Source organism: Oncorhynchus nerka, linkage group LG17, assembly GCF_034236695.1.
Source record: "Oncorhynchus nerka isolate Pitt River linkage group LG17, Oner_Uvic_2.0, whole genome shotgun sequence".
Classification (NCBI taxonomy): domain Eukaryota; kingdom Metazoa; phylum Chordata; class Actinopteri; order Salmoniformes; family Salmonidae; genus Oncorhynchus; species Oncorhynchus nerka.
In genome coordinates this window covers 41,145,280-41,206,227 of record NC_088412.1, presented here as the reverse complement: position 1 = coordinate 41,206,227, position 60,948 = coordinate 41,145,280, and the positions used below count along the sequence as shown (strand labels likewise).

At 43.3% G+C, this 60,948-nt stretch overlaps 3 protein-coding genes and 1 non-coding gene across 5 annotated transcripts in view; 3 read left to right on the top strand and 1 right to left on the bottom strand.

The window, feature by feature from the left end:
* The first annotated feature begins 13,647 nt into the window (after positions 1-13,647).
* LOC115145247 (mitogen-activated protein kinase 1-like) lies at positions 13,648-30,022 on the top strand. Its single transcript, XM_029686672.2, has 9 exons — positions 13,648-14,041; positions 15,582-15,764; positions 17,158-17,347; positions 18,153-18,269; positions 18,391-18,505; positions 19,736-19,867; positions 21,309-21,418; positions 25,885-26,013; positions 26,164-30,022. The coding sequence occupies exons 1-8, from the start codon at positions 13,842-13,844 to the stop codon at positions 26,002-26,004; spliced, it is 1,167 nt and encodes a 388-aa protein (XP_029542532.1). The 5' UTR covers positions 13,648-13,841; the 3' UTR covers positions 26,005-26,013; positions 26,164-30,022.
* Positions 30,023-31,204: 1,182 nt separating this feature from the next.
* On the top strand, positions 31,205-53,127 carry LOC115145249 (lysophospholipase D GDPD3-like). The gene is given in 11 exon segments (XM_065003167.1): positions 31,205-31,959; positions 31,961-31,973; positions 32,283-32,325; positions 44,851-44,986; positions 45,224-45,269; positions 46,371-46,489; positions 47,729-47,818; positions 47,993-48,126; positions 48,381-48,440; positions 48,556-48,607; positions 52,409-53,127. Coding segments are annotated over 11 exon segments (948 nt in total). The 5' UTR covers positions 31,205-31,833; the 3' UTR covers positions 52,538-53,127.
* LOC115145540 (U7 small nuclear RNA) lies at positions 51,229-51,283 on the bottom strand. The gene has a single exon (XR_003865989.1). It is a non-coding gene; the product is annotated as a U7 small nuclear RNA (small nuclear RNA).
* Positions 53,128-56,624: 3,497 nt separating the features above from the next.
* The window catches only part of LOC115145246 (yippee-like 3), a 10,721-nt gene continuing 6,397 nt past the window's right edge, over positions 56,625-60,948 (top strand). The window contains exons 1-2 of one of the 2 annotated variants that reach the window (XM_029686671.2): positions 56,625-57,366; positions 58,646-58,764. In XM_029686671.2, coding sequence (XP_029542531.1) covers positions 58,648-58,764 — 117 coding nt within the window. In that variant the 5' untranslated portion in view covers positions 56,625-57,366; positions 58,646-58,647. The remainder of the gene's footprint in view (positions 57,367-58,645; positions 58,765-60,948) is intronic. The other variant, XM_029686670.2, reaches the window with a different exon arrangement.

Genomic DNA, 60,948 nt, shown 5'->3' with positions numbered 1-60,948 from the left:
TTCTTACTACTAGACTACCCTGCCGCCCTTACTTACCCAGCTAGCAATGAGGAAGCGGCCCTCTTCCAGGGAGCCGGAACTGATTGAGTCGGCCCGGAATCGGGTGTCGGACTCGGTCCAGAATCAAAATGAATGACTGCCCCGAATCGTTTCTGTCTACAGGAATTCAGCCGACTTTGCTGGCATCTTACCAGAATCCCCCCAGAAATGGCCCGATGCAAATTTAAATAAATGTATACAAAATTACCTGATTTAGTCATTTTAAATATTACTATTATACATTTTATACATACAAATTAGACCCATCCACACACAAAAAAAAGTGTCAGAGGAAACACCATACACCTGGTGACCGTGCATGTTCCTGGCCCATCACAGCTCGATGTGACAAGGGCATCCCGGCCGGCGAAACTCTCCCCTAACTTGGACGATGCTGGACCAATTGTGCATCACTTCATGTGTCTCCCGGTCGTGAGACAGATGGTTTTGGCATGTGTAGGGGAGATGGGAGGAAATCTTAGAACATAACAATGCCACTGAGGGAGAGAGGTTAATGTATAACGTTTACATTATGTCAGGATATGTTATTGTTAGCCCTCAGGGACCCTCTGGGAGGTGAAGAGACACTGTCTAGTATCAATAACCATGACAGCCTTGAGTTGGGGAGGAGTGAGTGCTTTGGGTAAAGGTCACGTTAGAACATACAGGATATCACAAAAACAGTATGAGGGAGTGTGAGAGCAATGACACCAAATTTAACACACCTGCTCCCCATTCACACCTGAGACCTTGTAACACTAACGAGTCACATGACACCGGGGAGGGAAAATGGCTAATTGGGCCCAATTTGGACATTTTCACTTAGGGGTGTACTCACTTTTGTTGCCAGCGGTTTAGACATTAATGGCTGTGTGTTGAGTTATTTTGAGGGGACAGCAAATGTACACTGTTATACAAGCTGTACACTCACTACTTTACATTGTAGCAAAGTGTCATTTCTTCAGTGTTGTCACATGAAAAGATATACTCAAATATTTACAAAAATGTGAGGGGTGTACTCACTTTTGTGATATACTGTATATAACTAAGGTTCTGTCTAGCAACAGAGATGCATTGGCTGTTCAGATGTGGAGGAGGAGACTCAACCTAGGAGAAAGCGTTAAATATCAGTGCTTCTGTGAAATGTTGTTTGTCTGAATGCAGGTGTATCGACCCTTTGGGAAGAATTAAAATTGGTGAAGCTTTCCTAGTGCCCGTGGATTCATTTACTCTTAAAATTAGAACCTAACAAGATTACATCAGCATCAACAGTATTAATACCTGCTAAGACTGATTATCTTGGGGATTTCCACAATTTGACCCAAAAATGGCATCCTTGGCATATTTGAATGCTGTTGATGTTGACCTGTGAAAGACCTGTGAAATAATACAACATTGTAATAATACTTAATAATCATTAATATCAACTAATCAGTTACAACCAAATGTCAGTAAAACAGATGACAAAATTAACTTGTAACCCTCTCTCTCTCTCTCACCCGATGTCCTGATCGGCCCATACAGGCTTAATGAGCACAGACGTGGCAGTGTAGCTCACTGGGCTGTACTGGGGCCAGTCAGTCTTCCAGTCCACTTTGTCATCAGGCACTGGGAACTGCTGTGTCTCTGAGCCGGGGTACTTTGGGCATCTGGCCTTGCTGTGAGGGGCTGAGGAGGGCATGGTGAAGACACTGGGCGGTAGCACAGAGACTACAGGCACTGGTACTGAGGCTTTTACTAACTCTGGCAGAAAACTGGTCAAGAGAGCTTTTTTTTAACCTTTATTTAACTAGGCAAGTCAGTTAAGAACAAATTCTTATTTTCAATGATGGCCTAGGAACAGTGGGTTAACTGCCTGTTCAGGGGGTGAGAGGCCTGGGGAGGGAGAGAGAGATTTAATATCTAAAAGTAAAATTTGAAGGAACCTCAGCAATGTATGACAATAGTAACATAAAACAGAGAGTAGCTACAATGCAGACAACAAGGCAATAGTAGTCTATAGAAGGTGAAAAGAACAGAAACTACCTAATAATATGAAAATAATGATCTTAGGTCTCCAAAATTACTTCAGAATGATTCCATACCTGATTCCTGAAATGCAGAGGCAATATGGAAATCCTAAAAGGGTAAGTGCTATTTGAATCGGCCCAACCCAGTTTCGTCCCACTCGTACCAGTCAGGCAACACAGTACAGTCCTGTATACACACTGATAATGATGCAGTAACCAGGCAATACAGTCAAAGCCTGCTGCTTTTAAAAAAGGAGCTCACCGAATTGTATAGGAATATTTCAGTGTTGTTGCGGACGGCTCATTCAGAAATAATTTTGAAGCTGCCTTTGCTCATATGATTCGATGTTTCATTCAGTTGCAACACACTTTACAAAAGACTTGTCTAACTAACCTCAGATAGACCACAGCCTGTCGTTTCTAATGGGAACAAATGAGTCATAGTGGTCAGAACAAGCAAGGAGGGGGGAAGAGCCAAGTAGGAGATAGGGAGATCCTATTGTTGTGTTCTAGCATGCATTTGCATATTTCTGTTAGGGAACATCTCCTCTGTGAAGTGCGCTTGTGCAATAACTCAATTCGCCCTTGCACTCCTAAACAACGTAATTTTAAAAATCTTTGGCAAAGGGTAAAATATACAAAACTTAGTCCACTCTGTTTGTAGCAGATTGTAGTTTTGGAAACAGAAAACTGTATTGAATTCAAATGTTTCAAATCCATCTCGTTCCATCTTCTCCCACTGCCGGCCACTGGGCTTCCTATCATCACCATATGTGGTAGTGAGTGGAAACGCTACCCGGATGCTTCACACCTGAGGTCATCTGCCTTTGGCCTAAAGAGCAGGAACCTGGACTTCAAAGAAATTGAAAATACAGACATTGTCATCATACAAGACTCATGATATAGAAGAGATGGACCCACTGGTTGCCCTCTAGGTTACAGAGAGCTGGTAGTCCCATCCACCAAACTACCAGGTGTGGAGCAGGGAAGGGACTCAGGGGGTATGCTAATCAGAGTAGGTATGTCATCAGGAGCAACATGCTCTCTGGATATTCAGGCGAGTGTCTGTTGACTATTGGGCGTTGCGCCATGATCCTTGTCTCCTTCTGGTTCCTCCAGGTTCCTAACCTGGTGTATCAGCATCCTCTCCTTTCGTTCCCTCCGGGCTCAATGGTCATTCAATCTCCCTTGGAGCTTTGGTGCAGTGGTTTAGAGGGTACCACGTGGTGCTTCCTTCCACCTGGACGGCTGTTTGTGTTGCTAGGACCACCTTGTAGGGACCCTCTTGCCATGGCTCGTTCCACTTCCTTCGGAACACACGGATGTAGACCCAATCTCCTGGTATCACTTGACAGGGAACCTCTGGTCCTGGTTCAGGTTCTCACCCTTTTTCCTGGAGATAGATAACTTTATGTATGGCAGTTAGTTGTCTCATATGCTTTTAACTCTATTTCTAATTGTTCTAATGGGGGTCCTTTTTATGGCCCCCTTAGAGCTGGCACTGGCATAGGTCGACCTGTAAGCATTTCATGCTGTGTTAGATGTGTAATTCTGTTAGTTTGCATGCGATACCTCATTAGAGCAAGCAGTAGTGCGTCCACCCAATTAAGCCTTGCACTAGCCCAAATCTTATTTATCTTAGCCTTAAGAGTACCATTTATTCTTTCAACCAATCTTTGTGACTGGGGATGATAAACGCATCCTAGTCTTTGTTTAAGCCTTCGCTGCTGTACTACCTGTTTTACTGTCTTTTGAATAAATGCTGATCCATTGTCTGAACTAATTTCTGTTAGACCTCCCGGTTGCGGCCGGTTACGACAGAGCCTGGGCGCAAACCCAGAGTCTCTGGTGGCACAGCTGGCGCTGCAGTACTGCGCCACCCGGGAGGCCCTACCCGCTACCTCTTATCGCCATGGCGATTGAGTCAATACATGGGGTGCACTTCTTCATGGAACTGGATCTCAGGAGTGCGTATAACCTGGTGCGTATCCGGGGGAGGGAGACGAGTGGAAGACAGCGTTTAGTACCACCTCAGGGCATTATGAGTACCTCGTCATGCCGTACGGGTCGATGAATGCTCCATCAGTTTTCCAATCCTTTGTAGACAAGATTTTCAGAGACCTGCACGGGCAGGGTGTAGTGGTGTATATCGATGACATTCTGATATACTCAGCTACACGCGCCGAGCATGTGTCCTTGGTGCGCAGGGTACTTGGACGACTGTTGGAGCATGACCTGTACATCAAGGCCAAGAAATGCCTGTTTTTTCAGCAGGCCATCTCCTTCCTAGGGTATCGCATTTCCACATCAGGGGTGGAGATGGAGAGTGACCACATTGCAGCCGTGCGTAATTGGTCGACTCCCACCACGGTAAAGGAGGTGCAGCGATTTTTAGGGTATGCCAATTACTACCGGAGATTTATCCAGGGTTTTGTTCAGGTGGCTGCTCCCATTACCTCACTGCTGAAGAGGGCCCTGTAAGGTTGCAGTGGGCGGCTGAGGCGGACAGGGCTTTTTGGCAGCTAAGAGCTCTGTTTACTTCGGCTCCCGTGCTGGTCCATCCGGACCCCTCTTTGGCGTTCATAGTGGAGGTGGACACGTCTAAGGCTGGGATAGGAGCCGTGCTCCGCACTTGTGCTTTCTTCTCGAAGAAGCTCAGCCCGGTGGAGCGTAACTATGATGTGGGGGACCCTGAGCTGTTGGCTGTGGTTAAAGTGTTGAAGGCGTGGAGACATTGGCTTGAGGGGCTAAACACCCTTTCCTCATCTGAACTGACCACCGCAACCTGGAGTACATCCGGGCAGCGAGGAGACTGAATCCTCGTCAGGCAAGGTGGGCCATGTTCTTTACCCGTTTTGTGTTTACCCTGTCCTACAGACCAGGTTCCCAGAATATGAAGGGAGACGCACTGTCCCGGCTGTATGACACAGAGGAGCGGCCCATGGATCAGACTCCCATACTCCCGGCCTCTTGCCTGGTAGCGCCGGTCATGTGGGAGCTGGACACGGACATTGAGCATGCGTTGCGTACAGAGTCCGCTCCCCTCCAGTGTCCCGTCGGGCGTATGTACCTTCCGTCTGCTGTCCGTGACCAGTTGATCTATTGGGCACACATCACCCTCCTCTGGTCATCTGGGGATCGGTCGGACGGTGCGCTGTCTGACTGGTAAGTACTGGTGGCCCACCTTGGCTAAGGATATGAGGGTTTATGTTTCCTCCTGCTCGGTGTGTGCCCAGTGTAAGGCTCTGAGACACCTGACCAGAGGTAAGCTACACCCCTTACCCGTTCCACAACGACCTTGGTCACACCTGTCGGTGGATTGTTTAACCGATCATCCTCTTTAATAGGGAAACACTACGATCCTGGTCGTGGTGGATAGTTTCTCTAAGTCCTGTCATCTCCTCCCACTGCCCGGTCTTTCTACGGCCCTACAGAGTGCGGAAGCCCTGTTTACTCACGTCTTCCAGCACTACGGGGTGCCTGAGGATATAGTGTCTGATCGGGGTTCCCAGTTCACGTCGAGAGTCTGGAAGGCGTTCATGGAGCGTCTGGGGGTCTCGATCAGCCTTACTCTCGGGGTTTCACCCGAGAGTCTCTCAGAGCAGTCACAGTCAGCCCACTGAGTCAACCAGGATGTGGGCAGGTTTCTGCGGACCTATTGCCAGGACCGGCCAGGGGAGTGGGCGGCGTTCGTGCCCTGGGCCGAGATGGCGCAGAACTCGCTTCGCCACTCCTCCACTAACCTCTACCCCTTTCAGTGCATATTGGGGTGCCAGTCGGTTCTGGCGCCGTGGCATCAGAGTCAGACCGAGGCTCCTGCAGTGGACGACTGGTTCAGGTGCACGGAGGAGACATGGCAGGCCGCCCATGTTCACCTCCAGCGAGCCGCGCGGACCGTCACCGCAGTGAGACCGGGTCTGGCTCTCGACCCGAAACCTGCCCCTCCGCCTGCCCTGTCGGAAGCTGGGTCCGCGGTTTGTGGGGCCTTTCAAAGTCCTGAGGAGGGTGAACGAGGTGTGTTACAGATTACAGCTTCCCTCTGATTACCGTATTAACCCCTCGTTCCATGTGTCTCTCCTCAGGCCGGTGGTGTCTGGTCCGCTCCAGGAATCTGAGGTGCGGGAGGTTTCTCCGCCCCCTCTGGACATCGAGGGGGCCCCGGCGTACTCCGTTCATTCCATCCTGGATTTGAGGCATCAGGCAGGGGGCCTTCAGTACCTCGTGGAGTGGGAGGGGTACGGTCCGGAGGAGAGGTGCTGTGTACCGGTTGCGGATGTTTTAGACCCCGAACTGCTGCGGGAGTTTCACCGTCGCCGGCCGGATCGCCCTGCACCTCGCCCTCCGGTTCGTCCCCGAGACCGTTCGGCGTCACCAGCTTTCTAGCCATCGCCGCTCCATTTTTCATATGTCCATTTGTTTTGTCTTGTTCCATACACACCTGGTTTTCATTTCCTAATCACACTGAATATATTTAGTCCTCTGTTCCCCTCCATGTCTTTGTGTGAAATTGTTTTATGTTATGTGGGTATTGTCACTTTTGTTCATGTTCCGTGTTTTGGGCATGTTTAAGTACTTATGTGCTTTCGTTTGGACCGGAATAAAAAGTGTGCCTGTTAAATACACTCTGCTCTCCTGCACCTGATTTCACCTCCAGTACACACCCGTAACAGTCAGACAGGTGCTAATGACCCAGAGTACATATATAGTGCACCAGTTTTGCTCTCTCCTTCTGAAATAATTGCCACATATGTACTGAAAAAGTCACAATAATATAGAGCAGACCTAACTCACAGGAACATTTTACATTTGGATAGAAATTCAAAAGGAAATTATCTTAACAGGGAAAAATGTCCTCCTGTGTGATACCTACATCCCCCCACTAGAATCCCCATACTTTAATGAAGACAGCTTCTCCATCCTGGAGGGGGAAATCATTCATTTCCAGGCCCAGGGACATGTACTAGTCTGTGGTGACCTAAATGCCAGAACCGGACAAGAACTTGACACCCTCAGCACACAGGGGGATAAACACCTGCCAGGTGGTGAAAGCATTCCCTCCCCCATATGCCCCCCTAGGCACAACTATGACAATAACCAACAAAAATGGGTCCCAACTCCTGCAGCTCTGTCATACACTGGGTATGTACAGTACATAGTCAATGGTAGGCATCGAGGGGACTCCTATGGTAGGTACACCTATAGCTCATCCCTTGGCAGTAGTACTGTAGACTACTTTATTATTGACCTCAACCCAGAGTCTCTCAGAGCAGTCACAGTCAGCCCACTGACCCCCTATCAGATCACAGCAAAATCACAGTCTACTTGAACAGAGCAATACTCAATCATGGGGCATCAAAGCCAAAGGAACTGAATAATATTAATAAATGTTATAGATGGAAGGAATGTAAGAGAGAATACAGTATATGGCATGTGTTCAAAAGTGATTGGTGATCTATTTTTAGTATCACGAGTTTATGCCCATTTATTGACATCCTGTCCGCATGTTCTCTCGCTATTGAGTGAGTGCTTATGTAACATGATAGTGCAGCTGTTTTGGTTAAAGCAAATGTTTGCAAAAAAAATGTCCTGGTGATTGATGTGTATGACCTTGTTGAACTGAAAGAAAATGTGAAACTGTTGGGAAATTTTGTAGAGAAGTTATGGATCTGCTGTGTATCTTGTAAACCCCTTGTATATGAAAAAGTAATTTCCGGGGTAGGTCTGCCAGAGTATAATTAAGACCTGTGAACACTACAAGCAACAAGAGAGATCAACTACAGTACATAAAACATGGCTCTGGACCAAATCTCTGTGTATTGTGTGTTTTTAAAAGCATGCACAGAGGGCAACTATTTTGTGCCTGTCTTTGGCCTCAGGTGGGGAGATTATTCCAACAAGCTTTCTCTACCCTTAACCGTGTTCTGAACACCTCCAAAGCAAAGGTCATGTGGTTCGGTAAGAAGAATGCCCCTCCTCCCACAGGTGAGCTTGAGGTAGTCACCTCATACAAGTACTTGGGAGTATGGCTAGACGGTGCACTGTCCTTCTCTCAGCACATATCAAAGCTGCAGGCTAAAGTTAAATCTAGATTTGGTTTCCTCTATTGTAATCGCTCCTCTTTCACCCCAGCTGTCAAACTAACCCTGATTCAGATGACCATCCTACCCATGCTAGATTACGGAGACACAATTTATAGATCGGCAGGCAAGAGTGCTCTCGAGCGGCTAGATGTTCTTTACCATTCGGCTATCAGATTTGCCACCAATGCTCCTTATATACACATCACTGCACTATATACTCCGGTAAACCGGTTATCTCTGAATACCCATGCAAGACAAACTGGTTGATGCTTATTTATAAAAACCTCTTATGCCTCACCCCCCTATCTGAGATATCTACTGCAGCCCTCATTCTCCACATACAACACCCGTTCTGCCAGTCACACCCGTTCTGCCAGTCACATTCTGCTCGCTATCATCCAGACGGCGAGCTCAGTACAGGTGCATCAAAGCGGGGACCGAGAGACTGAAAAACAGCTTCTATCTCAAGGCCATCAGACTGTTAAACAGCCATCACTAACATTGAGTGGCTGCTGCCAACATACTGACTCAACTCTAGCCACTTTAATAATGGAAAAATGTATGTAATAAATGTATCACTAGCCACTTTAAACAATGCCACTCTATATAATGTTTACATACCCTACATTACTCATCTCATATGTACATACTGTACTCTATACCATCTACTGCATCTTGCCTATGCCGTTCGGCCATCACTCATTCATATATTTTTATGTACATATTCTTATTAATTCCTTTACACTTGTGTGTATAGGGTAGTTGTTGTGAAATTGTTAGGTTAGATTACTTGTTAGGTATTACTGCATGGTCGGAACTAGAAGCACAAGCATTTCGCTACACTCGCATTAACATCTGCTAACCATGTGTATGTGATAAATAAAATTAGATTTGATTTGTATGCAGTTTATATTACAACTTCTTGTGTTTTGTCTTAATGATTGTTCTTTAGTAAATAAACACTCAACAGTGTGTTAGTCCGAGAAACATTAACTAGTTTTATGTTTGTGAAACTTGAAATGTGCACAATGAGAAGTGATTTTGTAACCATAGTTTTGAATGGGTAATTGTATCAAATATATATCATTGTATGTTTGAATTGGCGTTCAACATAAACTATTTTCCTCCCTGCCTTGTAAACCCATTATTGTAAGTTGGAGCTACTGTACAGGATTTTCTGTGGCTGCTGTACAGTTTTGAGCACTTGACAAGACGTTGACATTTCTGGGTATGTCTCACCTGTAACATAATAATAATAATGATTATGATAATAATAATATTTCTATATTTTTTTTTATAATAATACAAATCTGTCAATCAAATAAATGGATTTCTTAAAAGCCCTTTTTGCATCTGCAGTTGTCACAAAGTGTTTTACAGATACCCAGTCTAAAAACCTACGATCCATCAAATGCATATCCCGAAGCACAGCATCTAGGAAACACTCCCTAGAAGTCCTAAACCAAGGATTAAAACTAGAGAGGAACCATGCTCCAAGGGCTGTGCTGAGTGGACGTTTAAGAGTACATGTGCCCCTTATTGTTATTCAAGATGTTCCAACATCCGTAGATGACCATTAGGGTCAAATAATAAACAGGTGGCTATAGAGTGGGCAAAAGTTCAACACTCAGCAGTCAATGTCATGTCTTTTGTCTTTTTCATAGCCTGAGAGAGAGAGAGAGAGAGAGAGAGAGAGAGAGAGAGAGAGAGAGAGAGAGAGAGATCTATTACATAAAGTTATCACATATGTAATTATATTAATAATTTCCTCAAAATTGTCTTTCATAACTGTTGCAAAACATTGAAACAGTGTTAAATATTTTACTCTGGTATACATTGCGAGAGGTAGTAGAGAGAGAGAGTAATATTACCCGGTTAAAGAACATAAATGGTTAAAGAAAAGTGTGATAAATAAAAACATATACCAATTTCATTTAAGCACCAAAAAAACTGACAGCTGTGCCATATAAATTGCAAAATAGTTGGGAAGAGAATTTCGATGTACCCATTCCATGGCACATGGTTTATGAATTGATATGCAAAACAATGCCAGATTCAAAACTTCGAATTTTTACATTTAAATACTATAAAAAATTCTTGCAACCAATGGAATGTAATGGACATGGGGGATACAATCTTTCCAGCTCTGAAGAGTTTGCTATGAGGAGGCAGAGTAATTCGATCATTTATTTTGGCATTGTCCATATGTAACTCGTTTTTGCACACAGGTCCTTGAATGGATGAAGAATTGCAACATTTGCCTCGAACTAACACTGCAGAAAGCACTACTGGGTGATTCAATAATACAAAAATGAATTTATCAAAAATCTTTATTTTTAATTTACAATCTGTAGAAGCTATGAGAATAGAAAGGTTCAGCACTTTTGTGAAACATCACAGCACAGTTGAAAAATATACGCCAAATAGAAATCCAAATGGATGGTGTTAAGAGATAGATGGGAGGGGTTTAATGGAGCTGAAGGGTTGGACTAATAACAAGATAACCAATGTAAAACATACGGTGTTTATTAAATGTATGTAGGTTCAGAAATTTTGTGAAATAGCAGTTACAAATAGAAATCAAACTGGATGAACATCAGAAATAAAGGAAGGACTAAAAACAAACAAAATATAACTATTGTAAAATAGATTGTGTCTGTAAAATGGGTATAATATGTATAAACTGAAGGTAGAAGCCTAAGTGTTATTCTTTATTCGTTTACTCCAATTGGGGGAAGGGTGGTAGGGTTTGTGGAGAATAATAAAGGTATATTCTAAAAAAAGTGTGTATATCTATATAGGTATGTGTATGTATATGTGTAATCGGTGCTGTACTGCACCGCTGTAACTCTGCGTTGTGTGTGGCTGATTGAGACTATAGACGTGGACTTTGGAGATCAGGTTTGTTAATTAATCAGAATTCACTCTCTGCATCCTGCATCCAGATGAAAATAAAACATTTGTAGAGCACCTATGTTCTGCGCATCGTTGCCTCTTTCTCTCATAGTGCATCAAAATGATTTTAGAATACAAAAATGAGTACAGCCTCTCCTTACTATGTATCAACACATAACATATATTTACATAGATAAAACCACATATCTGCATCTAAAATCAAAATAAAACATTAGAGAATATATGTTCTGCGAACCGTCGCCTCTTTCTACAACATATGCACAGTACAAGGGACTGGGATCATTCGAGGTGCTAGCCATCGTTCACACATACAATAAATGGCCTGCTAATACCTTAGCTAGCTTTTAACCACATGTTGAATACAGAATGTTAATTTCATCCTAAAAAGTACAAGTACGGCCTCCCGGGTGGCGCAGTACTGCAGCGCCAGCTGTGCCACCAGAGACTCTGGATTCGTGCCCAGGCTCCTTCGTAACCGGCCGCGACCGGGAGGTCCGTGGGGCTACGCACAATTGGAGGGTTTGGTGAGTAGGGATATCCTTGTCTCATCGCGCACCAGCGACTCCTGTGGCGGGCCGGGTGCACGGTGTTTCCTCCGAGGTTGGACGCGTGCTGTGTTAAGAACCTGATGAAATTCACAAAGTACTTTAACAACTGTTAAATGTGCATATATGGATATATATTTACAACAAAAAAAGATATGGGGATTGGAAATGATGCAGACAATTACATTGATGGAAGCAACAATCTTTCAGCAATATTAAGCTGATCCACCCCTAAGAAAAAAAATAAAAGAAAAAGGCTATAGTAACACTTTCCTACTCATTTATTACTTCTGAAGTACTTGTAGCGCTGAGTGAAAATGGTTTTGAAATCTCACAGTATCAATTTTGCTGTAGCTTTCTTTTATGCCTTCTTCATTCCTGCAAACACCGTCATCTGAGCCAGCCGATTAGCCCGCGGAAACCGAATGTGCACTTGATTTGCTCTCTGGGCATACCGGGAATGCAGTTTGTTTCTCTAGTCTAGACACATGAAACGGTAAAAGTTGGCAAACCCGGCAGCTGAATTGAGTGTATCTACTGCCAACAGCCACCATTTTCTCCTTAATTTCGACGTTGTCTCGTCGCTGAAACTCCCCGAGCGGCGAAGGTGTCGTCATTATTGTTAAGTTTTCTACAGAAATGTTGCGCAGCAGTCTCGGGACTACTGCGCGCACGCAGAAGTTTAGAGGGAACATTGGTTGTTTATCCTATCCACTATATTCATATATTGCTTACACCTCCCCTATCTGTGTTCAAATTCGTTTATCAAAACCTTCATGTGATTGTTGTTCATGCTTCATACTTGAGTCATTTTCTATTAAGGTATCTTTACTTTTACTCAAGTATGAATGGAAACAATGAACTTACAATGACCGTGATATAGTGGTGTAAAGTACTTATTTTTTGACAACTTTTAGTTTTACTTCACTACATTCCTGAAGAAAATAATGTAGTTTTTACTCCAGACATTTAACCTGACACGCAAAAAAAGTACTCCTTACATTTTGAATGCTTAGCAGGACAAGAAAATGGTCCAATTCACGCGCATATCAAGACAACAACACATGGTCATCCCTTCAGCCTCTGATCTGGTGGACTCACTAAACACAAATGCATCTTTTGTAAATGATGTCTGAGTGTTGGAGTGTGCCCCTGGCTATCCATTCATTTTAAAAACAAGAAAAAGGTGCCATCTGCTTTGCTTAAAAGAAGGAATTTAAAAATATTTTAAAAACTTTTGATACTTAAGTATATTTTAAAAATGACATTTACTTTTGATACTAAAGTATGTTTAGAACCATATACTTTTAGACTTTTACTCAAGTAGTATTTTACTGGGTGACTTTTACTTAAGTACGTTTCTATTGAGGTATCTATACTTTTACTCAAGTATGACAATTGGGTACTTTTTCCACCACTGCTGTGATATGTGGTTGTCCCAACCAGCTATCTTAAGATTTTATTTTATTGAACTAGGCAAGTTAGTTAAGAACAAATTCTTATTTACAATGATGGCCTACCCCAGCCAAATCCAGACGACACTAGGCCAATTGTGTGCCGCCCTATGGGACTCCCGATCAAGGCCGGTTGTGATACAGCCGGGATCGAACCAGGGTCTGTAGTAACGTCTCTAGCACTGAGATGCAGTGCCTTAGACTGCTGCACCACTCAGGAGGCCCTAGGTGAATGCAATAAGTGTAAGTCGCTTTGGATAAGAACGTCTGCTAAATGACTAACATGTACATGTAAAATGGGTTGTAAAAATACATGAAACATGTCCTGGGTGTGGGGAAAATGGGGAAATAAAGGTTTTTATCACAATCAATTGGATCACTTTTAAATGCGGAAGACACATTTCAGTTGAATACATTCAGGTGGAACTGACTAGGTATCCCCCTTAACGGAAGACACATTTCAGTTGAATGCATTCAGTTGCACAACTGACTAGGTATCCCCCTTTCCCTTTTATTTGGGTTCGGTTTAAATTGTTCTATTCAGCCTGCCATCCAGATGGTGGCAGTAACGCATAGTTGGGATGTCAACCGCTGCTAAAATTCCAAAGCAAAGAAGAACTAGAAACGAATTCATTTACACACTCTGGAGGGGGGCATTGAACGACTCGTATTCATCCGTCAACGAAACGAACCAAGGAAATATATTTAACATTCCTATCAACCTGAAGTCATTTCTAGAGTTTACGCCAGGCCACCTCCCAAATATTGACTGAAAATAGTAGATTTCTAGACGGAATCATGGCGGATTCGAGCAACAGTGCTGCTTCGACTGGAGCTACAGGATCGAATACTGGTACCGCCGGGGCTGTTGAGCCGGGAGCTACTGGAGCTGCGGGGATCAAGCCCGTGTTGGAGGTGGTAAAGGGGCAGAACTTTGACGTTGGACCCCGCTATGTCAACCTCTCGTACATCGGGGAAGGGGCCTATGGAATGGTTTGGTAAGATAAAATAATGTTCGCCGTAAAAACGTTGCCTTCAGTATATATTAAACAAGCCAGCTAAGCTTCGCCTGAAGGCGTTGGCTAGTTCACTGCCTCCCCATATCGCCTAATAATTGACATATTGACAACTAACGTTATCTGGATGTAAACGCACAAGTCTGCACATACCCTTGTTGTGTATTCAATTGCACTTAACGTTACCACTGGTAGTGAAACTATTTATACGTAGTTAACTGGCTAGCTAGCAACAGCGTTTGGCTCACTTAGCTAGCTAACGTTACAGTAGTTAGGTTTGTAGGTAATTACTAGCTAGCTACGCTGTGTGGTTTTAGTATGTTTTGATGCCCACCTATTGTATCACAGTAACGTGCACAATTGCATAAAACGAACAAGCTAGTTTCTACAAGACACAGCATACGTCATTTGTAGTACATTGGGGCAAACAACGCTAGCAATTTAGCTAGTTTGCAAACTAACTAGCTATATTATAACCGCAACGCATGCTAACTTGCTAGCTAAAAACGTTATCTTACAATTAGCTACCTAACTAGCTAAGTCGCTAATAGGCGTGGTTATTATGAGGCTGCCAAAATCTTTTTCAATACAGGAAGTGGGATGAAGTGATTGCGCAGGTCTTTGTAATGTTGATACATTTAAACAGTCCATCGTTCACACCGCGTGAGTCGATTTTTGAGGGGTCAACTGTTACTAGCTAGTTATTTACCGGTAGCTAACTAAACAGTTCGTTGGTTAGTTAACCAACCTCACTGATCGTACCACTAGTTTTCTAATAGAAAATGTCTCGCGAGGCTTTCTGTGCAATGTTGCATAGTGCACAAGGTGGGCGAGATAATTGTTTAATTAAGCAAGATCAAAGATTGAGTTTAGCACGATTTCAGATGTTTTTATTGGTCCTTATATGGTAAAGGAAACCAGACTTTACAGCTATATGCAGTATCAACATTTTATCTACCTCTTGTAGGTGTATGGATGTCAAGTCAGCAAGGCAAGTTTTGACTTGCGAGTCAGGGCAAGCATTTCTGGCCTTATCCAAGTTATCTAAACAATGGGAAAGTGTTACACCATTATTTCATACTTGACATTTTTGACCAAATGCAGAACTTCCTAGGGCACGCCATAGCAAGCACACTCTGAATGTAATCAAAACCGTGTATAGACTGAATATTTATTTTTAATGGCTCAAGAACGTTTACATTTCCTTGACAGTTGTATTTACTAAGTTGTCAATTAGAGCCTAACCTTTAATAATTCAATATGAGCCCCTCTTCTGCAATGGTTCCTCTGGTTGTCTCATTGTGCTCATGCTCACGTGTCAGTCATCACTGTGTCACTATTATAAAGAACTGCCATGTCATATGCAATGTGCTGGGCTTATTGTGCAGGTTGTAACTGGAGCCCTCTCTTCCCCATCTCTCCCCCACATCTTTCTCTCTCCCTGTCTCTCTCTTACATCCCATCTCTCCTAACTCTCCCCCATATCTCTCCCTCTATCTTCTCTCTCCTCCACCCCACGCAGCTCGGCCAATGACGTCATGACAGATTCTCGCGTGGCCATTAAGAAGATCAGTCCATTTGAGCATCAGACGTACTGTCAGCGCACACTGAGGGAGATCAAGATCCTGCTGCGGTTCCGCCATGAAAACATAATCAGCATCAACGACATCCTGAGGGCCCGCCGCATCGAGTGCATGAGGGACGTGTATTCTTTTACCCAGAAAGGGGGATACCTAGTCAGTTGTACAACTGAATACATTCAAATGAAATGTCTTCCACATTTAACCCAACCCATCTGAATCAGAGACAAATGGGGAAACTGGCTAGCTCTGTCTGTCTGTCTGGTCTGGTCTGGTCTGTTTTATTTATTACTAGTGGTGGGTAGGCTAAATAAATACAACAGAATAGGCCTAATTAAAATAATAGTAATTAAGGAACCGAAATATGCAGGGAAGAGCATGCTCATGGCTGAACAGTCCCCGGATTGTAAATTGGACTGGGTTGAAGGCCAACGTTGTTATTAATAATTTTTATTATAAATATTATTATTATTTTTTTTTACATCTGCTCCACCCACCTGCAAAATCACACAAGCATGGCTCCTCGCTCCACTCAGCTCACATGCTCTGGTGTGGTATTAAAAAAATATTCAGCTTTTCTCCACTCATATAAAATGATGTAGAATTGCATGAAATGGGTTTATCAAAGGCTATTTTTTTTCTCAGACCAGCAAATACCTTGATAGATTTATGAAATTCATCCAGGCTGTATCACAATCGGCCGTGATTGGGAGTCCCAATTGTTCCTAACTGACTTGCCTAGTTAAATAAAGGTAAATACATTTAAAAAAAAAAATGCTTTTATTATAAAGTTTAAAAAACAGTTTCTGAAACTGCATAGCTAAGGCTCTGGTCTGTCCAAGGAGTGAGGGTAAATGGTATGCATTTTCTCTGCTATCTACCTTGTTTTAATTATTATTTTGGGTATAGGGGAGGGTCCAAAAAAAATTACATTTGTGGGAGGGTCTGGTACAAATATTTTACTGAAGGGAGGGCCATCCATTTTCATTTAAGAGTTGTCCAATTTTTCTCCAAGTATCCCTCATTATAAATAACGTGCAGTCCCTAAATGTTTTGCATGAATGCAGTATTTCCTTGTTCCTAGGTTGATGACTTAACCTTTGTTTTCAGTGTTATAATTCCATGCAGAAGCATTGTAAAATAAGCAAATTCATTGGACCTGCGCTGAAGCGAAAATTACTGGAAGTAAATGTTAGCAATACAGGGGGGACTACGCGATATTATGGGTGTGTAAAGGCCTTTATGTTTACTAAAACTCCACCAAAAATTCACACTTACAGGGAATTGTTTACGGTCAGGTTCAAATGGATATGTGGTTGTTGACCCGTAGTGCCTGTAACTGTCATATTCCTCTTCATCCTCTGTTGTCTCTTTAAATGGTGCCCCCTGCTGGTTCCCAGCTATATAGTGCTGAACCTCATGGAGACGGACCTTTTCAAGCCTAGATCTAACAGAATAACATGGATTATGGTTTGGTCCCCCTCTGTTCGTTAGGCTCCTTAACCCCTTGTTTCCCAGCTACATAGTGCAGGACCTGATGGAGACAGACCTGTACAAGCTCCTGAAGACCCAGATGTTGAGCAACGACCACACCTGCTACTTCTTGTACCAGATCCTGAGAGGCCTGAAGTACATCCACTCTGCCAACGTGCTGCACCGTGACCTCAAGCCCTCCAACCTGCTCATCAACACCACCTGCGACCTCAAGGTAATGATAACCAGAATACTACTACTAACCCTATATCTACAATACTACTACTGCTAACCCCAACACTATAACACTATAACTAACCCCAACTGTAACCTTAAGGCATGGTTAGCTACCCATTGGTCTAAGATCGGGGCTGATATTTATAAAACGTTTCAGAGTATAAGTGCTGTTCTATGGTCAGTATTGCCTTGCCAATTCTTTTTTATTTATCTAGCTAGGCAAGTCAATTAAGAACAAATTCTTATTTTACAATGACGCCCTAACCAGGCCAAACCCTCCCCAAATCAGGACAACGCTGGTCCAGTTGTGCGCCACCCTATGGGATTACAGATCACTGCCGGTTGTGATACAGCCCTGGATCAAACCAGGGTCTGTAGTAACGCCTCTAGCACTGAGATGCAGTGCCTTTGACCGCTGCGCCACTTGGGAGCCTTAACTATTGTCTACCACTGGGCGTGAACTTGTGATACTCAGTTCACTAATGGACAGGAGGCACCTGATCCTAGATCAGCACTTTTTCTCTGAGACACTTATGAATACGCCTATGTTTACCCTAGCTATCACCCAATCATAACCATTAGAGAGTGGGGAAATCTAACCTTGGACCAGTGGTTAGGGTCTAACCAAGGTGTGAAGAAAAGTATCTACACTCTAACCAGGAGAGGGCGTTGTGAGGATTTGCTGGCATGAACAGGCCCGTATTTATTCCGCCGATTCTGTTGCAAATTGTTTCTTAAGTTGAAGCTTTGCATATGTGTGTCTACATGCTTCTCTGCGTGTTTTAACGAGCCTCTTCCGTCAGATCTGTGACTTTGGGCTGGCACGGATAGCTGACCCAGAGCATGACCACACAGGCTTCCTGACAGAGTATGTGGCTACGCGCTGGTACAGGGCTCCTGAGATCATGCTCAACTCCAAGGTGTGTGTGTGGACTGTGCATTGATTCCATGTCTGTGGACCATGTTTTCTCTGTCAGGGCTACGCCTAGTCCTTTGTGTATGTGAATGAATGTGTTTGTACTAACTCCGTGTGTTGTTCAGGGCTACTCCAAGTCCATTGATATCTGGTCAGTGGGCTGCATCCTGGCTGAGATGCTGTCCAACAGGCCCATCTTCCCTGGGAAGCACTACCTGGACCAGCTCAACCACATACTGGGTGAGAGAGAGACAGGTTGCGATCCAAATGGCAGCCTAATCCCTATCTAGTGCACTTCTTTTGACCAGAGCCTTATGGGCCCTAGTCAAAAGTAGGACAATCTAAAGGGAATAGGGTGTGACACTCCCTCAAACCTTTGCATGACTTGCTGTGTGCTCTTTTCTGAAATACCCTTTGGAAATATCCTTGACTTTGGCTTCTGTCTGTGAGAAGGGTGAACATGCAAAACTTACCTGAACATGCCTTATACACTGAACAAAAATAGATCCTCAGTATCTTGTCACGGTATATCTATGCATTCAAATTGCCATTGGTAAAATGAAATTGTGTTCGTTGTCTGTAGCTTTTGCCTGCCCATACCATAACACCACCGCCACCATAGGGCACTCTGTTGACATCCACAAACCACTCGCCCACACAACGGCATAGACTCTGTCTGCCATCTGCCCGGTACAGTTGAAACCAGGATTCATTGGTGAAGAGCACACTTCTTCAGTGTGCCAGTGGCCATTGAAGGTGTGCATTTGCCCACTGAACTCTGTTCCGACGCAGAACTGCAGTCAGGTCAAGACCCTGGTGAAGATGACAAGGACGCAGATGAGCTTCCCTGCGAAGGTTTCTGAGAGTTTGTGCAGAAATTCTTTGGTTGGGCAAACCCACAGTTTCATCAGCTGTCCGGGTGGCTGGTTTCAGACAATTTGGAGGTCCTGTGCTGGCTTGCTTCCATGTGGTCTGCAGTTGTGAGACCGGTTGGACATGCTGTCAAATTTTCCAGAACGATGCGGTAGAGAAATTAACATTAAATTCTCTGGCAACAGCTCTGGTGGACATTCCTGCAGTCAACATGACAATTGCACGCTCCCTCAACTTGAGACATCTGTGGCATTGTGTTGTGTGACAAAACTGCACATTTTAGAGGGGCCTTTTATTGCCCCCAGTGCAAGGTGCACCTGTGTAATGATCATTCTGTTTAATCAGCTTTTTGATATTCCACACCTATCAGATGGATGGATTATCTGGGCAGAGGAGAAATGCTCACTTAACAGGGATGTAAACAAATTTGTGCACAAATGGATCTCCTGAAACATGGGACTAACACTTCACATGTTGTGCTTATAATTTTCGTTCAGTATAAATGTTATATTTCCATTTTCAAAGCATTTCAACTGTTTGCTACCTTGTGTCCTGCTGAACAGGACCCATGTTTAAAGTGTGTGATTGGTTGTGCAGGGATCCTGGGCTCTCCCACTCCGGACGACCTGAACTGCATCATCAACATGAAGGCCAGGAACTACCTGCAGTCTCTGCCTGAGAAACCCAAGGTCCCCTGGAACAAGCTGTTCCCCAAGGCGGACAGCAAGGGTAGAATACACATATACACACATTATTACATTATAGTAATTTATCTTACCCAGAGTGACTTAGTGCATTCATCTTAGTCACTAGGTAAGATCGTTATTGTAAGTAAGACTGTTCTTCAATAAAGCAGCTATTAGCTAAGTCAGTGCAAGAAAGGCAAGTACAACAGCATTGTTTTATTATTTTTCACACACGTATGTGTGTACACCTTCCCATGCTAACACACACAAAATGCATACATTCACAGTTTTCAAATGCATTTGCAAGCATTACATGCATACACACACACTCACACTTCCCTTTTCCTAGCTTCACTAGTGGTCACTGTTTTCCTACTCATATGTGAGCTTATGGGAATACTGGCTTTTGGTACACCGAGTAGACTTCAACCTAGTTCAAATGGTAACATTAGGTGTCTATCCTTCCCTTTCATGTTGGATTGTGGTATTTATGGATAATCTATTGATTTTGGGAAGAACTATCCGTTTAAAGGTCATGAACATTAAAAATCCTGTTTTTCATTCAATTTGGATGAAACAAGATCAAAGTATGTTGACCAAAGTATGAAAATGACTACATTGATCAAGTTTGATCATAAAGTTGGTGGTCCCCTCCCCCATGTCAAACGGGATAGGGTGACATCACCCTAACTAATTGTAATACACCAATGGTAACATAATATTCCCTTACCTAATTTAAACAAGTATAGCCTTGTAACCAACATTGGCGAAGGGTGCCAAACTGTGACTGTCAGCAAATATATAATACAAATTTTACACTTCATCTATGGCAAAGATACTTGTATGTTTCTCCTTTCATCTGTGTCTGGTGTTAGCTAGCTAGGTCTTCAGCCAGCTTGAAACAAAAGGGGGGGGAAGAGTCATTCAGTTGTCAACACATCCGTCAGTGTTGCTGTGAACCGCATCCCAAGAGACATGCCAAATATTGATGCAATTTCGATGTGCTTTGAGTTGCTTTGTGTCTCACAAAATTAGCTCGAGATGATTTTACTGCAAAACGGCCCCACTGCATCCAAGTTGATTTACACACTACTGGTCAAAAGTTTTAGAACACCTACTCACTCAAGGGTTTTTCTTTGTTTTGACTATTTTCTACATTATAGAATAGCGTTGAAGACATTAAAACTATGAAATAACAGATATGGTGTTTTAAAACTTTTGACCGGTTGTGTAGGTGTTTCAAAGAGCTGTCAGTCAAGGCGAGTTCATGAATGTAAGCTCCCCGGCCCACTCAGTATGTCTTTTCAAACTTCCTGGTAGTTAGCCATGAGAGGGGGAGAAATTCATTTTTCTCCGATGTTGAGCATTTCTATCCAAAACAAATATTATAGCTGAGTAACTCAAAAGGCTTTTACATGGGAATCAGAATGCCTGTTAAAGACCTTTTTAACAACACCCGTCTCTCCCTCCTCCCCTCCCTCCAGCTCTGGACCTGCTGGGCCGCATGTTGACCTTTAACCCTATCAAGCGCATCACGGTAGAGGAGGCCCTGGCTCATCCCTATCTGGAGCAGTACTACGACCCCACTGACGAGGTATGACAGCAGCAGGCCGCCCTCACATACTGTAGTGCCCTGTCCAGAAACCATCGAAGGCCCTTTTCACATATGAAATTCATTACTCTGGTTCAATTTCCTGAAGTGTTTGAGAATTCTACAAAATATGTTTTGCTTTCACAATGCCTAGAAATAGACCACATTTTACATGCTAGCTTTCTAACGGTCAAAAAGTTCCACGCGGCTCACACTGTCAAGTCACAATACCTGAAACTTTAGTCCTGGATTGGGGTCCCACTACTCCCGCAGGTCCAGGATTTGTTTCAGCCATGGTTAGTTTGCGTTTTGCACATGCTTTATACATTTACATTACATTTAAGTCATTTAGCAGACGCTCTTATCCAGAGCGACTTACAAATTGGTGCATTCACCTTATGACATCCAGTGGAACAGTAGTGCATCTAAATCTTTTAACAGGATTTGTTTCAGCCATGGTTCGTTTGCGTTTTGCACATGCTTTATACATTTACATTACATTTAAGTCATTTAGCAGACGCTCTTATCCAGAGCGACTTACAAATTGGTGCATTCACCTTATGACATCCAGTGGAACAGCAGTGCATCTAAATCTTTTAAGGGAGGGGGGTGAGAGGGATTACTTTATCCTATCCTAGGTATTCCTTAAAGAGGTGGGGTTTCAGGTGTCTCCGGAAGGTGGTGATTGACTCCGCTGTCCTGGCGTCGTGAGGGAGTTTGTTCCACCATTGGGGGGCCAGAGCAGCGAACAGTTTTGACTGGGCTGAGCGGGAACTGTACTTCCTCAGTGGTAGGGAGGCGAGCAGACCAGAGGTGGATGAACGCAGTGCCCTTGTTTGGGTGTAGGGCCTGATCAGAGCCTGGAGGTACTGAGGTGCCGTTCCCCTCACAGCTCCGTAGGCAAGCACCATGGTCTTGTAGCGGATGCGAGCTTCAACTGGAAGCCAGTGGAGAGAGCGGAGGAGCGGGGTGACGTGAGAGAACTTGGGAAGGTTGAACACCAGACGGGCAGCGGCGTTCTGGATGAGTTGTAGGGGTTTAATGGCACAGGCAGGGAGCCCAGCCAACAGCGAGTTGCAGTAATCCAGACGGGAGATGACAAGTGCCTGGATTAGGACCTGCGCCGCTTCCTGTGTGAGGCAGGGTCGTACTCTGCGGATGTTGTAGAGCATGAACCTACAGGAACGGGCCACCGCCTTGATGTTAGTTGAGAACGACAGGGTGTTGTCCAGGATCACTTTATAGCGTGGATCAGTAGGGATGCGCATCTTTCCCTCAAGACATTTCGATTCGTATCTAGATACATGGGCTCTGATACGATACAAGAACGATACATTTTAGTTTGAAGCGATTCAGTTCAGAGAACAAATTGATGTGATTTGATACACTAACATTTGTTGAATAAACACATTTTCCATTCTAACTAGAAATCTGCTGCTGGATCTCATGAGCTGGGCTTCTCTGAGCTGTATGTATGTGAGCAAGCCTCGTTCAGCAGGTATAGCCAGTAGCTTACTTTTATTCCAGTAAAACACCATTTTCAACAGTGTATAGATGATAATACCCTAGCAAATTATATGAGTTGTCACTCAACTATAGTAATAAAGCCTAATATCGCGCAAGCCATTTTGGCATTTGAATGCTGAAGGTGCTGTGCAGATGTGCAAGATTCAGGACAGGCAGCCTACCTCGCGTTGGTCAGGGTGTCAGGCTGGGCACAGTGCGCAGTTTGATTAGGATACTGATAGGCGTGTAACGTTTCAACAAACCCACTGTAGCATTGTACTTCTCATATCCCACTCTGGGCTAATGTGATGGGCTGTAACTGCTAAGTAGCTCTCTGTTGCCCTGGCAGTCCGTTCGTACAGTATGTAGTAAGTGCATGGATAATTCATTGACGACTTCAGCTTGCTTATATAGAGTGGGTACTACTTGTTTGCTGAAATGGGTATGAGAGGGCGAAGTTCATAAGCACTTTCAAGAGGTGCTGAAAACACCCTATTCTTCTCAACCACCGAGAATGGGTGCATATTTGTGGCTATAAACATACCTATCGCTCTTGTAATTTCTTTGGCCTGGTCAGAATCCGCTGCGAAGGGCTGTTTGCTCCAGTGGTAGGAATACTGGGGTGATGTCGGCCCGTCAAAATGAAATCCAATTTTGGTGCCATACACATTTAGCAGATGTTATTGTGGGTGTAGTGAAATGCTTGTGTTCCTCCAACGGTGTAGTAATATCTAACAATTCACAACAATACACACATCTAAAAGTAAAATTATGGAATTAAGAAATGTAGCAATATTAGGACGAGCAATGTCAGTCTGGAGTGTATATGTATGTGATGGGATGTATAGACATTATGGGCAGTATGTGCATAGAATATTTGGTATATTTGTAGAATACATAGGATAGAATTGTGTATGTGCGCGCGCACACACAGCAATAGTTAAATAGGATGGCATTGACCAGAGTACAGTAATATACATGTGACATGAGTAAAACAGTATGCAAACATTTATTAAAGTGAGCAGGGATTCCATGTCTATGTACATAGGGCAGCAGGCTCCAAGGTGCAGGGTTGAGTAACCGAGTGGTAGCCGGCTAGTTACAGTGGCTAAGTACCAGGTGGTGATACAGCCCGACAGGATGCATCTGTAAAAGTTTGTTAGGGTCTTAGGGGCCAAGCCAAATTTTTTTCCTGATGTTGATGATGGAGAATTCTCCTGGTTTATCGACCCCACCACTCGCCATTGTACAGAACTGGATCCCGGCTGCGTATCACAAAAGGACAGTTTGAAATGCGGCAATTGAGATTAAAATGTTTGCATGGGCACTAGTTGTTTCAACGGAATAGTCTGAAATGGTTTTTTTCCCCAGCTCAGATTGACTCGAGGCATACAACATAACGTAGGCATAGCCTATAGGCCTAGTGTTTTTATATATTTTCTTGAATTAATTTTTTGGGTTCACAGTGCGGACCGAAACGAGGTCCCTGTGCTGAACGGTTCGGTATGAGATTTTCAGAAAGTAGAAAGTAATATGAGCAACAACAAAATGTGAATCGGCAATTCTGAACGTTTGAATCTATTTTTTTTCTGACTATGCGTGCTGCATTTGGATCGGTTTGGTGTCCGTGGACCGATGCAGTCGTATCTTAAAAATTTGAATCAGGGACTGATGCGTGTTGTGAATAGTTACATCCCTATGGATCAGGGTACCAAACGCTCCAGGATCATATGTGAAAGCGCCCTAAGGTGTTATGATTTCGTGTACTGTAGCCTATTTTGTTGTATACTGTTATTACACTTAAGAAAATATACTTAACAATAATATAAACGCAACATGCAACAATTTCAATGACTATATTGAGATACAGTTCATATAAGGAAATCAGACAAATTAAATAAATTCATTAGCCCTAAATTCATTGGCCCTAATCTATGGATTAAACATGACTGGGCAGGGGTGCAGCTATGGGTGGATCTGGGAGGCCATAGGCCCACCCCCTGGGGAACCAGTCCCAGCAAATCAGAATGAGTTTTTCTGAACAAAGGGGCTTTATTACAGAGAAATACTCCTCAGTTTCATCAGCTGTCGTAGCTTTTGCCTGCCTATACCATAACCCCACCGCCAACATGGGGCCCTCTGTTGACATCCTCAAACCACTCGGCCACACAACGCCATAGACTCTGTCTGCCATCTGCCCGGTACAGTTGAAACCGGGATTAATCTGTGAAGAGCACACTTCTCCAGCGTGCCAGTGGCCATCGATGGTGAGCATTTTCCCACTGAAATTGGTTATGACAATGAACTGCGGTCAGGTCAAGACGCGGTTGAGGACAACGAGCACACAGATGCGTTTCCCTGAGACTGTTTCTTCCTTGTGCTAACCCACAGTTTCATCAGCTGTCCGGGTGGCTGGTTTCAGATGATCCCGCTGGTGAAGAAACCGGCTGTGGAGGTCTCAGGCTGGCATGGTTACATGTGATCTGCAGTTGTGAGGCCGGTTGGACATACTGCCAAATTCTCTATAGTGACGGAGGGGGCTTGTGCTAGAGAAATGAACATTCAATTCTCTGGCAACAGCTCTGATGGACACTCCTGCAGTCAGCATGCCAATTGCACGCTACCTCAACTTGAGACATGTGACATTGTGTTGTGACACAACTGCACATTTTCGTGGCCTTTTAATGTCCCCAGCACAAGGTGTACCTGTGTAATGATCATTCTGTTTAATCAGCTTCTTGATATACCACACCTGTCAGGTGGATTAATTATCTTGGCAAAGGAGAAATGCTCCCTAACATGGATGTAAACTAATTTGTGCACAACATTTGAAAGAAATAAGCTTTTTGTGCGTATGGAAAATTCTGGGATCTTTCATTTCAGCTCATGAAACATGGGACCAACTTTACATTTTGCATTTCGACTTTTGTTCAGTGTAGTATTTTCATTGTGTGTGTGTGTAGCCTGTAGCAGAGGAGCCGTTCACCTTCACCATGGAGCTGGATGACCTGCCTAAGGAGAAGCTGAAGGAGCTCATCTTTGAAGAGACGCTCCGCTTCCAGGCCACCTACCAGGGCTCCTGAGACATAGAGGTACACACGCATACATACACTCACATCGCTCCATAACGCTTACTAGAGCTTTGAAAAAGATAGGTGGACATTCTGCTCACACATGAAGACACTTTTAGCTGTGACGTTTTTTCTTTTGTCATTTTCATCTCCTGTTCATATGTGTTTCAGCTTTGAAGACGAGTGACAAAGCGAGTCTTGAAACAGGAAGACTCCAAACGACAAGATACAAAAACAACATATATATATATATATATATATATATACAGCATACAAAAAAAAAGGACCAGAAACATTTAACAGTTAGTATTTTCTTATATATATATTTTTATTTCTATCGCGGGGAAGTTTTTTTTTTTTGGTGGGGGGACTGTTTACTTAAAGGAAAGATTCACCCATTTTGAATGTTATTTTGTTTATGTGCATCTCAGCGACGTTCTATTGATTCCTGGGTTATTTCATGTGTATCCTGAGCTATTGCCAATCAAACAGGCAGAAATTCGGATGGTATGTCGTAGCATTGTGATAAAGCCGCTCTCACTACACTGTAAGTTAATAGGAATTTGACTGTTATATCGCAAAAACATCTATAATACATGTCAGATTTGGAATACTGGCTGATGTCACATGGGAGGTTGTCTTCTCTCGAATGAGCCATTGATCATATTTTTGGGATTATTCCTACCTCGAAATATGTAATTAAACAGAGGGTCCACCACATTTCTCCTATTTGTCTGCTCTTTAAGTTGATGATGCATTTCATGGTTCCATTGCGTATGTCAGACTCTGCTCTGCGAGGCACATCGAGCTGCAGGTTAAACATAGTGAGATTGTAGACTCCTAAATTGATAGTGCTGTTTGTTTAGGCAATTTTACAACTATTTTACATGCTGATATTGACTCTGGTGTTATTTTGTGTAGCTACATTTTACTAGCCAGCTTGCCAGCCAGCCCATAAAGAGAGCATTGGATTGTGGGTTCCATTTTCACATGTTGCCACCAACCTTATTATAACAACAAAATGAAACATTTGTTCACAAATATATTGTTCTTACGTTGACACTGTAAATGATAGGAATTAGTGGTTTTGGGTGGATATTTTCTTTAAGTACTACGGTGCTCATTTGAACCACCATCAGGATACTCTTCCCTCTATCTCTTCTTTAACCGCTTTCTGCGAGGAGTGTGTACTGTTTAAAAAGCAAGACCTTAATCTTACTCCCGTCTGACCGACTCCATTTTACCACTCTTCCCTGTGAGCCTTTGTTCTTTTTTCCCCTCTCTGTAAATCTGTGCTCTTTCTCTCCATCTCTTTCTCACTAGCCACAGTATATGTTACTGTATTAACCAACACCTTAACTGTCTGTCTTGCTCCATGGAATTGTTGTTTGAGAAAAAAAGAGAAAGAAAAGATGGATGGGTGCTGGTTATATGTGTACATACATGGTTTTGTTTGAGTGATCTCGTGGCGGTTTGGTTTGTACACCGTTATTTGAATGTTTATGATCAGTCAGGAGTCGTATTTGTATGTTTTGAAGTTTATATTTGACAATAATTTAATGGGTTTTTTTGGGGGTGGGGGCACTGATTTTTAGACATTCTTTACTTGCAAAAACAAACATTCTACATTTTACTGGCATGTTGAAGTTTTATATTTCGTTGTCTTTTCTTTAGAAATGATGTATGTTGTTCATCTAAATGAACATACATACATTCTTGAAATGTACAAAAGTGGCAAAGGGAGAGTGGGATGGAGGCATGGAGAGATGAGAAATGGCTTGAATGCTCTTTGTACTGTAACCCACAGCTGGCTTTCTCTATCCACACTTATAAAGAGGACTTCAGAGTTTTCCGATAGAAATGCATGACCTAGAACAGGCAGGATAACCCCACATCTTAGACATGCTGATGTGATTTCCCTATTCTTTCTGTGCTAGTCTCTGACTCACTAACACCGATCAGCGACATGCCACAGACCCTCACCGGTCCTTACATGGGAGGTTAAGAAAAAAAACTCCAATCTTTGTTGGAGAGGGGTACCTATAGTATGTTTCTCTTTGCCCAAAACCAAATTCAACTTGAAATCAGCCTCCATATTAGAAAATGTTAAGTTCTCTGCCTGTTTGCCATTCCTCCCTCTCTCCTCCCTTATGTGTCTGGTATCGTTTCAGGGAGGACAGTGATCTGTAAATACTGTTCATTTATTTAGTTGTGGAGGGTGGCAGGCAGAATCAGCAGATTTCCGGCTGACATATACTTCAAGCTTGTGTTAAACTGATAATGGTTGCCATGGTTACGGTGTCTATGGTAATTAGTGGCTGATTTGCTCTTTGTTTTATGGTGATTGTTGCTCAGAGCTTAACGCATCGCTGTCAGATCTCCGAATGTCACATTTTCCACTCACATCTAACAGTGGACTGCTCCATTTTGCCATAGCACATCCTCAGCCCCTCAGAAGCTATAAGCCTCTATTCATTGGTAGAAGTGGCCCTACTTTCAGATCTGGGATCAGTTTAGCCTCTCCTAATCCTTACATTTAGTCAATAGAGGAGGCGGAGAGTAAATCTGAGGCCAGGTCTGTGTTCAGTACATTCTGGAACATTCAATTGAACGCAAGCAATGCTGTACTGAACGACCAGTTGATAAACAGGGAGGGGTTGGGTAATGCTGTCAGCATGGTTACTGCCCTTTTTAAAACGCTGTCAGTTATGAGCAAACGCACATCAAAGTGTGTTCAAGAATGTTTTTGCAACGTAGCAAACATTCAAGTGAAGTGAACGCACCTCTGATCTATCAGTGCATATGTGCAGTATCATCCATTCCACATCCCTCGATTACCAGCCATGCTATACTCAAAGGGCTTTCCCTCTCAGGTCCCACCCACCTTACATTTATCTTGCTTCTGATTGGCTGAGACCTCCCAAACCACATCCCAGGTTGTGCTGCCATTTGTTGACTCATTTCTTTTTCTCTTATTTCCTCCTGTACATTTTTTTTTCTCTCCTCTCTCGAACTAATTCCCCATCATGGCTAGAAATTACAGCAGATCCGATTTTAAAAGGTGAGGAGCCTTTCTTGAGTGACATCTGTCAGTCATGTTGGGGGAAGAGGGGTTACTTGCGTCAATCATCTCAATCAGCGCACCTGCACTTTGCCACAGTAACCAAACTTTTTCCCCTTCTGTTTTTTTTTCTTTCTTTCTTGTTTTATTTTTTAACTGTTTCCCTTAAGTCAAGACATTGGCCTACTCTTTTGCGGTTAATTACATTTCTTCTTTTTCCTCCCTCTAATCTGCTTGCTTTTCTGGGCAGATTTTTCATGGAAGCTCACTGGAGCTCGTCACACTTTTTATTGAGTGTGTGCGTGTCAAGTGTCCTAACACATGTTTGCGGTGTCACACCCTGGTCCGCACTGTTTCATTGTGTGTGTATAGTCTGTGGTTGAAACACAGCAGACACTACTCCAATCGACAGGATGTATGCATGTGTCTCTCTGTGTTTTATTGTTTTGAAACGCACTCCAGAGGCTTTCCCCTTACTTGTATCTGCATGTTTGGATTCTTGTGACTGTCTGTCGTTCTCTGACCAAAAGCTGCTTTACTATCCCCCAACCCCTTTTTACCCCCCTCCCACCAGCGACACGACCCAACTGACCGCCAGTCTCATCGGAGGACCATGCGAATGAACCAACGGGACCATGTTTGCAATACGCAATCACTCACTTTTTCACAGATACACACATCATTGCACACCACATATGCACACAATACATGCATAGTCAGGCAGGTTTCTAAATAATGTCCTTTTTTAATTAAATGGCTGTTCTTATTATTATAGTGAGTTGTTTATTTTATTTTTATACATAAGGGAGGTTTTTTTTAAATTAATGTTTTTCTCTTTTTTGTTTCACTTATGGTTGTGCTATAACTAGTAGTGTTTTCACAGATATGAGCTATTGAGGGTTATCGTCTGAGTATTATGAATTAAACAATTATATACATATAATAAATACAATTCCTGATACTGGTAAACTGTCTGTTGGTTTTCTTTGTCTTATGGTCTGTCCTTGTTCGTGGTACTGAATGGCAGTGTGGACAGCGTTATAGAAATATCTTAGGGTAACAGTGAATTTACCAGTAATATTCGCTGTTAACGTGTCACAACCGGCTAAAAAAAAAGAGTAATCTCCTCCCTCCTGTTCCAAGCCAAGTTGTCTGTCCTTTTAGACAACTCTTTCTCCTTTTCCTCCTCGGCATGTCTCTGCATGGGTTCGGTATTCTCCCACAGGGCTCAACCTCTGTTTACTTCATCAAGGTTTGGGAATACGTAAAGCACGACTTTAGTTTAATAGCTAATGCAGGTTTGGGTGACAGACTGCATTTGCTATACTGGTTGGTTACAGAAGGCAAAGGGCACTAGAACGTCTTACAATTTACAGTACCTGCTTAAACTGGACCTTGGATTGTGTGTGTGTGTGTGGTCTTGTCAGTTGAGGAAGGAATGCTATACTGGGGAGTGAACAATTACTTTTCCCTCTGGCATACATGCTATGCTTTTGCTTCTCTCCGAATATCAAGTTTCTCGTTTGCTACCTTTCAGCATTTGTATTGGTGTAAACAATGCTGTGCTATACAGTATTCTGCTGAAGTTGCATGCCTGCTTGAGAAAGTGCATTTACATTTATTCTTTGTTAAGTACACTGTCTGTGTGTGTGTTTGCGCCCGTGTGTGATAAAAATGAGTTTACATACCCATCCTTTGTTAAAAGGTTCCTGACTGCATCGAAAACTGCCATGTATCAACGCTTGCTGACATGCTCTTTAACAGCCTATAGTGTTAGCTCTCTCTCATATCTGTTGCTAGAGGTAGCACCCATAATGTTATCATTACATTCATATTCCCACCCATAAATGCATGTTATTTGAGGTTTGCTTTTAATGTATTTTTTAGCCGCACTTCGTGTAGGATAGTTCCATTTACATGATTACCTTATCTCACACACAGTAAAAGAGAGCGTGAGTTTGTGTCACAAAAGGTAGTAACGCCTGAGAGAATAACAATATATGCCACAGGGAAGGGAAAAAGAGGGGAAAGAGAGGTGTGGGAGGCCAGCTCCTACTGACGGACTAGTATTTAATTTACTGTGATTTTACAACTTCGTGTGGGAGAACGGTAAAAAGGGAAAGTGCGAAGGAGATAGGGTTTACTACAAACAGAACCCATGGATGGGAAAGAGAGTAGCGTTAGGTGAGGTTATGAGTAAGAGTTTTGCTAAGCATTCGAGTGCAAGTTATGGGAGTAGGACCTTGTGGCACTTCCTTCGGATGCCTCCTTAGGTTGTACCAGTTTTTCAAGTCCTGTTTTTTTTTTTAAATTTAACTGTATGAAAGTTGTTACAACATTGTTCTAGGCTGAGAGGTGACCAATGAACTGACGGAGAGAGAAACCGAGTGATCAGAATAAGAGGAGTAGTAAAGTGGAAGATAGAAAGAGAGAAGATAATTGTGTGAAAAAGAGTCAAGTGAAGTTTAATATGACCAGATCAATTGAGTGTCTTTAGATGCACTTGAAGAGGATTTGGAGTGGTTTCTACATTGGCTGTTAGTTACCTATGTTATGAAGCAGCACGGTGGGCGATAGCTGAAAACATTTTATTACAACTTGCAGAACAAGGGACTCATATCTGGCAGGTTATTTTCCATCAGTACACAGCCTGACACTTGTAGGTGTTCTGTTCATTTATTGTTAGAGTATCTAGGAGGATCCAAGGACCTCTGCCTTTTGATACTGCGCCTAATTGCCTTCGGACACTTTTGAGGACCGTTTGCTGAGGAGAATTGATTATGGCCAGTTTCCTGTACTTTATCCTTCCGGCCCTAGGGGGCTACACCCTGACGTCGCTCTACCTGTTGAAGAACCCTCAGATCCTCCACAAGAAGAAACGGGCTGCCTTCCACTGTACCCACATTCTCACACAGAGGAGGTAAGGAAGGAACGGTGGAGGGATGTGGTAGTTACCTTGCTGTTTCACTTTTCATCTGTAATCATTGATGTGAATAGACTGGACAAGTGAAAGTGGGATGTTTGGAGCCTGTGGTGTAGCTGCATGCAGGAATGCTGAGTGTCTATTGATTTGACCCAGAGTCACACTATATCTGGATAAATATTTGGCTCTGATTTGAACTATCCTGTTATTTCAAGTCAGTGGGGATCAAGGAAAAGCAGGCTAGAGAGCGAGAGTCTTGGAGCTGGATATGACAGTGATCTCTGCTTTTCTGATCTGTCTTGGCAGGAAGCGGTGAGAGGATGGAGAGCACCATGGAGGCCTTCACACAGTAAGTGACCAACCCTAACCAAACCTGGCTTCAGATCAGTTACAGTGCGTATCATAAGTATTCAGCCCCCATTCGATTTCTTAACATTTTATTGTATTTTTGTTCAACAATCTACCTAAAATCTTTTTTTTTTCTCCATTTTTATAAACGAGTCAATACATAGAAACACCATTGGCAGCAATTACAGATGTGATTCTTTTTTGGGTAAGTCGCTAAGAGCTTTGCACACCTGGATTGTGAAATATTTGCCCATTATTCTTCAAAAAAGACTTCATGCTCTGTCAATTTGGTTGTTCGATCATTGCTAGACACAGACGGCGATTTTCAAGTCTCGCCATAGATTTTCAAGCAGATTTAAGTCAAAACTGTAAGTAGGCCACTCAAGAACATTCACTCATTGGAGGCTGCTGAGGGGAGGACGGCTCATAATAATGTCTGGAATGGAGTCAATGGAGTGGTAACCACATCTTTAATGTGTTTGATACCATTCCATTTACTCCATTCCAGACATTATTATGAGCCATCCTCCCATCAAACTTTCTTTGTCATGAGAAATGCTTACTTACAAGCCCTAACCAACAGTGCAATTTAAGTTTAAAAAAATAGGTATTAGGTAAACAAATAAGTAAAGAAATAAAAAACAGTAAAATGACAGTGAAAATAACAGTAGCGAGGCTATATACAGGTGTTACCGGTACAGAGTCAATGTGTGGGGGCACCGGTGTGTCTGGCTAAATGAGGTAATATCTACATGTGGGTATTGTTAAAGTGACTATACATAGATGATAAACAGAGAGTAGCAGCAGAGTATAAGAGGGGGGGGGGGGGGGGGGGTCTTGAATGGCAGGACACAATGCAAATAGTCCGGGTAGCCATTTGATTACCTGTTCATGAGTCTTATGGCTTGGGTGTAAAAGCTGTTGAGAAGCCTTTTGGTTGTAGACTTTGCGATCCGGTACCTACCGCTTGCAATGTGGTAGCAGAGAGAACAGTCTGACTGTGGTGGGAGAGTCTTTGACAATTTTTAGGGCCTTCATCTGACACCGCCTGGTGTAGAGGTCCTGGATGGCAGGCAGCTTAGCCCCAGTGATGTACTGGGCCGTGCGCACTACCGTCTGTGGTACTTTGAGGTCGGAGGCCGAGCAGTTGCCGTACCAGGCAGTGATGCTCTCGATGTTGCAGCTGTAGAACATTTTGAGGATCTGAGGACCAAAGCCAAATCTTTTCGGTCTGCTGAGGGGAATAGGTTTTGTTGTGCCCTCTTCATGACAGTTTTTGTGTGTTTGGACCATTCTAGTTTGTTGGTGATGTGGATACCAAAGAACTTGAAGCTCTAATCCTGCCACACCACAGCCCCATCAAAGAGAATGGGGTGTGCTCGGTCCTCCTTTTCCTGTAGTCCTTTGTCTTGATTACGTTGAGGGATAGGTTGTTATTCTGGTGTAACAGTATAACTTTAGACCGTCCCCTCGCCCATACCCGGGCGCGAACCAGGAACCCTCTGCACACATCAACAACAGTCACCCACGAACCATCATTACCCATCGCTCCACAAAAGCCGCGGCCCTTGCAGAGCAAGGGGAACCACTACTTCAAGGTCTCAGAGCAAGTGACGTCACCGATTGAAACGCTATTTAGCGCGCACCACCGCTAACTAAGCTAGCCGTTTCACATCCGTTACACTGGCACCACCCCGCCAGGTCTCTGACCTCCTCCCTATAGGTTGTCTTGTCGGTGATCAGGCCTACCACTTGTCGTCTGCAAACGTAATGATGCTGTTGGAGTCGTGCCTGGCCATGCAGTCGTGGGTGAACAGGGAGTACAGGAGGGGACTGAGTACACACCCCTTAGGGGCTCCTGTGTTAAGGATCAGCGTGGCAGATGTGTTGCTACCTACCCTCATCACCCGGGGGCGGCCCGTCAGGAAGTCCAGGATCCAGTTGCAGAGGGAGGTGTTTAGTCCCAGGATCCTTAGCTTAGTGATGAGCTTTGTGGGCACTATGGTGTTGAACGCTGAGCTGTAGTCAATGAATAGCATTCTCACGTAGGTGTTCCCTTTGTCTTGGTGGAAAAGGGCAGTGTGGAGTGCAATAGAGATTGCATCATCTGTGGATCTGTTTGAGCGGTATGCAAATTGGAGTGGGTCTAGAGTTTCTGGGATGATAATGATAATGTGAGCCATGACCAGCCTTTCAAAGCACTTCATGGCTATGGACGTGAGTGCTACGGCTCTGTGGTCATTCGGGTAGGTTACCTTAGTGGCAGGTTACCTTGGGCACAGGGACTATGGGGGTCTGCTTGAAGCATGTTGGTATTACAGACTCAGTCAGGGACATGTTGAAAATGTCAGTGAAGACACCTGCCAGTTTGTCAGCACATGCCCGGAGTACACGTCCTGGTAATCCGTCTGGCCCAGCGGCCTTGTGAATGTTGACCTGTTTAAAGGTCTTACATCGGCAATGGAGAGCGTGATCACACAGTTGTCCGGAACAGCTGGTTCTCTAATGCAGGCCTCAGTGTTGCTTGCCTCGATGTGAGCATAAAAGTGATTTAGCTTGTCTGGTAGGCTCGTGTCACTGGGCAGCTTGTGGCTGTGCTTCCCTTTTGTAGTCTGTAATAGTTTGCAGGTCCTGCCACATCCGACTGGTGTCGGAGCCGGTGTAGTACGATTCAATCTTAGTCTTGCATTGGCGCTTTTCCTGTTCGATGGTTCGTCGGAGGACATAGCAGGATTTCTTATAAGCTTCATGGTTAGAATCCCGCACCTGGAAAGCGCCAGCTCTACCCTTTAGCTCAGTGTGAATGTTGCCTGTAATCCATGGCTTCTGGTTGGGGTATGTACATTCAGTCACTGCGGGGACGATGTCCTCGATGCACTTATTGATAATGCCAGTGACCGATGTGATGTACTCCTCAATGCCTTCAGCAGAATCCCGGAACATATTCCAGCCTGTGCTAGCAAAACAGTCCGTAGTATAGCATCTGCTTCATCTGACCACTTTTTTATTGACTGAGTCATCGGTGCTTCCTGCTTTAATTTTTGCTTGTAAGCAGGAATCGGGAGGATAGAATTATGGTCAGATTTGCCAAATGGAGGGCGAGGGAGAGCTTTGTATGCGTCTGTGTGTGTGGAGTAAAGGTGATCTAGAGTTTTTCTCCCTCTGGTTGCGCATTTAACCTCTTACGTCGACCCGACACGCATGCGTCCCATCTAGCCATCTGGAAATGCAAATGCGCTACGCTAAATGCTAATAGCACTCGTTAAAACTCAAACGTTCATTAAAACACACATGCAGGGTACTGAATTAAAGCTACACCTGTTGTGAATCCAGCCAACAAGTCAGATTTTTAAAATGCTTTTCGGCGAAAGCATGAGAAGCTATTATCTGATAGCATGCAACACCCCAAAATACCTGAAGGGAACGTAAACAAAATAATTAGCATAGCCGGCGCTACACAAAACGCAGAAATAAAATATAAAACATTCATTACCTTTGACGATCTTCTTTGTTGGCACTCCTAGATGTCCCATAAACATCACGATTAAATTGGTCCATATATACACTAAATATCGATCTATGAAGAGTGTGTGATCCAGGAAAAAACACAGTTTTAAAACGCAACGTCATTTTTTTAAATTAAAAAAGTCGACGATAAACTTTCACAAAACACTTCGAAATACTTTTGTAATCCAACTTTAGGTATTAGTAAACGTTAATAATCTATCAAATTGATCACGGGGCGATGTGTATTCAATAGCTCCACGTCTTAAAATCATGGTCGGAAATTTCTACTCCAAAACATCCTGTCGAAGACCGGAAGGAATGGGCTCTCTCTCACTCGTTTGACCAATTGACAAGACTGGCGACATCGTGTGGAAGCTGTAGGACTTGCAATCTCAGCCCCATGTAATTTGCTTTCCAATAGACAATACATGCAAGTGGCGCATTGATATATTTTCCAGTTTTCAGTGATCAGTTTTTCTTGCGCTTTTCGATGAAACACACGTTATGTTATAGTCACAGCCATGATTTAACCAGTTTTAGAAACGTCAGAGTGTTTTCTATCCACACATACTAATCATATGCATATACTATATTCCTGGCATGAGTAGCAGGACGCTGAAATGTTGCGCGATTTTTAACAGAATGTTCGAAAAAGTAGGGGGTAGACTTAACAGGTTTTAACATGCTGATAGAAATGAGGTAAAACTAATTTAAGTTTCCCTGCATTAAAGTCCCAGGCCACTAGGAGCGCCGCCTAACGGTGAGCGGTTTCCTGTTTGCTTATTTCCTTTATGCAGCTGACTCAGTGCAGTCTTACTGCCAGCGTCTGTCTGTGCTGGTAAATTAACAGCCACAAAAAAAATTGATTAACTCTTGGCAAATAGTGTGGTCTACAGCTTATCATGAGATACTCTACTTCAGGCGAGCAAAATCTAGAGACTTCCTTAAATTTCGTTCACCAGCTGTTGTTTACAAATATACACAGACCCCCCCCCCCGGAGTGTTCTATCTGGCCGGTGCAGCGTATATCCTGCTAGCTGAATATTTTCTATGTCGTCATTCAGCCATGATTTGGTGGAACATAAGATATTACAGTTTTTGATGTCCCGTTGATAGGATATTCGTGATCGTACCTCATCTTATTTATTGTCCAATGATTGTATGTTGGCAAGTAATATTGATGGTCAGGGCAGATTTCCCACTCGCTGTTGGTGGATTCTTACGGGGCACCCCGCCCTGTGTCCTCTACCTGCGTCTCTTTCTCTTGCCAATGAAGGGGATTTTGGCCTTGTCGAAGAAAAAATCTTAGTCTAATCCGAGCTGAGTGATCGCTGTCCTTTTATCCAGGAGCTCTTTTTTTGCCATAAGATATGATGGTTACAAATAAGTTACAAATAACGCAAAAAAAAACAAATAATAGCACAATTGGTTAGGCGCCCGTAAAACGGCTGCCATTTCTTCCGGCGCCATCATCAGCAGCAGCAGCCTCCACTGCGATTTACTGTCTTCTAGGTTATTGTCCTGCTGAAAGGTGAACTTGTTTGGTGAAAAGCAGACTGAACCAGGTTTCCTCTCGGTACAACACAACTGTGTGTGAGTTACACTCTCACGATTTCAATTGAAGAACTAAAATCACGCCTGACAAGGCCAATGAAATAAACGCCTTTCTGAAACCCTTAAATTATTCTGCTCTTCACCTCGATTTCAGCAGGAACGATTCATGCCAAAAACAAACATCTTTGGAACATGAGACTGACTCCAACTAAACTATCCATTTGTGGTAGTGGGTGCTCACCCGTTGTGTGCAAACCAATTAGTTATTCTATGGATTGCTTGGCCTGGCTGTAGCAATGAGTAAGATGGCTAATACGACCGAAACGATGAAGGCTAACAAGCTGGGTCGGGACCATGCCCAAATGAATACAAATATATTCACGTTTGTTGTCTTGTATGTCTCAGCCAGCTCGGTGCATTCTCTGGCTTTCCTCGCTCGAATCAGTTTGTGTGTGGGCCTAGGGGACGGTTTCACTAACCGTGGCTTGCCCACGGCTGGCAATGTTCTGCTAGTCCAAGGCGCAGGTTCTCTTGACAATCGTGTCTCATTCTTGAGGGGCCTTGGTGTTTCCGATAGTGACTTCCTCTCCCAGTTGCCTGTACCTCGGCTGAGTCTGAGTTGCGGGACGCGGATTTGTTTTATGGTTGGAGCAAATGTCTTGTCTGCCTGGGCGTGGTGTATGCAGTAGCTGCCTGCACCTAACCCGGCTCCTGGTGTTGGTTACTGGAGGCTACTTGAAGAGAGAGGGCGGCCAGGTTTGGTGGGTACCCCCCGTCGCCTGTGTCTGCCTTGGTCATGCACCGCTTGCCTCTCTTCCCAGAATATTTTTTGATGAAGGGTCCCGGTCCCACCGCGGTGATCCATTCCTACATTGACTTTCGAGCCCAGGCTAGCTAAAACGCTGGCAAACACACCTAGGCAAGCTAGCTTTTACTAGTTATTCCTACCTTCCCATGGTGGAGTTGCTTGGGTAGCTCTCTTGTTTAGATTATGTAGAGTTAAGTCACTTGGCTATTCTAAACGGACTATGCTGTGGTCAAAGAGGCAAGCTAGCTTAGACTAAAAAGCTTCCTGCCTAACGTCGGCTAGGATGCATAACTTCTGACAAGTGAAATTTAGTAGCTTTCCCCAAGCACCTTCTGATGAGAAAGCAGCCCCTGAGCACTTGGCTCGGGTAAACCCCAGAACGAGGGTCCTTGCTACAGGTGTGAGCGACCAGTACAACCCTCCACAAAAACATTACTTTGACAACAGTGCCCGCACGTTTGGTTACTGTCCAAACGAGGTACTACGTCAGCCCTTGCCAGAGCCCCCTGTGCCCCTTAAGTGGTTGTTGGTAGCAGAATTGAGGGAATTAGCAGGGTTGGAGAGGATGATGCTATTATCCCACAAAGTCTCTTTGGTTACATGCCCTGTGTCCAGTATAAGCTTTACGCACATACATTGAGCGGACCCGGGATATCCAGTTATGTGACCAGCTTTTTGTCTGCTTTGCTAATCCAGCTCCTTTTAGGGCGCTCTCTAAGCAGCGTCTTTTCCACAGGATTGTGGAGGCTATCTTCCTGGCATATAGCGGCAAAGGTTACCGAATGGTGTACACATCCACTCCACCAGGGGCATTATTTAAAGGGTTGACCATTGGGGATATTTGTTGCGGCGAATTAGGCATCACCACACACTTTTGAGGTTTTATCGCTTGCACGTCACTGCTCCCAGTTTAGCCCACAACGTGCTTACAGCTGGGAGAGGCCCGGCTTGGGGCGGGATTCTAGTTTCCAAGGGAAACAAGGTACAACACCTGTTTGGCCCGGTGAAGAGCAGTACTGTATTGAAATTTTGTTGTACTTTTAGATGGTTAAAAAGGGCAAGTATAATGCAAACGTCTAGCAACCCAAAGGTTGCGTGTTCGAATCTCATCACAGACAACTTTTTAGCTAATTAGCAGCTTTGCAACTACTCAGTTTTTAGCTACTTTGCAACTACAGTGGGGCAAAAAAGTATTTAGTCAAACCTTGTGAAGACTTACAGAAAACGTTTGACCTCTGTCATTGCCAACAAAGGGTATATAACAAAGTATATTGACCAAATTCTTATTTTCCACCATCATTTGCGAATTAATTAATTTAAAATCCTACAATGTGGATTTTTTTTCTAATTTTGTCTGTCATAGTTGAAGGGTACCTATGATGAAAATTACAGGCCTCTCATCTTTTTAAGTGGGAGAACTTGCACAATTGGTGGCTGACTAAATACTTTTTTGCCCCACTGTACTTAAAATGTTAGCTAACCCTTCCCATAACCCTTTTAGCTAGCCCTTCCCCTCATTTGTTTTGATGATGTGACATCATGAAAGACAGAACCACATAACTGTACCTCTGTCTACACTTCTTTTTGCCGAATTTGCAAAATGGTTACAAACTCAAACTATCGATCACTACAGAAGAAGCAAATCCTAGATGTTGCCTTATCAATCTGCAGGTGGAAGCATACGTAGCCTAGGATGAGAACATCGATAACCTCTGAAGCATTCTAACGAGATCAACTCTGAGAACTACTGTACAAGGTACGGTGAAGTATCCATTCTTACCACCACCATGACCAGTAGTTCTACCTAAGGACATGGTGATCTCTGGTGGTTGAACCAGAGTCGTACGCCCAACATCTCCGTGACCAAGGATTTGGACGATCAAGGACAGCTCAGTCATAAATACATATATTGCGTTCTCTTTTCCCGAGTGAGCGAATATTAGAGTGCTTAAGAGTTTGTGTTTTGTGAGCGTAGCTTCCCAATGTCCAATAGAGTAACTCCTTTGTCTCCTCGCCACCGTGTTATACCCAAACGGTCCTGTTTTGCTAGTCTTCAAGAGACAATTTACTGTATAATGTTTGTGTATTCTGTAATTGTTTAATTAGTTAGTAAATGAATAAATAATTGCGCTGATTCATCAATAAAGTAGGGTTAGTGCAGACGACAAGAAATTACGACGTTCCGAATGACTGAGGTAATAATACATTAATAAGTGACTGTAATCGATAAGACATGAAAATATCTGAAGAGTTCAATTCGGGAAATAGTGACTCTTTAAACTTTTTCCCATGGTGCCACGACTTAGTTCATTAATGTTACAAGTCTTCACATTAAGGAGAAGTCACGACAGTATGCTTATCATCATTAAGGACTGGGGAGAATTTCAGGATAAAAAAAGATACAGAATTGATCTAAGCACAGGCAAAACCTGGTTCAGTCTGCTTTCCACCAGACACTAGGATATTAATTTACCTTTCAGCAGGACAATAACCTAAAACACAAGGCCAAATCTACACTGGAGTTGCTTACAAAGAAGACGGTGAATGTTCCTGAGTGGCCAAGAAGACAGTTTTGACTTAAATCTACTTTCAGGCAAAACCTGAAAATGGTTGTCCAACAATGATCAACAACAAATTTGACAGTTTGTAGAATTTTGAAAAGAATAATGGGCAAATGTTGCACAATCCAGGTGGGGAAAGCTCTTAGAGACTTACCCAGAAAGACTCACAGCTGTAATCAATGCCAAAGGTTCTTCTACAAAGTATTATACAACGGGTGGGTCTAATATCTTGTGTTTCACTGAGTCATGGCTGAACGAAGACACGGATAATATTGAGCTGGCTGGGTTTTCTGTGCATCGGCAGGACAGAACAGCTACATCTAGTAAGACGAGGGGTGGGTCTATTTGTCAATAACAGCTGGTTTGTGATGTCTAATATTAAAGAAGTCTTGAGGTATTGCTTGCCTGAGGTAGAGTACCTCATGATAAGCTGTAGACCACACTATCTGCCTAGAGAGTTTATCTATATTATTCGTAGCTGTCTATTTAACCACTACAAACCGATGCTGGCACTAAGACCTTACTCAACGAGCTGAATAAGGCCATCAACAAACAAGAAAATGCTCATCCAGAAACTGCGCTCCTTGTGGCCGGGGACTTTAATGCAGGCAAACATAAATCCTTTTTATATAATTTCTACCAGCATGTCACATGTGCAACCAGAGGGAAAACAACTCACCTTGGCATTGGCTGTGTGTTTCGGGTCATTGTCATGCTGGAAGACCCAGCCACGACCCATCTTCAATGCTCTTACTGAGGGAAGGAGGTTGTTGGCCAAGATCTTGTGATACATGGCCCCATCCATCCTCCCCTCAATACGGTGCAGTCGTCCTGTCCCCTTTGCAGAAAAGCATCCCCAAAGAATGATGTTTCCACCTCCATGCTTCACGGTTGAGATGGTGTTCTTGGGGTTGTACTCATCCGTCTTCTTCCTCCAAACACGGCGAGTGGAGTTTAGACCAAAAAGCTATATTTTTGTCTCATCAGACCACATGACCTTCTCCCATTCCACCACTGGATCCTCCAGATGGTCATTGGCAAACTTCAGATGGGCCTGGACATGCGCTGGCTTGAGTAGGGGGAACTTGCGTGTGCTGCAGGATTTTAATCCATGACGGCGTAGTGTGTTACTAATGGTTTTCTTTGAGACTGTGGTCCCAGCTCTCTTCAGGTCATTGACCAGGTCCTGCCGTGTAGTTCTGGGCTGATCCCTCACTTTCCTAATAATCATTGATGCCCCACGAGGTGAGATCTTGCATGGAGCCCCAGACCGAGGGTGATTGACCGTCATCTTGAACTTCTTCCACTTTCTAATAATACCGAATACTCATGTCGGTAGCCATTCAGTGCTTTGAAAGACTGGTCATGACTCACATCAACACCATCATCCCGGAAACCCTAGTCCCAGTGCAATTCACATACCGCCTCAACAGATCCATAAATGACGCAATCTCAATCGCACTCCACACTGCCCTTTCCCACCTGGACAAAAGGAACACCTATGTGAGAATGCTGTTCATTAACTACAGCTCATTGTTCAACACCATAGTGCCTACAAAGCTCATCCCTAAGTTAAGGATCCTGGGACTAAACACCTACCTCTGCAACTGGATCCTGAACTTCCTGACAGGCCGCCCCCAGGTGGTAAGGGTAACAACAACACGTCTGCCACACTGATCCTCAACACTGGGGCCCCTCAGGGGTGTGTACTTAGTCCCCTCCCGTACTCCTCCCTCTTCACCCACGACTGTGTGGCCAAGCACGACTCCAACACTATTATTACGTTTGCAGATGACTCAATGGTGGTAGGCCTGGTCCCCGACAATGATGAAACAGCCTATAGGGAGGAGGTCAGAGACCAGGACAACAACCTCTCCCTTAATGTGAGCAAGACTAAGGAGCTGATCGTGGACTTACATGAAAAGTAGGGCCGAACAGGCCCTCATTAACATCAATGGGGCTGTAGTGGAGCGGGTCGAGAGTTTCAAGTTCCTTGGTGTCCTCATCACCACAAACTATCATGGTCCAAACACACCAAGACAGTCGTGAAGAGGGCATGACACCTTTTCCCCCTCAGGAGACTGAGGATTTGACATGGGTCCCCAGATCCTCAAAAAGGAATACAGCTGCACCATCGAGAGCATCCTGACCGGTAGCATCACACCTGATATGGCAACTGCTTGTCATCTGACCGTAAGGCACCACAGAGAGTAGTGCATACGGCCCAGTACATCACTGGGGCCAAACTTCCTGCCATTCAGGACCTATACAATAGGTAGTGTCAGAGGAAGGCCCAAAGACTGTTCTCACTGCTAACGCACGGCAAGCGGTACCAGAGCACCAAGTCTAGGTCCAAAAGGCTCCTTAACAGCTTCTACCCCCAAGCCATTAGACTGATGAACAATTAATTAAATGGCCACCAGGATATTTACATTGAACCCCCCCTTTGCTTTTACACTGATGCTACTCGCTGTTTATTATCTATGCATAGTCACTTTACCCCTACCTACATGCACATATGACCTATTACCATATTACATATTACCATATTACCTTCAACATTTCAACATTGTTTCAATATTCAAACTAAATCTCAAGCTGTCCCATAGTTATGAAAGTGTCGGGAGTCAGGATGCGACAGACAGGCAGGCAGCATTTCTCAGCCAGTCGAAATCATGAATCAGCTGGCATCATTTTCATGGATATATACAAAGAAATATCAATTGAAAAAAGATCAAATGAAATGAAGTCCGGCTAGTTTAAAGTCTATCCAGCTTCAGTTTGAAGTGTTTGTGTTAGCTGTGTTTTTGGCTAGCTCCTCTGAACAACAGTGTCCTGATGAGAGAGCACATTTTCTATGCCAGGAGAAATCCAAATAGATTACACTAGAAAGCAACTTAAACATATGCAAATTAAGCTACTTTGCTGTTATTTTGGCTGCACTGTTTGACGTGACTAAGTTAGCTGTAGTTGGCTAGCTAGAATTCAAGGGATAAAAATGTTGCCAGCCAGTATGGGTATGGAACATTTAGAACGAATGACTAGAACAATTTAGAACAAAAAGACTGAACAACTGGGTGAGACACTGGCAAACGAACTGGCTTGGGGTGCAACCTTAGATTTGTGTCGGGACTATATCTTGCGGAAGGATGAAATAGTTCAAATAAATTCATCAAGATAAAGTTTAATAAAAATATGTCAATCATTATTTGAATATGTAGGTAACCCTCGAAGCCGGTGTTTGAAGGGTATTGGCACAGTTTGCCGGCCCTCGACGAACACCCGTGCCAATATATCCTCCAAACACAGGCTTCTCGGGCATTATCACTTAATTGAATCAGGGGTGTGAATACAGTAGTTATGTAAATTTGATATTTGAAAAAAATTGATGAAAACATCTTTTAACTTTGTTATTATGTGTAGATGGGTGACAAAAATAGATTTAATCCATTTTGAATTCAGGCTGTAACACAACAAAATGTGCAATAAGTCAAGGGGTATGAATACTTTCTGAAGGCACTATAGGTCCATTGTAATTTTGACATACTTTCGATTTGGTTTTAGTCATTTTAAAGTATGTTTTATTTGAGTTTTTTGTATTTTTTCTCAAACCACCCTTAAACTGGATTGGACCCCCTCACAGGCCAGACTCGGACCGTATGTTTGACACCTCTGAGCTAGATTCAATCAGATCAAGCATTAACATGCGCTAACCGACACCTGCATAGTTGGTGTTTCAAATCGGTGAGCAGCTGCTTGTGTGGTCATTGTCACAAAGCCACACCCATCCCACTCACGTTAGAAGTTCAGAACTAGAAAATGTTGGCTATATAGAAATAATGAAACTCAAATTAAAAATCATTTAAACTAAATATTTCAGCCTAATCGATGTGTAGATTGTATCACACATTCCAGTGTTGGAATGTGTTGGATGGCTACATGGGATTACTACTAATGTGCCAATGTCTGCAATAAGCATGATGCCTGGAGCCACTTGTGGATTGACAGCTCTAATGCAGTTCCACCTACAACAGTTATGCGGGTGTCGGCATTTAATCTAACACACACACACCCCCCCCCCCCCCGTCCCCGTCAGTGCGGTGGAGCAGGGTACAGGAATGCTGGAGCTGGACTGTCACCTGACCCGGGATGGTCATGTGGTCGTGTCACATGACGAAAACCTCCTGAGGCAGACTGGCCATGATGTCACCATCTCCTCCCTAAACCTAGAGGTTAGAGGTCAAATGTATATTAAAACCATAGAATATAAAACTCCCCTTGATTGTTGCTTGAACTCTGTTACCATAGCTATTCTGACCTTAATGTGTATGAATTATAATGTGTATACATGTAGGCTCCTTTTATAATCTGTTCCATAAACTGTTTTAGCTTTTATAAACTGTCCCATACAGTAATGAGGCAGTTCATTCATTTTGTAGTATAAAATATGAATTGTGTTTTCTTTTCAGGACTTACCCTTGTATAAGGACAGACTGGAGGTCACATTTAATGCAGGTATCCACTGTAACACATACACTACATGGCCAAAATTATGTGGACACCTGGTCGGCAAACATTTAATTCCAAAATCAAAGGCATTAATATGGAGTTGATCCCCCATAGCTGCTATAACAGTCTCCACTTTTCTGGGAAGGCTTTCCACTAGATGTTGGAACATTGCTGCAGTGACTTGCTTCCAATCAGCCACAAGAGCATTAGGGAGGTTGGGCCTCGCTTTGTGCACGGGGGCATTGTTTTTCATTTTAAACTTTTTTTATTTTTTTATTATTAGTTTTAAAAAATAATATTTTTTTTAACCCCTTTTTCTCCCCAATTTCGTAATTAGTCTTGTCTCATCGCTGCAACTCCCATACAGACTCGGGAGAGGTGAAGGTCGAGAGCCGTGCGTCCTCCGAAACACAACCCAACCAAGCTTCTTGACACTTAACCCGGAAGACAGCCGCACCAATGTGTCGGAGGAAACACCCTGACTGTGTCAGCGTGCACTGCGCCCAGCCCGCCACAGGAGTCGCTAGTGCACGATGGGACAAGGATATCCCTGCAGGGCAAACCCTCCCCTAACCCGGACGACACTGGACCAATTGTGTGCCACGCCATGGGTCTCTCAGTTGCTGCGACAGAGCCTGGACTCGAACCCCAAATCTCTAGTGGAGCTAGCGCAGCTAGCACTGCAATGCAGTGCCCTAGACCACTGTGCCAATCGGGAGGTCCCTTTCCCTTCACTAGCCCGAACCATGAAAAACAGCCCCAGGGCATTATTCCTCCTCCACCAAACTTTACAGTTTGCACTATGCAACTACCTCTGCAACTCAATGCTGCAAGGCAAACGCAGCTTTTCATTGGAAATTCGTGTACTTCTGGTGTACCAAAATACAACGACGCTGTCAGCCTAATTAAGGCACACACACAGAGACACACACACTCATCCACCATACTTCTCTGACAGAAGTGGGTCAATGGCATAGACAAATGCTCTTTGTGAGGTTTCGCACCAATGTGTGTGCGTATATGCATGCGTGTGTGTTATCATGACATTCACTACCTCACCCTTCTCCCTCCCATCCCCTCCCTTTCTTCCTTCCTTTCCAACACCAGGCCACTACAGCACCGGTACAGACAGGAAGTTCACCCTGTTGGAGGAAGTGTTCAGGAAATTCCCTAAGATGCCAGTCAACATCGAAATCAAAGAAGACAACAGCTTGCTGATGGAGAAAGTACAGGACTAAGCTAAATCCAATCAAATTCAACTTTATTTACAGAATATACTTTATAAATATAGCAGTGAGCAGCAATGAACAGGGTTCACAGGAAGACAGAAAGGACACAAGATAGTTGGATAGCAAAGCAAGCACTATATCATGTAGGAACTATCTTCCTTTATGTGCAATCAGTGAAAGCATTACCATGGTTCTCTCTCAATACCACAAGGATGATGACATCTATAGTGCCACCAACTGGTCCAGTGCAGCCATCTAAGGTTGCAGTGACTTTATCACACAGCTTCTAAGGACATATACATTGGTTTACGTACCAAATTTCATGGCCCCATGTCTATCGGTTCAGTTCTTATAGCCCTGGTGTTATATGGTGCCATCTAGTTGTGTGACGTGGCCGACTTTGAATGCAGCAACTAATCCTTCTCCAATTCATTACAGGCTAATTCATTGAGTCTATACCAAATCTGGAGTCAATATGATTTATGGTTTGTGAGAAGATTTGTGTTTTTATCATTAGCATATGCTAACGTGCAGGTTACAGTGCAGCTATATTTGAATTTAACAACTAAAACCATTAAAGACTGATGTCATGAGTAAATAAAAAATCTGGACATAATCTGACATATGGTTCATGAGGAGAAGACGATTGCAGATGTTTTTGAGCATTAGCGTTCCTTATGAAAAGAAGTTGTTAAGTTCTCTTTTTTGAGTAATCAATACCAATTTCAGTTTCAAGTTGATAGGCCATTGTGAAGTGGATTTAAAAAGGTTTTAAATGGACACACAAAATCTGATTTTTTGATTTGTCATTAACCAAACCCCAAGCTTGGTGTGATTTGGACTTGTTTTTCAAAGGTTTTCCTTTGAAAATTCTCAAGATGGATGAAAAAAATATCCTGACAGGCCTTATGGGTCCTTGAGGCAAATTTGTTCCGCATGAGGAAAGACACCTACGTCAAACGGGCGGTGGATATGAGGGTTTAAGTGAGACCGCTTATAACATTGCCACCTATAGGCCAATCGGTACCATTCTTTTTGACACATTTTACTCATGGTCTTTGTGTGCCAAATTAGGAAAAAAGTGAACAATCTATGCTTGAGTTATTTGACTATGTCAGGGGGAAAAAAAGAATCTAACGATAATAGGTTTCACAGCTTCACTAAATGTTTTAGTCACAGACAACGAATAACTCCCCTCTCCCTTTCTGCCCTGGTCTCTCTCTCGCTCTCTCTCAGGCGTCCAACATGGTGAAACAGTATGATAGAGAGGACCTCACAGTGTGGGCGACTGTAGACTCTACCATTATGAAAAAGTGCCGCAGATCTGTAAGTGTCAACTAGGGGAAGATACAATAAACTGAACCAGGGGTCCAACTCCTGTCCTAGGGAGAGATATTTTCTTGCACTCTCTCAACCCAGCCTCTCTCTTCCCTGTCCCTCCTGCTCTCTTCTATCCCATTCCTCCATCTCTCCCGCTCTGCTCTCCCTCTCTCCTTATAGAACTCCACCATGCCCTATAGTTTCAGTATGAGACGAGGGCTGCAGCTGCTCCTCCTTTACTACAGCGGCCTGCTGCCCTTTGTTCCGCTGGGAGAGAGCTTCCTGCAGTTCTACCTGCCCCGCATCATTAACAGGTGTGTGCGTGCGTATGTCATGTATGTTTTTTTGCGTATGGGTTCCAAAGTTCATGTGCTGATACAGTACCCATCTGACTTCACCATCATCTGTTATGTCTGTGCATGGATGTGTGTGGTCACATGTTTATCTTTGAGTATAGGTGCAGACGGATGTGTGGTGACAGAGAGCTTTCTATTGTTCTTTCTCTGGCAACCCTGTGTGTGTATGTCGTAAATTGTAACTATCATATAATCTCATTCTATTTATGCAGAACATATATTCCTGAGGAGCGTCTTCTGAAGAACAGAATGGTCATCTATCTGATAGAAAAGTGGGTACATTTACTACAGTAACAAAGCAGTTCCCTTTCCCTACTAAAACCAACAGACCATGTACAGGCTTTGATAAAAGATTAAACCACCTGCAAAACGTTAATGTTTTTCCAGATTAACGATGAGGAAGAGTCTATTCAAACATCTGGCCAACAGAGGAATTCAGGTACAGAGCAACCACCATCATTACTATTATCATCATAATAGTTACTGCCATCACTTCCTAGCCCCTTCTGCTAACCGCTTCAGTATGTCATGGCCCGTCAGTAGGGTCAGCAGAGCTCCTGTTACATCCCTCTTTCCCTTATCCAGCCCTTTAAGAACTATAGACACTGAGTGTCTAGGGAAAGGAGCAAACATAGGAGTTCCAATCCAGCTCGATTTTGGTGGAATTTCTCTGTTCTACTGATCTATAATGGGCTTTTGGATGATCAGTGGGCAATGGCTGGCCTACCCCACCAAGATGAGCTGGCCCAGTTCTGATAGACTGAGGTCATGCAAACTCACATTCAAAGTCAAACGCGGCATCAGCAAAGAGACCTGCTCCAACTCCGTCATCAGTTAGTCAGCCAAGATCATGGGTGGTAAAAAACGGAAAGGGTGCCTATAAACTTAGAAAGAACACATTCTACATTGTCACCTCACTCAAAACATCCTATTTTTGGGATGGCTAAAACTATGATTTGGTCAAACACTAAAGTGCATTATCCTACTGATTCCTGTAATGAAAGTGGCTGCCCTCCAAATATGCCTGTGTCCTCACTGGGGCCTGCTGATGCAATGAGCGAGCCACTCTCCTCTCTCCCCATGCGCTCGAGAGAAAAATGCTTTCTAACGTACAACAAGCTTCATCCCCTTGTCCCTGTCGAAGAGAGGAGGTTCTCAGCTTTCTGTAGGTATACTTATTTATTTCCCAACTGTTTTTTAGCACATAACATTTAGTGTTGGATTAATACATGGCTACTAGCAGTGGGTATTGTATTTCGAGTTAGAAATTGAATTAATGTGCTTTTTTAGTAGCTTCCACTTCTACAGGTGTTGAACCCTACATTAATTAGCCTATGATATTAATTACTGCACATTAAGATGTATGTAATTCATCTCTATAGAACAAAAATAAATCAGTAAATCCTGGAGTCCTATTTGGACAGTAAAATATAGCAATTATAGTTTAATTTTGAACCCCAAAATTCATGACAATCACTGGATTAGCACATAAAAATATATTGAAACATGCATTCCTGCTTGGACATGAATACCTCCGTAGTCTATTTATTATACTTCTTAATAAAGTACTACAAATGGCTTATAAGATGATTACTCGTGATTTGGGTCCGACCAAATCATGGGCTGGTGCCACCAACTGTAAAAGTAAGTGACACCAGTGGAAAATGACAGTCTGGAGGCCTGTAATAGAAATGAATAGGGTAGGTGTTGATTCAGGGGAACACATATGATAGGCACTTGTTTGAAATATATCTTAAAGCCTAGATTCAATCAGATCAAGAGTTAACCAGCGATAGCTGCATTGCTGATGTTTTGGAGCTGTCAAATCGGTGAGCAGCTGCTCTTGATTATTGTCACAAAGACACACCCCTCCCACTCACGTTAGAAGTTCAGAACAAGAAAGTGTAGTCTATATAGAAATAATGATGCTCATATTGAAAATCATTCAACTAAATAATGAGGATTTCTATCAGCCCAATCGATGTGTAGATTAATATCTCAAACTCCAGTGTTCAAAATGATAAACATGGCTACATGGAATTTCTCTTGGTGCAGCCTATGGCAATGCCCGCTTTAGGTATAATGCCAGGAGTTACTTGTGGATTTGACATTTCTAACACAGTTCCACCTCCAAAACAATTGCTATGTGAGTGTTGGCTAAAGCAGAAGAAGCACAGAGTGACAGCAGAGAAGATGCTGAGACCGACCGACAGCACACCAGGAAGGCAAACAAAATAGCTAGAGCAGAGGCACAGTTAAAAGTGTTAAGTTGTATCTCCAGTGGTGCTTTTATATATTGTACTTGTTTTTAACATGAGCTGGTTACAAAAGATGAGGAGGACCACATCTCGTCAGCCACTGGTTGAGAAACGCTGTACTTAACTGCCAATGTTATGTGTCAACACTACTGCTTGTGTCTAAGTTTAATTTAGTGGATGAGAATGTCAGACAGAAGACTCAAGCCTGGTGTAGATGTAGGTCTGTGATAAGGTCTGGGCAGTGGCTGATAGTCTGGGGACCACTCCCCTGTGATGGGGGGGGGGGGGGTGAGTTGGCGGCACGTGTAGTGGTGTGGGCTCCCAGTCCACTCCTGCGGCCCAGCTCACTAATAATCACCTATATTTTGACAATTTTTAGTGCAGCGCTCTTGACCTTGTTGAAGACCGAATGCACACCCGGGTCAAAATTAGTTTGACACTCCTGGTGAAGGGACAGGTGACTGAAATGGAACCAGGGTCATGTTCATTCAAGAACACCATAGCAAAATGTTGCGCAACAAAAAATGTAAATCAGCATTTCACATTCAATGTTCAGATAGTAGCTCCCTGTTTCACTTTGTTTTGTACCTAATAAACACAACCCAGCCCTCTCACTCATATCCGCCAACATGGAAAATACTATAGTAATTATTGTAGTGTTTTTGCAGATTTTAATATACTGTAGTGTTCACTGTAGTTTTTGCATAATGTACTATACTGTAGTATTTACGGTAGTGCTTTTGCAGGCATTACTGTAGGATTTACTATAGTGTTTTTGTTTTATTATCTTTGACATAGAAGTGGAGGCTTTCTCCTTCAGGAAACCTACTGGAGAAATACTAAAAGAGCAAATTTTACATAACCTGTAGGTAGGTAGGACTGGAGTCAGAACGAATAGTTCAGAGTTTCTGCTCTTTTCTATAACCTGTAGGGATCACGATATATGGTCCATACTTAGCATGTAGATGTCTCACTTACAGTGCATTCAGAAATTATTCAGACCCCTTCACTTTTTCCACATTCTGTTATGTTACAGCCTTATTCTAAAATTGATTAAAAAAATGGTTTTTCCCCTCATCAATTTACACACAATACGCCATGACGATAAAGCAAAAACAGGTTTTTAGAAACTGAACTATCACATTTACAAAAGTATTCAGACCCTTTGCTATGAGACTCGACATTGAGCTCAGGCGATCCTGTTTCCATTGATAATCCTTGATGTTTCTACAACTTGATTGGAGTCCACCTGTGGTAAATTCAATTGATTGGACATAATCTGGAAAGGCATACATACACCTGTCTATATAAGGTCCCACAGTTGATAGTGCATGTCAGAGCAAAAAACAAAAAGTGAATGGAATACTTTCTGGTGGCACAAAATGGGGTGAGGGGAATGGGCAGGGTATATGCAAATGGAATACTATAGTTCCTCATCACCTCTTTGAAGTCACATAGATGGTATCCAGAGAGTTAGGAAAATCAGCCTTTAATTTCCTTGCACCTTACTTGTGGCATGATCTACAATACACTTTATAATTGGTGGAATTTGTGCCTCTATGGTATTTCAGACGGTTGTGAGGGGACCTTTTTACTGAAGATTGTCTTTTCTGTTTTTCTTTTTGTGTATTGTGTATATGAATGTGTTTAGATGTGTATTTTGGTGCTTAATACAGGGCTCATCTGGAAAAGTGACCTTGGTCTCAGCATTGACTCCTTGTCAAAATAAAGGTAAAAAAAAAAAATGGTATTTACTATTGTTAAATAAGTGTAGTGTTTTTGCAGAGATTACTGTAATATTTACTACACTGCTTATTTTTGCAGATAATACTGTAGTATTCTACAACATTCTAAAGTACAAGTACAACACATGATCAAGGGATACTACAGTGTGTAGTACAGTATACAAAAGTTTACTATAGAATTCTTTAGCACGTACTGTAGTATTTTTCTCATGTGGGATAACTGACGGATATCCTCAGGTGCACCTGTTCGTCTGCAACGAGGATCCTGACATCGAGGCGGCGTTCGAAGCAGGAGCCACAGGCGTCATGACAGACTACCCTACCCTCCTGACTGACTACCTACACAGACACGGGAGGCAAGACTGACAGCCCAAACTTCCAATCAAACTACTAATTCACAAACAGGTTCTTAACTGACAGCTCGAGCTACCTATCAAGAGACCTCCACTCGTACATTGTGTATCACCCCCGAAAGAACCACACTGAAATCGCAATTTTCCTTCACAACTCCGGTCTCCACCAATGAGCAGAAGGACAGCTCTGTGAGGAAGTTGCCCTAAAAAGCACAGATCCAAGACCAGCGTAACTTTCCGAAATCCCAACCTTAACCAATAGAGGGAAAAACACATAACCAATCTCTGATCAATGTCTTTAGGCAACTTCATTCCATCTACACAAAAGTATGTCACTTATACTTACTTTACTTTTGGTTAATGGATTGTGGACATATATTGAGACACTGTTCACCTCTCTCTGCAACCTTCCCAAACCCTAATGGATCTATCAGTGAATGTCTGGATGTTGGGAGGAGAAGTGATTTCTTTAAGTATATATCCTTGATGTTCTCTCATGACATTTACATAATGGAAATGACTTTTGGGGAATTTAAGACATGCTATACAAATTGTATGTTTGTCAATGCAAAGATGATTTAAATAAATACTTGTATACCGTAATTTCCGGACTTTAAGCCGCTACTTTATTCCCACACTTTGAACCTCGCGGTTTATACAATGACGCGGCTAATTTATGGATTTTTCCCGCTTTCACAAGATTCATGCCGCCAAAAAACTGAGCACCGTCACATAATGTGACGTAAATCGAGCGCGCTCAAACTTCCCATCATTCTGATTACGGTAGTAATTTTGTCACCCTCATCATGGCAAAGACATGGAGAAATGCATATGATGCAGCTTTCAAGTTGAAGGCGATAAATCTGGCTGTTGGAACAGGAAATAGAGCTGCTGCATGGGAGCTTGGCCTTAATGAGTCGATGATAAGACGTTGGAAACAGCAGCGTGAGGAACTGACTCAGTGCAGAAAGACAACAAAAGCTTTCAGAGGGAAGAAAAGCAGATGGCCCAAAGTATTTGCAGCCACTCGACATCAGTGTAAATCGTGCATTTAAGGTGGCGCTCCTTGTTCAATGGGAGGCTTGGATGACAAGTGGGGAGAAATCCTTCACTAAAACGGGCCGCAGGCTAAGAGCATCTTATAGTCAAGTCTGCCAGTGGGTCCTGACAGCGTGGAGCATTGTCAAAAAATCCACTATCATCAACGGGTTTCGAAAGGCTGGACTGCTGCGTGTTGAAGGGGCAGCATGAGCTCAGCGGGGTATTTCCCTCCGGATGAAAGTGACGAGAGCGACAATGAAAACGATCCAACAAACGTGTTTCGTTTAAAGGCTGTGTAAAGTTCATTTGTTTCAATGTACCGGTAGGAACCTGCGGCTTATAGACATGTGCGGCTTATTTATATACAACATACATATTTTCCTGGTTCATACACTTCCTGGTTCTCTGTGCGTTGGATGCAGTATAGCAAATAGGTTAACATAATAAGTAGATAAATTCAAACAACTCTTTAGAGACATATTAAGAGATTAAGACCTTGTCCTTTAGAATTCTGAGAAATAAGCCTTCTGTGACACACACAGCAGCCACAATGAATAAGAGCTGAAAACACGGCACTGGACTGGTTCATCTAAATCTAGATAAGAATTTCAGACTTGAGAGTTGATCACAAGTCAGATCTTTAGCTAATGTAAATTTCTTATCATGTTCATGTATAATGATTTAATTCTGTTTTTAGAACAATAATTTGCCCCATTGTTTTCGTTTTTGTTTGTGGCTTTGATGGTATGCCATCTAACAGTGGCTATATTAGTAGGCCTACTGCCAATGTTATGTGTCAATACTACTGCCTGTGTCTAAGTTTAACTTAGAGTGGATGCGAATGTCAGAAGACTCCAGCCTGGTGTGGATGTAGGTCTGGGCACCACTCCCCCCGTGGTGGGGGTGAGTTGGGGGCACGAGCAGTGGTGTGGGCTGGTATGGATAAAATGCCAGGGTCGAATTTTTGTCCCAGTCCACCCCTAACGGCTCAGCTCACTAATAATCACCTATTTTTTTTACATTTTGACAGCGAGGACATATAACCAATTTTCAGTGCAGCACTCTTGACCTTGTTAATCCAGTGGCTTTATTAGGCCTACAGTTATTGTGTTATGTAAGCAAGTAAACTGTAGCTAGTATACGGTCTTGAGCTACAGTACCATAGAATCTCTATGATCTTTCTCATGCGTGACCAAGGACAACATGGACAGGATTCAGATGACTTCTACATAGCTTAACCTATGAAACTAGTTCCCCTACTAGTGTCTTAACGAGAGAAAAAAAAACTTGTCGGGGGAGGTTCTCTTCTGCACAGTTCAACCAATCCAGTAAATGTGGAGGAGAACAGATGGCGTGTCGCCATAGAAAGGAGTCACCCTGCCTCAGTGGAGTAGCCTTGTTAACGTCCAAAAGAGGAAGTTGAGTCACAGGCTCTCTTTCCATTTCCCCTGAAAACTGGAACATCTGGTCGTTGGGGACTCAGCAGAGATACTTAGAAAGTAGGAGATAGGAATCTCAGTGGCCAATGAATGGTAAAACATATAATGCCCCACTAACAGACTTTTGACCAATCGTGTTCACATTGTCATTCTGCGTCATGCGGTTGCTAAACTAATCATCAAGCAATCCCTTCTAAAAGTCAGGGTATGACGCCACATTCATGTGCAAGTCGGACCTAAGAAACTCGGACATTTCCGACTTGCTAACTGGTTGTAGTTATATACCACGTTCAGCAAGTTGGAAATTTCTGTGTTTCCTAGTTCCGTTTAGCATATGAACAGTACCACCGTATGAGTCATAATATCCATAAAACCTTGCAGTGAAACGGTTCCAATCATTTTCCCCATAAGCGATTTTAGAAATACTTAAAATAAGGGCTGTGTATTGTGCAGTGGTGAATAGTACTTAAGTAATTTTTGGTGGTATATGTACTTTGCTATTTCCATTTTTGACAACTTTTACTTAACTACACTCCTAAATAAAATTGTTTAAGCTATATAAGCTAGCTAAATTTAGTAATGAATAAATTGGCTACATTTCTTTAAATAGACTATTCTGTGAACTGCCTTGTGCAAGTTTTAAAATTGTCACAATACCTGTTAGCAAAGGTGTCAGCTAGAGATGACATGCAGGGATTTGTAATCTTGCACAATGTCTACTTTGATGCTAATTACTATTTTAGAATCTGAGGGTAAATAGAGACATATGTCACCTTATCCAGGAGAGATTTACATAGTTATCGAAACATCATGCCAGGGTAAGCCCACACCAAACACAAACCTTATTTTAAAATCCCTTATGGGAAAAATGAATGGTGGAAAAACGATATTAACCATTTCCGTTTGACAGCTAGGTTTTATGGGTATTATGACACCTCCGCTGTGGGGCTCTATGTCGAGAAACCTGACTAGGTAATCTCACGATTTAAAAGCTATATGACATTACAGAGAGCAAGTTAATCATTTCATATTTCAGAAAATATTTGTAGTTGCACTTGTTCTTCACATGAGGCTGCTGGGGGGAGGACGGCTCGGTTGGAATTGCAAACATGGAATGGCATCAAATACATGGAAACCATGTGTTTGATACCATTCCACTAATTCCGCTCCAGCCATTACGAGCCCGTACTCCCCAACTAAGGTGCCACTAACCTGCTGTGGTTCACGTAATTCGTGCTAATGTTGAGTTTTTGACCTAGTGCCCAATTGACTTCCATTCCCTCCTTGGAGTGATCTCATGTCCCAGAATGCACCGAGCTCCCAAGCATTTGCAACGTACACAATGTGCGTAAATATGATTCCAATTGAGCTTCCTTCCCATCTCCTCTAAAGTATCTCTGGACACGGCAGAGGCTAATGGTTCCAGCAACCTGGAAACTTGGGAAAAAACGAGCTCCGACTAGTAAAAATCGTTTTGAAAGGTCATCCAACTCGGAATTACAATTCGGAAACTCGGGCATATTTCTAGAGCTCCGATTTACCGACCTGAAGATCACTGCCGTCCCGATTTTTTTTAAAGAAGGAAAAAAATAAGTTTTTTTTCCCCGAGTTCCCAGTTGTCTTGAAAGTACCATAACTATGGCATTGTTCTATTAAACTGGCCCGGGTTAAATGTGCCTATAGCCCGTCGTGTGACTGGGTGAGCGCTAAACGCCCTGCTCAAATCGAACAAGTCTGCACCGCTTGGTTATGTTGTCAACAAGGCAGCATTGTTCATGCTTCAGAAACATGGCTCACAACCAAGAATTCAATAAACTTTCAGCCAGTGCAAACCATGCCTACATTGGCGCCCGGTCGAATCTCATCGAAATGAGTAAAAATTCAACCTAAAACTGTTCGACCTACATTCCCCCAGTCAATCTGACGATTCCAATTGGTCGTTGGGGATTGTTTTGTAGCTGGTGACGTGTTTGGTTCCGCCTCCTTAACCAGCGTTGTAAACAAACACTGCATAATATTGCAAGTTTGACCGTCACCACGAAAATATCCTATCTGCAAAAAACATAGTCGGAGTAGCTATTGTTATTTTAACTACAACATACACGAAACTGTTTCATCTCCGATGAAAAACGTGTTCCTGTTGTCAAGTGTGAGAGACCGAGAGAAAATCTGCACCACGATTCTTCTTGTTTGTTTGGATCCATCTGTCCGATGGTTTCTTGCTGAAGAAGTGACCCAAACAAGCTATCTCCTACCTAGACGATTTAGCAATTTACTGATGCATCTTAGTTGACCATCTTAGTTGCTGGTCATATCTTCGTTCAAATTAGGTCTTCCACTGAAACCCCGATAACTACTTTAGGTGAGTCCAGGGCTATTCTATTGTGCTTGTATTTCCTTCCATGTAGGTTGCTAGCTAAACCTGAAATGGCGGGTTTACAGTAAACATGCGTCTTCTCTAAACCCAGATTATGGTTCAGTTGCTAGCTAGCAAGATAACGTCAATATGTTAGCTAGTCTCTCACGATAGTTGGCTAAAATGGATAGCTAGCTACAGAGGAAGGCGGTCGATGAATAATTCACTGTATGCATCGTTTTGGGGAATTATTGGCTAGCTGCCTATGTAACAGTAACGTTAGTTAGCTAACGTTAGCTAGTTGCTTTGTCAGGATGTGGGGCGAGTCAGCCAACGTCAGCAGGCCAGCAAAATTGCAAGGATCAGAGTGATGTTTTGCTTGTTCTTGTGTATGCCGTGGCATTAATACAGAGGCGTTATTTTGAAATTACTCTAACTACACTAATGGATTTTCACGGACATTTAACCGTTTTAAATGACATAAGACTTGAGTAAAAAGTAACAAATTTTCCTCATCCATCTATGGAGCGCTTCTAACTGACCATACATCGTCGGGTTTAGCTGGTACAGTAAAGTAGGTCAATGCATGTTGTGTTCTGTCTGGTGCAATGGTCAGAGTTATTGGGATCCTTGCGACGTCCCTACCCGAAACTTAACCCCTAACCGTAAACCCTTACTTAAGACATATCAAATGTAAACTTCAATAGGTAGGGACGTTCCAAGGATCGCTTGATAGCACGGACCCTGCTGTAATTTTACCAGGAAGTGTGCTGCGAATTAGACATGCATATGGCTTAAAATAAAGTCACTAATATGCGCCCAGACCTGTTTCCCACTCCAAATAATACAGTTAGTTAATTATTGTGTGATTCCTTCTGACATTTTTTGACACTCAAGGTGTCATGCCTAAATGGAGGAAATTAACAGTTGAGTGCATGCGTTTTCTACAATGCTGGCATTACTTCTTTGCAGTGTTGGACAGGACAGAGGACAGACAGCCAAATGTTATTGAACTTGTTTCTTTCTCTTGCATTTTTCAGTTGAAAGCCATGGGAATCATACGTTTTTTGTTTGTGTTTACCCAAATTTGCCTAACCCTATTTGGCAAATAAGCTTACAAAATGACATTTTCTCATAGTTACTACACTTCACAAATAGTGAAATTTAGGGTTTACCACGATCACATTTAGGAGTAGCCTAGTGTTAGGAGCCCCAGGAATGCCCAATATCCTCTGTCTCTCCTGTTAATCGCTAAGTCTCTCTGTTTTCTTCTCCATCTCCTCAGACATGGTGAAGCTGACAAAGGCTAAGACGTTCCAGGCGTACCTAGACTCGTGCCACCGGAGGTACAGCTGTGTTCACTGCAGAGCACACTTGGCCAACCATGATGACCTCATCTCCAAGGTGAGACTACAGGGACCGTTTATGGCCAGTGGGTTAAATTCCATATAGTTCTGTTGGATGCAGGGGTTGGAACCCGGTTCAGGGAACAGAACAGAAAACTGGAAAATAATGTCATTTTTCAATAACAGAAACAGAACGAAAGTGATCCATACTGCTCCATAAGAGAACCGTTATTTTAAAAGCATGAAAACCAGTTAATGTTATTTTATGTTCCAGACATTTTTATTTCCTAGTCCCACAAATAAAACGCAACAAAGAGCCTATGCAAAACCCTCTCTATCACTCAGAAACATATTCCAGTGTCTGTCTGCAAGCTGAAAATCTTAAGCTCTTAGACTAAACACGCACAGGCAATCTGCCCCTCCCCCTCTGAAACATAGGCTACTGTACTGATGTTAGAAGCGTAAGAAGACTGGATAGACATTTTTAATTAGCTAGAGAATAATGGATTTACTTTTTCAATGTCAGTTAACTGCTTAGTTATCATTTCATGTTGGACTTATTTTTTATTCTGGTGCCGTTCTGCAAACACAAGTGTTAGCTTGCTAGTTCAAAGTTCCCTCATAGAAGCTGCTCCGTCTAGGTATAATTCTGTGGACCTAATTCAGATAATGGATGTCACAGCAAGATGCCTAGCACTTCAAGCCTGCTCCTTTAACCCTCTCTCCTGACCCATAAGATTTCAGTCACACCTTGCGAAATAGGCTACACTTGTCTGTCCATCACGCATGTGAACAACTAGCTTTCCTGCTCTATCCGCACTGATTGGGAAATCATTTAATGAGCTAAATGTAGAAACTGTTGATTTCACAGATAAAAAAATGAACAGAAAGGAACTATATAAACAGGTACTTTTTTTGGGGTTCAAAACTGTTCAGAGTAGAGGTCGACTGATTATGATTATTCAACACCGATACCGATTATTGGAGGACCAAAAAAAAGCCTGTACCGATTAAATCGGTCGTTTTTTATATATATATATATATTTGTAATAATGACAATTACATTTTACATTTAAGTCATTTAGCAGACGCTCTTATCCAGAGCGACTTACAAATTGGTGCATTCACCTTATGACATCCAGTGGAACAGCCACTTTACAATAGTGCATCTAAATCTTTTAAGGGGGGTGAGAAGGATTACTTTATCCTATCCTAGGTATTCCTTAAAGAGGTGGGGTTTCAGGTGTCTCCGGAAGGTGGTGATTGACTCCGCTGTCCTGGCGTCGTGAGGGAGTTTGTTCCACCATTGGGGGGCCAGAGCAGCGAACAGTTTTGACTGGGCTGAGCGGGAACGGTACTTCCTCAGTGGTAGGGAGGCGAGCAGGCCAGAGGTGGATGAACGCAGTGCCCTTGTTTGGGTGTAGGGCCTGATCAGAGCCTGGAGGTACTGAGGTGCCGTTCCCCTCACAGCTCCGTAGGCAAGCACCATGGTCTTGTAGCGGATGCAAGCTTCAACTGGAAGCCAGTGGAGAGAGCGGAGGAGCGGGGTGACGTGAGAGAACTTGGGAAGGTTGAACACCAGACGGGCTGCGGCGTTCTGGATGAGTTGTAGGGGTTTAATGGCACAGGCAGGGAGCCCAGCCAACAGCGAGTTGCAGTAATCCAGACGGGAGATGACAAGTGCCTGGATTAGGACCTGCGCCGCTTCCTGTGTGAGGCAGGGTCGTACTCTGCGGATGTTGTAGAGCATGAACCTACAGGAACGGGCCACCGCCTTGATGTTATTTGAGAACGACAGGGTGTTGTCCAGGATCACGCCAAGGTTCTTAGCGCTCTGGGAGGAGGACACAATGGAGTTGTCAACCGTGATGGCGAGATCATGGAACGGGCAGTCCTTCCCGGGAGGAAGAGCAGCTCCGTCTTGCCGAGGTTCAGCTTGAGGTGGTGATCCGTCATCCACACTGATATGTCTGCCAGACATGCAGAGATGCGATTCGCCACCTGGTCATCAGAAGGGGGAAAGGAGAAGATTAATTGTGTGTCGTCTGCATAGCAATGATAGGAGAGACCATGTGAGGTTATGACAGAGCCAAGTGACTTGGTGTATAGCGAGAATAGGAGAGGGCCTAGAACAGAGCCCTGGGGGACACCAGTGGTGAGAGCACGTGGTGAGGAGACGGATTCTCGCCACGCCACCTGGTAGGAGCGACCTGTCAGGTAGGACGCAATCCCAGCGTGGGCC

Excerpts from the sequence above, each read along its gene's own strand:
- LOC115145247 (XM_029686672.2), top strand. The coding sequence starts at position 13,842 with ATGGCGGATTCGAGCAACAGTGCTGCTTCGACTGGAGCTACAGGATCG. Across the intron at positions 14,042-15,581 it reads GGGGCCTATGGAATGGTTTG|CTCGGCCAATGACGTCATGA; the intron begins GTAAGATAAAAT and ends CACCCCACGCAG. Across the intron at positions 18,506-19,735 it reads CCAGCTCAACCACATACTGG|GGATCCTGGGCTCTCCCACT; the intron begins GTGAGAGAGAGA and ends TTGGTTGTGCAG.